This window comes from Dryas octopetala, chromosome 3, assembly GCF_963921425.1.
Source record: "Dryas octopetala chromosome 3, drDryOcto1.1, whole genome shotgun sequence".
NCBI lineage: Eukaryota > Viridiplantae > Streptophyta > Magnoliopsida > Rosales > Rosaceae > Dryas > Dryas octopetala.
Window position 1 is genome coordinate 15,191,708 of NC_141368.1, and position 61,429 is coordinate 15,253,136.

Consider the following 61,429-nt stretch of genomic DNA (forward strand, 5'->3'; position numbering starts at 1 on the left):
TAATGAAGTATGGTTTGTAGGACCCACTTTATATTATAATTTGATGATCATCTTTACAAAAATTTTGAAAAATCATAAATTGTTTAACCATTTGATTAAATGATACTCATTTCAAGTGTTTACTAAAATCACTATGTTCGTCTATATATTCGATTACAATTAGATGACTTAATAATTTCCATTTTGTCTAATTTTTTGTATGATTGATTCCATTTTGCCTTAATTAAATGAAGAAATACTATTTAGTTCGATGGATCAATTTGATGAGGCAACTACCGATGCTCTTTCTAAAGAAGATGATGGATGTATATGGATGCACGAAGAAAATGAAGATGAAACCATGTTGTAAAAATTTCTTATCGTAAACGATGAGAAAGATTGAAAACATATCATTTATCAAATTAGTTTGAAGCCGAAGTTGCAGATTTGCAGAAATGGAGAGAAAAACTTGATGTTGAATTTGCAGATTTGCAGATACTTGATTTCAAAGTCTTAGTTGCAGATGATCAAATGAGATAAACAAGACGATGTACAAAACTGTTGTTCTTTACCTAATACTATCTTCGATAATATTTTAATTAATTCGTATTAATTATCTTAAACTATGGAGATAATATTAGCTAATATTAAAAAAAAATATCAAAGACAATTTATGTATTGGAGAGAGAGAGAGAGAGAGAGAGAGAGAGAGAGAGAGAGAGAGAGAGAAGAGAAGGGGTCCGAGGTTGGGGAGAGAGGGGGGCTGGGCTTATGGTTTTCTTGTTTTTCAATTTTTTTAAAAAAATTTTTAGGTTTATGTGGTTAGATTACACACGTTTTGAATTTTTTATTATTTTTATTTGGTAATTATAGCTCTAAATGAGTATGAATCATAGGATATTGTAAAGACACGTGACACACTATAATTAAAAAGTTAACAAAGTTAAGAAATTAAAGTGCTTAGGTGAGGATATATATATATATCCAAATCCCGGCCTCCATCATTGTCTATTATTTTCAAATCTACCTCTGCAAATATATTTATGGGACGTGGATCCTTTGCTACTATTTTGAGTGCTAGGATCTGCATGAATTTTAATAAAAGCTAGGTTGCCACCTCATTATAACCAAGGAATAAAATTTCGAGTTTCGAGAAAATTTCGATAAAAATTTTAATGGAAATTTAGAAGATTTTAAATTTCGACAAAAATTAGACGGAAATTACTATCAAAATACGGAAATTTTGAATGAAACTTTATCATATGCTTATTTAACATATTATCTAATAAATTGATAAAAAAATATTGAAGAAACCAAATTATATAGTAGGTTTCATATGATATAAGATGAATATAATGCACGCTGGAGACAAATACTGTTAAATAAAATTAGTATAATGAATAAATGAAATTAGTATATTATTTATACAATATAATTTATACACTAAACCCTATATATTTTATAATCTATATTCTATATTGTTTAGGATATGGTATATGATATTAGGGTTTAGGTATTTTAAATTATTTTTTATATAGAAATATATTAGAATTTACTAGTTTAGAGTTTAAAAACAATTAAACGAAACTCCAAAACGGTCAAACGAAACCCCAAACCATTTTTTTTCTTTACAATTGCCCAAAGACCCCAAACCCCAATAAACCCTAAACCTTTTAATTTTTTTCCTTCCTTTTTTTTTTTCTTCTTCTTCTTTTTCTTTTCTTTCCTTTCTTTTCCCCCGAGTCTCCACCATTTTTTCTTCTTCTTCATCCTCTCTCTTTCTCTCTGCATCTCCAATCCATCACCAACCCACCCTCACCCTCCTCTCTTTCTCCTTCATCTCCCCCTACCGTCGCCCCCTTGTCGCCCCCCTGTCGTCACCCCCATGTTGCGCCCATGCCAGCCTCTTTCTCCCCCCTACCACCCCCTCTTTCTCCCTCGATCTCCCCCCTGCCGCCCCTCCTCTTTCTCCTAAAACCATCTCTTTCTCCCTCGATCTCCCCTTGCCGTCCCCTGCCACCGCCCCTTTTTTTCCCCCAAAACCATCTTTTTCTCCCAACACTCAGCCTTCTCTCCAAAAACCCAGCCTCCTCCCCAAAAACACAGCCTTCCAAAACCCAAAACCAGATCTCACCGTCGAAAATTTCACTGAAATTTCAATAATTTGAACGAAATTATCCCGAAAATTTAACAAATATGGGTTTCGATTTCGACACCCCAAAAAATCGAAATTTAACACCTTGATTATAATACAATACACAATGGTTAAAGAATTAACAAACCACTTATACTACTCAAAAGAAGGGAAAAAAAAAAGTTTTGACTAAGGATCGAAGACCCATTTCTGATTCTAAAATTTGGAAAACTAACTCATTTAGCTTTTATTAAAAACTTGTAATTTTTTTCTAAATTTTTTAAAATTTTGACTCTCGAGTAGTACTCAAGCTTCCTTCGATAAGTGTTCAAACCTTCCCGAATACTGCTCGAATCCTATTAAGCACTTCTAAACTCTATCACTACAGTCAAATTTCTAAAAATTTTATAAAAGGTAATATTCTTTAACTGAATTAAATTTAAATTTAAGTTAGTTTTTCAAATTTCTTTTATGAGTTGGGAACTCTAACCATCTGCAAGACTGCAACTACTTTCACCAACATCAGCAAGCTGCAACATCGCAACATCTCAAGCTGCCAAATTTCAAGCAACTTGAAATCCATTTCACTCAATAATTTCACAGACATAACTAATTGGCTCACATGCTGGGAAAGATTTCACATATTCAAAGCTTCCAAAACACCAAGCTTTCACGCCCAATTTCACAAACCCCTCCCAGAAATATAAAGTTATAAACCCATAAATCAAAATTCCACTCACAAAAACAAATTCCAAACTATCATCTAAAAATAATGCTCCTTCAACGCGTCACTAACAAAAAAGCTCAAACCCAATCTAGTAATGAGAAAAATGATGGTTTCTTTGTTGTTCAGAGTGGGAGAAGAAGAAAAGCAAGTGGATTTGGTCAAGCCGTGAGACTGGAAATAAAATTGGGTCTTTTCATTTAGAAATACAATGGGTTTTTTTTTATCTGGAAATAGATCGAATGGGCTCTTTTAAGGAGAAAATAAAAGAGGGTTTTTGAGTTTCCAAATTTGGGGAAGAAGAAGAAGAAGAAGAAGGGAGCAACTATTTTAGCTTCGAGAAATTTGGAAAATTAATTTATTTTGATTGTCACTAAAGACTTTTAATTTTTTTAAATTAGAAATTTGATCATCGAGTAGTACTCGAACTCTCATTGAGAATGCTCAAACCCTCCTCGAGCACTACTCAAAAGCAGATTTCAAAAAAATAAAAAAGAGGTTAAAAATCTTTTTTTTTTTAATTATTCTTTTTATTTTAAGCTTTTTAATAGTTCTGAAGATGTGTCAATTCAAATCTTTAACCTTTGGATTGAATTATAATGAGGTGGTTGAAATTCATGTTAACCTTTGGATTGATGTGCCTAATCTTTAACATTTGGATTGAAACCTTTGCCTTGTACCGAAAGTCAAGCAGATGTTATAAACCTCATATTACAAAAAGGGAGATATTTCTACTACCCAAAGTTTCATTATTTCAAGCATATATCAATGTCATAGTCGGAGAAAATAAAACATAAATTCTGAAAACAAATTGAAAGTGAGCCGATAAGAATCTTGATGACAATCAAGTGAGGAAAAATTATAAGGTATAACCGATATACAGTTATTTGATATAATTAATTTAATGTGTAAAAGTATTATTGAACGGTAAATTTATATTTGTAGGATATAGTATTAATTAATAACATTCATACATATTATAACACATAGATTAGTTATATCACGTGGCAGTATATCAATTATATAGAATAATTTCTCCCAAGTGAGTTAGTAGGAAACTGATCTTATTAGTTTTGATTTATTTTTCTTTATTTTCTGCCAATATTTGCTTGAAATTGATATTGATTTTTGTTACTTCTTAGTTTTATTTTGTGGTTTGCTTTTTTTAGTCAGTTTACAAATGTAGATGGGAAAGGGAATGTCACAAAAATGGTTGAGATTTTTTTTGGGTAAACTAGTGGGCTTACACAGCCCAAAGACAAACAAAAATTACACCAAATGGATAACGCAAAACTCCCCCTGCTCCAATAAGCCCGGCAGAGAGAGAGAGTACGATAGCATGGAAGTTAACTTTTAATAACGATATTAAAGAAAATTGAATAAAAGTAATTCAGAGTTATTTTAACAAATGAATTGATAAAAGAAGTTTTAAGTAATTAAAAACAGAAAATGAGCGCAACATTTACATTTTAAAACCCTAAATTTTAAAAAATATCTTTAAAATCGTACACTTGTTATCATATAAGTAAATTGATAATACCATATCATCATATCACACGGTTTTATAATCACATATAATAATTTTTCATTAATAAATATGTCAATGGATTAATAACCTATGTCACCCATTATGAACTTGTTATAATTTTAAGTATTAGAAGCACCCAACTCATTTCTAAAAATGTAAATTAATTACTTTTGGGTGTGGAACGCCACTCTAAACCTAAAAGTTTAAGCATAAAACCCAAGTAATTAATGAACGGATGTTGATTGATTGGCATATGAAAAATACAGAATTTTAACATACATGTCCGATCCATCGGTGAGGAAGCTGTTTTTTTTTTTATTGCGCAATGTAGTGGTAAATTTGAAAGTACCAAATGTATTGATAGTCTGCCAACTGCCCAGGACAGTACATATATGAATGAAACCAAGTTTGATACATGAGTTCACATGCAGAGGTTAAATATTGTTAGAAGATCCAAGGATAAACCCACAGAAAGGCTTTACCAAAACCTGACTTCCCCAGACCGCAGTGCCACTTCATGGTCATCAAGTATTCATTCATTACCCCATTTATAGCTTTCTATTTTTATCTTATATTTCTAAACATTTTGAACTGGGACCCACATCAACAAAATTCCTCCATTATGTCTCTCAGGGAAAATTTTGTGTAAATTCTTTTAATATTATAAAACGGTATAATTAATTCACTCAAATTACAAATTATAACACGTATATAATTTAAAAAATATTTTATTAAAATTTAAGATTTTATATATTAATTAATATACACGATATAATTTTTTTACATTACCGCTTAGTGTTACTGTCACATCAAAACAAAAAAAGAATTCAATTTACTACAAATCGTCAGACATTATCTGACCACACACCCTATCAACCGTATAGCACCAGTACACTTCATCAAGTACCCAAAATAAATGTAAAAAAAATATATATATATATATATATATAGCTGTAGAAATTAAATTAAAAAGAGGAGTAGTTGCCCTAGAATTTATATCACAGTGCCCCTATACAAATTTTGGCACCTTCACACTTGACTGAGAGCATTTAACAATCTACACCCACCACCTACCAAATTGTATAGGAAGGAGCCTTTATTGATCCTCACCTGCAATTTCAAGCTTTTCCCATTTTATACCCTCTCTCTTCCTTACACATCTCTTCATCCCCAACCTCCTTTCCTTTGCATCTCCTCATCAATGGCTTCTTCTTCTCCTCTGTCCTCCTTTTTTTCCTCTTCTTCTTCTCTTTCTGATCCTCACCTCTTTTTCACTCTTCTGGCCTTTTTCATTTCCGGCCTCATTTTCCTGCTGAACCAGAAATCCAAGTCCAAACACCTCAACCTCCCTCCGGGCCCACCCGGATGGCCCGTCGTCGGCAACCTCTTCCAGGTCGCCCGTTCCGGCAAACCCTTCTTCGAATACGTCGATGAGCTCCGCCTCAAGTACGGCCCCATTTTCACTCTCAAGATGGGCACCCGAACCATGATCATCCTCAGCGACGCCAAGCTCGTCCACGAGGCATTGATCGAAAAGGGCGCGATTTTCGCAACCCGACCTAGAGAAAACCCGACCCGAACCATCTTCAGCTGCGACAAGTTCACTGTCAACGCCTCCGTTTACGGCCCGGTGTGGCGGTCCCTGAGGCGCAACATGGTGCAGAACATGTTGAGCTCCACCCGGCTGAAAGAGTTCCGAAGCGTTCGAGAAAATGCCATGGACAAAATGATTGAAAGGATCAAGGCGGAGGCCAAGGCCAACGACGGCGTCGTTTCGGTCTTGAAAAACGCGCGTTTCGCGGTGTTTTGCATTCTTCTGGCCATGTGTTTCGGGATCGAGATGGAGGAAGAGACGGTGGAGAAGATGGACGAAATACTCAAAGCTGTGCTCATCGTGTTGGACCCGAGAATCGACGATTATCTCCCGATTCTCAGCCCCTTTTTCTCCAAACAAAGGAAGAGAGCTTTGGAGGTCAGGAAGGAGCAGGTCGATTACATAGTCCCCTTCATCGAACGACGTCGTCGGGCGCTTGACAACCCTGGCTCCGACCTCAAAGCCACGTCGTTTTCGTACCTCGACACGCTGTTCGATCTCAAAATAGAGGGGCGGAAATCCTCTCCTTCGCACTCTGAGCTCGTCACGCTCTGCTCAGAGTTTCTCAACGGTGGGACCGACACGACTGCGACAGCTGTGGAGTGGGGAATCGCCCAGCTCATTGCCAACCCGGAGGTGCAAGAGAATCTCTACAGAGAAGTTAAAGCGACGGTCGGTGACAGAAAAGTGGACGAAAAGGACGTCGAGAAAATGCCCTACTTGCAGGCAGTGGTGAAAGAGCTGCTCCGAAAACACCCTCCCACTTACTTTTCCTTGACCCATGCAGTGGTGGAGCCCACCACATTGGGCGGGTACGACGTACCCGTCGACGCCAACGTGGAGTTATTCTTGCCGGGGATTTCAGAGGATCCGAAACTCTGGTCTAACCCCGGCAAGTTTGACCCCGACCGATTCATGACCGGTCGGGAGGACGCGGACATAACCGGGGTGACCGGGGTGAAGATGATGCCGTTCGGGGTCGGGAGACGGATATGCCCCGGGTTGGCCATGGCCACGGTGCATGTGCATTTGATGATTGCAAGACTGGTGCAGGAGTTTGAGTGGAGCGCGTACCCGGCGGGTGCGAAGTTGGATTTTGCTGGTAAATTGGAGTTCACTGTGGTCATGAAGAACACTCTTAGAGCTATGATCAAGCCCAGGGTTTAATTAAGTAATTAAGTCACAGTGAAATCTTAATTAATTTTGATATATACCCATATTGTTTTCGAATTTTTTTTTTCTTTTCTCTGTTTTAATTTGTATTATGAATGTGGATCGATCACTTTTTTTTTTTTTTCTTTTATGGCTTTGGTATTCTTTGTATTAGTGGTATTTGATGGAAGTATTGTTTTACTGGAATGAAAAGGGGTAGAACTAGATTCAAATATGGTAAATGGGTTTTGGCATTCTTTCTACTGCTGCTATTTCATGGTGTCTAATAATGAAAAGAGTGCTGTACGTAGATTTAGGTAAAAAAAGAGTTGTATTTGGAACGCATTAAATTCTAGTTCATCAAAGTGACATCCATGTTTAGTAAGAAACAGGTACAGTTTAGATTAAAATCTTGCTGTAAGCCTGTCAGCACCAAAGAAAGAAAAAAAAGTATTTAGATGCATAACATTAGGTATTTAATACGAGACACGTATATGGTTCAAATGATAAAACTTTAGAGGGTATAATTAAGGTAACATTTTGTCATGTTCTGTGCTAAATTTTTAATCTTGACCACATATTTCAACTAAAATCCCAACAAATCAATACTCTAGATTGATAATTGATGTGACATTTTGGCAAGAAACCATTTTCCTATATAAGGAACTCCAAGTTTCATATGAATTAGCACATCATTTTACTGCAGATAAACTCTATGTCTAAACAGAGGATCCAACCTAGTCGTTTTTTTGGCCAAAAAAACATTGTCGTTTTGAGTAGTCACTTAAAAAAACAAAATAAAACACATTCCATCAAACCTCACTTACCTGACACAGTTTTCCATGATTTTCAAATTTCTAGTAATGTAAATTTTGATAATGTGCCATATATGGCCAGCTACCACGTACTTTAATTTTCCAAGAAATAATTATTGTGTTTCGGACCTTTCGGTTCTATGAAATTCACTGCTAGCTGTTGACTCCCATGTGAACCTCTTGAATGTTGTTGAGACCGCATTGTCACTTCTGAACAGAGGAGGAGCCAGGGTGGGGTCAATGGTGACATGTGACCCCAATAAGGGCATACAAATGAAAAACAAGAGGGTCCATAAAAAAAGCCGTTATTATTGATTTTTTTTTATTTAGAAAGAAAAATTAGTCAAATTTGAGACATCTTTTAACATTGAAAAAAAAAAGTATCACTAAAACATTAAATAGTTGGTTTTTTTTTTTTTTTTTTTTGCCATTAACTAGTTGGTCAATATATAGCCATTATTAACTTGATAAAAATTTATAAACTTGATTGAAAAAGAAATTGGAGCATTCAATCTAAACTATTTGATAATACATAGAGAAATTCAAGACTTTATAAATTGTAAAAAAAAAAAAAAAAAGCCTTTATTTCTCCAATATGTGCTGTGGTGATCTTCCTCACAACATATTTAACAAAATTCTTTTCAATCTTTATCAATGAATAAGAAAAAATTCTTACATACAGTAGTATATTATTTTTCTATTATAAAATTAGTATTATAATTGATTTTATTCTCACAAAACTGATCACATGATTGACATTAGTTGAATGTAAGAAGACTGATTATATTGTGGATATCACATATAGTACTATAAATCTATATATTTATCTAGATCTAATAATTCAAAACCTATAAGAATGGCAAAAGTGAACCCAGCAATTCTAAGGGTATATTTTTTTGGTGACTAAGAGAGTTCACCAGAAGGAATTTTTTCACCAATATTAATTAGTGGCCTGAGGACCACACCATCTCATATGTCTGCATGTATGAGCATCATGGTCTGCATTTATAAGCCGACTAATTTAGTTGGCAACTGATGTGATTATATTGCACCTTGGAAAAGCTGCCATTTCATTGTCAAGTCATTTCGAGCCTTATGTTTCGCTTTGCACCACCCACATCGTCATCCATTGCTGACAGAGCTTGGCCTGCGCACTCACCTGCTTGTGATTCTGAAACACACTTCACTACTATGTAAGTACTAAGTAGTAAGTACACACTTTAATCCCTGTGTAAGAGTGATATTACTATAAAATAAAAAATTTCTTAGTCTCACACTTTGACTTACAATATGAGAGTCACATAGTGACTTACTTTATATAATCTCAAGACACATTTTCTAGTCACTTCAGTCATCAGAGTATCTCTAAGTTGGACTCTCACTAACTGTCAACTCACAGAATATAACTGGGTCAAGAAATTTTAATTTTCTAAAAATTTAATAGTTTCTAAAATATAATACCAGAGTTATGAAATTTATTCCTCAAATAATCTGTTAATACAATGTGTTAGTATTTACTATATAGTAAGAAATAAATTAGCTTTAATTACAAAAAATGAAATTGTTCAAGTTAAAAAAAAAAAAAAAAAACACTCTCACATTATTAATAAACAAAAAGTTGGCGAATAAATTTGATAACTGTAAATACTCTTTCAATATCACTTTGTATTTGCATATATCTGTATACATAATAGTAATGGAAAGCCCTACCAGAATAACAATTAGGTATAATTGCTTAATTATTTTTAAGGCAAACAGTACTCTTGTGTGTGAGAGTATACAAATAACATCTACAAAGTTGGCGTATTTATTAGGTTTTGCATATTATGATTTATGGCATTCAACCAACATTGGAGACTGAGAACGGCTAGATGCTCTTCAAGTCATGAATTTTGTGTCCACGTTATTCAGTGTCATACATGCAATGCACGGACATCTACACCACGAGATAACTCTCTGACCATGGCTTTTGCCAACTACCAACGAACTCTCACACAATTGCATTGGGATAAGCAAGTCAACTCAAAAATTATCTGCTTATGAATGCTATGAACCTGTAATTATAGAATATTGTGTAAAAAATGGTAACGTGATATGTTTTGACCTTTTTCTCTTTTTATTGAGAGTACATGGGGGAGAGTCAATACAACTTTTATAGAGTCAATTCAACTTTTATAGTGACTGTGAAAAACAAGTGGTAAACGAAAATAATTAACATTGAATCAATAAAAGAGAGATTCAACAATTAAAAAAAAATACAGATAATAATTATAAAGTCTACTTTATTCAAATGATAAAAATTAAGGTCCATTTAATTAGTTTTAAATCTTTTTTTTAAAATAAGTTTTTTTTTCTCTCATCTTGTGCCGATCTCTCGGTCTTTTTTTTTTTTTTTTTCACCATATCCTATCGTCAGAGTTTTGAAGGAGACCGGTGACCTTCGATCTGGAAGTGCTAGGCGATTATTACTGTTGATAGTAACTATTACTGTTGGACAATGACAATTATTTACTACTGTTCACATTAAGATGTTTTATTTCAAAACTTGAATTTTTTGTGTTTTGTGTTGATTTTATGCTTTTTTTTTACATGTTTATATATGAAAAAGGCAGAAAATTTATACAAGTTGCATTGTTTTGGATGTTGTTGCACAGTGAGAATTGTCATTGTCCCACAGTGGCAATTCTTCTGACGTGAGAAAAAAAACTGTGCGCGCTGGACTCCGTACCCAGTGCATTTTCCACGTGATTTCATTAAAGTGGACTGCATTAAGACTTGATTTTTTATAATGGGCCTTAAAAAAAAGTCTATTTTCTATAATGGGATTTAAAAAAAATAACCCAAAAAAATATCGATCCCTTAGGATTCTTATTTTCTTCAAACAGAACAAATATAGATAAAAACAGGCCGATTTCCTAAATATCTTTAATAAATTTGCTAGTTTATATATAGTGTTAGTTAATTTCTTGAAAGTTTAAACTTTATAAATTTAGTAGTTGTCTAATATGGTATAAGAATTTTACTACAAGAGGTTATGGGTCCACTTATTATTTTCCTCAAACCTCTACCCCTACTCTTTTCCACTTATTATCTCTCAAGGGTGTGATATATATTAGGATTATTTAATTAGATGAAAGGCCCTTACAATTTATATCATATAAGACTTAACCCGTTGACTAAGATTAATAGATTTGCTACCCATCTTTAACTTGCACATAGGATGTGTTTATACCATATGTTGTTAAAAATCTACAATATTTGCTACTCTCACAAAACATTTAATACCCAGCAACATTCAATTAAAATTCCTATTTTAAAGCATATTATTTAAATCATTATTTTTTTGTCAAATATTTAAATCATCATTATTGTGCATCTAAAATTATAATTTATTGTCAAATTAATGTAGGTAAATTTTGTATAAGCATTTAAGCATTCCAAATATATAAAAAAAAAAAATGAACGGTTCATATTATACAAGTTATGATGACTTAATAAAAAACATGTTCAAAAACAATTACAATAACCATCAATAACCAACATATATACAAGGAGAGTAAATGTTTTCTCTTAATAAAAAAGTCAACTTTGTGTTTAATGTCACTTAAGAAGGTTTAAGGGCATTTTGGGCATCTCAAAATCTTTAGGGCTTACTCATCATCCCTAAAATGGAAATTAACTTAATTGATATCCAGTCAAAGGGGGTTAATATTTGAAAAAATTTGAATGGAAGAAATATGAATTTGAAGGGAATCTTTATAATTATATATATATTATTGGTTTATTTCCTAAAACCTTAAAAACGAGTCTAATTTTGTAGTTTAATAATTGTTCGAAACTACTTGAAAACAGTAAATAAACAAGACATTAAAATGCAATTAATGGAGTTAAAGAGGATGTGTTGAATGGACAAAGGGGAGCTAGAATTCTCAGCACAATAATTTGTCTACGGTCATATTAGCTGCGTGCTTCATAATTGCTGTGTTAAAAAAAAAAAAAAAAAGTTAAAGAGGTTCATATTGTTGGATAAATTAAAGAGTTAATTACATTTACACCCCTGAGGTTTATTGTCTTTTCACATACACCCCATGAGGTTTCAATAATTACACATACATCCCCTGAGGTTTCAAAACTGTTACATATAACCCCTATAGTGAGCAAAAAATGATGAAAAATTATACAAAAAGACATGTTAAGAAGTTAAATGGCTTAATAAGATTACTCAAGGTGTAAAATCCAACCTCAATACAAATATATTTTTTTTGTTTATTTATTTTTTTCTCTTGTAGGGAGTTATATGCAATAGTTTTGAAACCTCAAAAAGTGTATGTGTAATTTTTTAAACCCTAAAGGGTGTATATAAAAAGACGATAAACCTCAGGGGGTGTAAGTGTAATTAACTCTAAATTAAAACCACATTAGAAAAATCACATGATAATCAAAAATATATAATTGGGTGATCCACTACTAACAGTACCTAGATGAATACTTTGGAGTTACTCTCACCCTGTATTAGACTTAAGTGGTTAAATTGAAAATAGAATCAGCACTGAATCAGATTTAGTAGTGCGCCTATGCTAGTCCATTCAAAGATCATATTGAAACTTAAAAAACCGACATAATTGAAAAAAACTCAAAACTATAAGAACCAAAATGAAAATTTTCCCAATTTTTAAACCCTCAATTGTCAAATTTCTAGCACCTGCTTGAGTTTTCTGGCATCCTTGTTTCTGGTGACACCCATGTGCATACATATGAGATATAAATGAACTGCAACCCCCAGCAAGTTTTATCAAACTAGTTTACAACTGATCTAAAAAAAACTACCCAAAAGACCAGCTACCCTAAAATGAAAAAAAAAAAAAAAAAAGGAACAGAGAAGAAAAAAAATCACTTTTGCAATATATACAGCAAGCAAGCACAAGAGCCAACAACCAACTTGTCCAACTCCCTAAATGACAGTTGACAGTTCCAAAGGTATGTACTTCCAAACTATTTGGACATACCCATCCTCAATCCTTCTGAACCAGTCGTCTTCGCAAGTGCAGCTCAAATTCCGAGAAACAATTGTATTTAGGGGTTTGATGGGCTTTCTACATGCTTGTTTGCCAAGTCCTTAGGAATCTGATGGGTCTCAGTTAGGGGGGAGGCATTTCCCCTGGCATCTGCTCCATCACCCTCAGATGATAAACGGTCCTCTTGAATGGGGTCCATGCCATGGTTGCCATGGGTTCTTGATCCATGATTATTCAAGAGATAGCGATAAGAATGGGTGTCAAAGGACTCTGCACCAAAATGAGATCGAATAGCTGAACTGAACAAGGGTTGCATACGACGTTTTCTCTCAGGAAACTCACGCAGCGATACTCTACAAACAGGACATGTGGAATGCTGCTGAAGCCATATGTCTATACAGGTCACATGGAAGGAGTGCCCACAAGAGGGGAGGATCCGCAATACATCATCACTGTGGTATTCCGCGAGGCAAACAGTGCATCTGCCACATAACAAATCACAATTTCATTAGCAGGAAGTACCAAGGGTTGAGAGAAATATGATCAACCACGTTAATGGAAATTGAAAGCATTAAAGCATTCTAGGCAGAAGTGACACAGAATTCTAGGCTGAAGTCATCAAAGCATTAACTCTGATTGTTATTTCTGTAGAGGGAAAGAACTGCTGAAGGTTTACTGTCTTTTCTTCATTTCAAAGCAACTCAAAGTGCAAACATGGCCTCATAAAGACAGAAGACAGAAGGCTTGATTCAGTTAAAAGAAATAATGCTTACAGATCACAAGAAAATTGAAATGAAACCATTAAGGAACCAAAAACTGCAAAACATTGCTGGATACAAACTGCAAAACATTGCTGGATACAAATATGCACCCTACCCAACAGTATATAAAATAAAAGAAAACAGGGAGAATGCAAACATGCCAAGATTCAGATACTGAGCCGAACTGAAAGCACTATTTTTTTGTCGGTTCACACTCTCAGGCATGAGCAAGGATTTCCCTAGTTTACTAAAAAAATTTCTAACAGAACACCACAGCATAATCCTGACAGGTGTTTAAACCACAGCCATAATAGAAAACAAGAAAATGCCAAATTTATATAATGTTTTCCTCAGTTTAAACCTTTCACAAGGAAATTAAGTAGGGGTGTGTATGGTTCGAAAAACCGAACCACAAAGGCATAACCGTAACCAAACCAAGATTTTCGAAATGGCCAATTTGAGAACCAAGCCTAGCCCAAGCCGACTGGTTTGGTTAACCGAGAATATCGGTTCGGTTGGTTCGGTTATCCGAAAACCGGATAACAACTGGTATACCCTAAACCCTATATCCTATACCCTAAACCCCATATCCTATACATTATACCATATACCTTATCTCATATACTCATATAGCCTATACTAGTATACTCTATACCAATTACCTATACTATTATACTCTATACTCTATACCATAAACCATATACCTTTAACTATAATTGTTTTAGTATATATACCCTAGTAGTATAATATATACAAACTATAAATTATAGACTAATCCTATAAAGTATAAACTATACTATAAACACAAACAAACATATATAAACATATACTATAAACATATAACCTATAATAAACATATACAAACATATATAAACTATAATAGAGAATTTTGTTTACTCTATAATAGGTATTAAAACCACAAGTATAAACTATATAAAGTTATAAACTATATAGTAGTATAAAATATATACTAAATAAACTGTAAAGTATATAAACTATAAATTATAAACTATAATAGGGAATTGGGTTTACTCTATAGTAGGTATTAAAATCATATATAAACCAATTAATATATAAAAATGAATATATATTATAAGTGGTGGTTCGGTTTGGTTAAAACCAAAAATTTCAATATTGAAAACCAAAACCGAACCGCTCATCACCGATTTGTTTTGGTTTGTTATCCGAAAACAAAAAAAAACAACCAAAAAAACCAGACCAAATCAATCCGGTTGGTTTGGTTCGGTTTGAAACTTGGTTTTTCGGTATTTTTGCACACCCCTAAAATTAGGGATTGCATCACAAGGAAATACAGCACTATTTAATAAATTATATAAAAAAATAAAATTTCATTTCAGTAACCACGGAGGTATATAGTAACAGTTCTTATTGCACCGGAAGACAAGAATAAGTATAATGGTGCATAATTTCTTAAAATACTTACTGAAACACTGTATAACAAGTCACTGTCTTTCCAAAACATAATAAAAAGATCTATGATTACACCTTGAATATGACCCAGGATAGATCAAAGGCTAGACAAGATTGTAGTAGGCATGTAATAGAACCTCATCTGAAAAGGCATAGTCTATGCTTCATTCTTATATATATGCACTCCCATTTTTCGATGACATACTATAGCATCTTTAACACATAGTCTAGGCTTCATTCTCATATAAACAACTTTAACACATCTTTATTAAGGGAAAATTTTCTGTTTTTGAATGAGAATTAAGGGAAAAATTACTCGTCACAGAAATAGCATCTTTAACACTTAATAAACCCACTTATAACTTCCACAGTCTAGATCAAATCTGAAATTCTCCATGAGAAAAAGAGGGTATAAAGCATCAATGGTTAGGCTAAAGTAGAGTAGTTGGAAAATGAATTAATATCATCACTCAGCTTGAATGCTATTTTTCATGTACAGATACTTCTCTACAGTAACTCTAACCTTTGATTTAGAACTAGCAATCCAGATCCAGAAAAGGGGCAAAAGATCAATGACCGGAAAACATGAAGGGCCAACTTCCATCAGCTTAGTAATGAAAAAATCACATTACCCTTTAAACAATATCATTTCACTTGTATCTTGTACACAACCTTCACCAGTCCATCCATCAACATAAAAACTAAATAATGAAATAATCTACATGGACAAAGCTTGGTGATGGGCAATTTCTATCAGCCCATCTGCACCAAAAGGTTGGAGAACAAAGGATAGAAGCATTGCTACATATTTCAATAATCAGCTATAAGGCTATGAGAAGAAAAGATTAAAAGGCATATTAATAGCTTGATTTATGTTGAAAAATCTATTAAATGACTTGATTCAGATTTCGAAGATGAGATTAATGAGTTAATTCAGGTTTCCAACAGAACACCATCCACCATCCCATTCTAAATATTGCTCACTGTGTGGCAAGATGTTAGAAGTTTCAAATTCTTCTATATTGGTTGAACCAAACTAAATTAGGGGAATAAGGAAGTTTATGGAAGATTAATATCCCTATTTTGTAACTGAACAACAAGAAAAGATCCCAATGTAGGGTGTGCTTCCCAAAAACACATTTTCAACATTAAGGCAGACTTTTGGTGATGCCTCAAATGGAAAGAAGAGACTACTATTGTAAAGTAAATCAAAGAAATATATACTAGGAAAGTGCCTGACATTTGGAAATTCCAAAGGCCAAAAGTTACACAAGCTGCAGTTGGTAGGTTTTTCACCATCTCCTAATGATAAAAGTTAGAATTAATGTTCTGGTGGAAAAATCCCTGTTAGTAAATGATATCATCTTGCATTCAAAAAATTTGTGAACAAATAACAAGTATAGAAGAAATTCATGTCCATCAATAGCAGTGAAACACAAACGGCCTAAAACAGTCCCAACAAAATTTTACTGCTAAAGACAATATGTAGACCTCAAATAACACATATACAATACTTTAATATTCCAACTATCACTACCAAGTGTTCCACTGCTTGATTAACAGCTCTATAAGCAGACAAAGAAGGGTGTGCTTCCCAAAAAAAATTATCATCTTTAAGGCATACTTTCGGTGATGCCTCAAAAGCAAGAAGAGACTAAGAAAAGAAATATATTATGCAAAGTGTCTGGCATTTGCAACTTTCAAAGGCCAAAAGTTACACAAGCTATTGGTAGGTTTTTCAGTATCTCCTAATGAGAAAAATAAGAATTAAATAAGAGACTAGTATTATAAAGTAAATAAAATAAGTAAATATTATGCAAAGTGCCTGTCATTTGCAACTTTCAAAGGCCAAAAGTTACACAGGCTGGAGTTAGTGGGTTTTTCTCTTTCTCCTAATGAGAAAAGTTAGAATTAATGCTCTGGTTAACGGAACAGACAAATCCCTGTAAATAAATAATATCATCTTGCATTCAAGAATTTTCTGAACAATAACAAGTATAAACGAAATTCATGCCCATCAATAACAGTGAAACGCAAACAGCCTAAAACAGTCTCCATAAAATTTACTGCTAAAGTTTCAAGGTATAGCTAGCAAAGACAATATCTAGGCCTCCAAACAACACATTTTCAACCCCTTAATCTTCCAACTATCGCTACCTGGTGTTCCAATGCTTGATTAACAGCTCTATAAGCAGACAAAGAAGGGTGTGCTTCGCAACAAAAAAAGAAATTATCCTCATTAGGGCGAACTTTCGGTGATGCCTCAAATGGCAAGAAGAGACAAGCATTGTAAAGTAAATAAAAGAAATAAATATTATGCAAAGTGCATGGCATTTGCAATTTTGAAAGGCCAAGAGTTACACAAGTTGGAGTTGGTAGGCTTTGCAGTATCTCCAATATTTTAAAATTTATACGACAAATATTGTTGAGAATCTGAATCAAATTAAGTATATAGTACTTCACTCCACATTCTCACTATTCCTATCATCTAATCCAAAAATTATGAAACTAATAATACACTACGAGAGTGTATTATCCCCATACTTGAAATAAAGGTAAATCAAGCCTGTTACTGGCTGTTGTTGAAAACAAGGCAAATTCATCATATACCTTGCAATCATTTGCATATTACAATCATTTCAAATGAAAAAAACTGAAAACAGCCAGTACAGTGAGGAATAGAACAGTAAAGAAATAACATACTGAGCATCTTCTACAGCTGAAAAAAATGCATCACTGTACTTCTTTGTCTGAAAGTTGGCTACTAGTACAGGTTCAAGGCCGTGCAACCCCCGTTCCAGCTGTACCAGGAATTAAGTCAAAACCATTTAAATTCACGGTCAACCATAAGTATTCCAAAATTCTGATTAAAAAGCCAAAAAAGAAAAATATAAGTATTCCAAAAAATATATGTGTCATGCTATAAAAAGAAACAGAAGTGACAAATGTATATTACATATAGATTCCTCAATATTACAAAATATAACAAATCTGTTCCAAGTTTTTATGTGGATTCGCCAGAAGTAGTAAATAGATATACAAAGACCATTGACCAAAAAAAAAAAGATATACAAACACCAAAAAATCAAAAAGTGTAAAAATGTATGAGCTAGATTTAGCAGAACCTTGATTAATGTACAAAATGATAATATAAAATAAGCTAATTAAACAAAAAATAATTTAAAAATAAAAAATTTATTGAAAGAGTAAGATCTAAGTGACAGTGAAACCAGTAACAGTCACACCAAGCAAATTTCCAATTCTAATGGTACATGGAAAATACCCAGATGCTAATGTATCTTAATGAAGAGAAATACAAGGCAATTAGTGAATGAAAGCTCCATGATTGAAATTAAAGCAAAGAAATGAAAAGGAAGAAGCATACAATACTGAGATTGGATCTGGAAGCTATGGGGAAGGAGCGCCTTGAAACGTTGAGGTGAATCCGAGCACAGACAAGCCTGGTGCACACGAAGACGATGAACATGGTGCTCACCGCGAACCCAATCACAGTCATCACCAGGTTTATCCCTGTCGACATCATACTCTATTTTGGGTATTTTCCCACTATACCCACAATTCAGAATCAACCCAAAAGTACAAAATTGCAAAATAAAAATCAAGACCCCTCACTCAGTCTCTCTCATATTTGACTATGCTAATGGGTTTTGTACTGCTGGTAGTGCTAGTGCTAGTAGTAGTAGTAGTAGTGCTGGTGTTTCTGGGTTTGACCCAATTGTCATGGAGAGGTCAGAGGCTTATGGTTATTGAGCTTAGTTGGTTGTATTCAGGAAGATTTGGTTTCTATTTGTGAGTGTGTCTGAGAGAGTGTGAGTGAAGAGAGGGGTGAGGAGGGGACTGTCTTATTGTTGAAGGGAAGAAGAGGGAGAGAGCAGAGAAGAAGGAAGCCATGGAGGGATTGAGCAGAGCCAGGGACTGAGGAAGTCCATGTAACTAGAAACAATCAAACAGAGTTAGAGAGAGACAGAGAGAGATTAGTGGGAATTGCTCAGATCCAAATCAAATCCGGGTTTTGGAAGATGGGTTAAGCTTGGAGACTCACTTTAGTGACTAGTGAGTAATGACTAATGACTACACAAATGGAATCTAATTTTCCCCTTTTCTTTAATCAATTCATTTTTAATTATTTTAAGCTTTATTTTGTCTTATTTAATTTTTTTTAGGAGAAATATGAAAATTTGATTGAGGCGTATTCAATTTGAATTTTTATACAGTTAAGAGGTTATAAGACAATCATTTTCAATACAACTCATAACTTCATAAGTTAAGAAGCACTTTTCTCTAACAAGAAAAATAAGTTATGTATACTCATAAATCATATAACGAGCTAGGGAATTAGCAAACATATTACACACTCTTGGGCAAAAAACGTTACCCAAAAGATTGACTAAACTAAGCAACCGACGAATGTCCTCAATAAGAACCTCCTCAGCTGCTAAGCAAATACTATCTCTATTAATGAGATTAACCGCATGTAAAGAGCCATTAATTTAAAATTATTTGGTAATAATAATATTCACTGTAATTTTTAAAGCCAGTAATTCATAGTAGCTAACTACTTTAGGGTTCTCTAATTATTCAAATCATTTTTAATAATTTAAGATTTAGCTCTTAACTTTTAGGTTTTTACTCAATAGTCAATACTTAAGAGTTAAATCGTAAATCACAAGTTCCAAAATAAAGAGAGAGAGAGAGAGAGTGCCGGCAAAGGAGTGGGTGTTCGGAGTTCTTTTTTTAATTAAATGACAAAAATGAAAAATTTAAAGAGAGAATTTTATTGGGGGAAGAAAAGCAAATGGAACTACATTCAGAAGCTGCCAAACAGTTTTCTGTTCTATATTCAAGTAATGAGAACATAAAACAGTATAAGTTTACAAAACAACTTATAAAATTAACAAATGATAGTTTATGAAGAATATAATCTGCTGTCAATTTTCTACTCAAATCTGTAAACTATTAAAAACAATGGTTGAAAATGATTGTTATCTTTTCCACTATTTAAAAACTCATACAAACAAAACCTTAATTTCTTTCTCAAACATCACTTTCCTGCTCCTCAGCCTCTCAACCAAACAAAACCAAGTATGTGTTGTTCTCCACCTAGTTGCCAGGAACCAACTAACTACTGAGAATATAATTTATAGTTTTTTTCACACTGGTTTTTCGCGTTTTAGACGCCAAGTGGTCAAGTGGAGACATTAAACAAAATAACTTTACGTAATTGCAATATTGTTATTTTCTTTTATCACAATTAACAATTAACAATCACTTATCATAATCACAATCAATTACTTGCCTAGCTAGTTCTTCTTTTTTACTTTATTGGTCCGATATACTTGCTACTTAAATTTTTTTATTTTTTATTATCCATTTAATTCGCCCAACTTTTATTATATTGTTAGATGTACCAATTGTGTTTTTTAACTTTTAAAATTACCAACTCATGTGGCATATATACAAACAAATACAATTGTCACAATTTGCCACTATATATTGGTCTAGTAGTATTTTTGTTTTGGTTAAAAAATATCTGAAGTTCGAATCTTCTTCTCCTATCTACACTCAATTAAAATTTAATGTAAAAACTAAACGTATCTTATAGTCCTTTTGTACATACCTATGGAAAAACCCAGTCTATTCATACTTTAACCTCTACATGATGTCTACATCCTAGAAGTCAAGATACCCTTCCTCTTCAGCTCTTCTAGAGATAATGGCATAATGCTAATGATTATAAGATAGCTCATGCTATTCTCTAGATCTAAGATAGGGCCATCACCGAAGCACGAGTCGTCACCCCTTTGCCAAGTGTCATAAGAATCCCACTCACACACCTAAATAAGATTAAGACAAGTATTGAAATACCAAAAACGAAAAAGAGACGGTGTGAAACCTACGCTAGCTAAGTCTCAAACTCTCAACTATATTCGAGAAATTTATAATTTTATCTATATAAGTATTTGATTTTCGTACTACAATAAGATTTTATTTTTGTTAGACCCTTAGTCCTTAGTCCTTCGTCTTTATATATTTATGAAATTCAGCCTCTTTGAAATATTTTATTAAACATTTTATTTCTATCTTTAAAAAAAAAAAGACATTAAAAAAAAAAAAAAAGAGTTGTTGGGACATTTTAATAAGTGGAGAAAGTTGTGAGTATGAGCTGCGTACACATTGGCTCCTTACTGCATCCGCCTTGGGTGCATGATGGTTGCAATTGACTCTTCACAAAGTAGCCAAAAATCGTACCATAATGACGAGACAAGCTAAATAGTCGTCAACTTATAAAACCATAGCTAAATTTACTGAGTTTAGATGTGAATAAATTAAAGGGCAATGCTAGAGTATCTTAATGACATAAAATTTAAAATCAATTAAAATATCTGATTTAATTAAATACATGTTATAATTTATTTGCTACATTATTATTGGCAAAGACCATTTTAACCTTTTTATATAATTTCTAGGATTAAATGCAAAAATGGTCCATGAACTTTACAGTAAATTTTAATTTGGTCCATTAATTATAAAAAGTGTCAATTTGATTCACAAACTTTTCAAATTGTACCAAAGCAGTACAAACGTTAACTTTCAGTGGCACAACAAGTGACCTCATTTTCAGGGGCATTTCAATCCGTTCATCATATTTTCATGTGACCAATTCCGTCAATTTTCGAATGGAAGTTAACGTTTGTACTTCTTTGGTACAATTTGGAAAATTCGTGGACCAAATTGACACTTTCTATAGTTAGTGGACCAAATTGAGAATCAATGTAAAGTTCGTGGACAATTTTTGTATTTAACCCTAATTTCTATAACATTTAAAGTATGAAACAAATAAAATCAATTAAAGAAACCCAGTTCTATCAAAAAAAATTTTATCCTAAACCTCCTACAACCTAAACAAAAAAAGGTATGTTGACTTTAGGTACCAAATTTCAAGAGTTTTTTAGTTTATATACCAAAATTTAATAGCATTTTATATTAGGTACTAGTTGAAAAGTCAAACATAATAATATAGTAAAAAGTACTATAATTCACAAATATTACATCACATGTCACTACAATAAAAAATATGGTCAATTACAAATAAATTAATAAAAAAATATTAGGTATGTGTTTGACTGTTATGTAGCAAAACGGTTTAGGGTTGAGCTCTTGGGTTTTGGGCAGACCCTAAGCCATAAGCTCTGGAACCCTAATTCTAAACCATAAACCTCATTTATATACTATGCATCTCATTTTTATACCCTAGATCACATTTTTATACCCTAAACTAAATTAAAGGCAACGTTGTAATTTTATGCTCACAAGTACGTACACTTAGACTACATTAGCCAACTTCCAAGAGAATATAAAAGTCTCGAGGGCAAAAATGTTAAATGGAAAGACCTAAAACAAATGGGCCAACATGTTTGTAACATAATCTAAAAAACTACATTTAAATTTGATAATCCAATTGAAATATTATATAGTGTTCATGCTATTCTAAAAAAGTATTAAGATTTGATATTTAATCCTAATTTTCTAAACAAAAAATACATAGAAAAAGAAAAAATAAATAAATACACCATAACTTTCCAGTTTCTCCTTTACATCCACCATGTTTTCACTACCCGATCCCACCATTGCCATTCTTCCCCTTCATCCCACCAGTTTCTCCACTCCCCCCCCCCCGCCCCCCGCCCCCCAACCAAAAAAATATCCTCCTCCTCTTGTGACGTTGTGATCTTGCCAAATATCAAGAGGAAAGATCCACCATCACCATCCTAGCTTTCCCCTTATCCCCTTCTTCTTGGACTATAGGTGGGTTTAAGATTAAAATATAAACAAAAAAGACTTGTGATGAAAAATGATATAACAAAATAAAAAACATAAAGGAATTGAAAGATGAATCATAAGAACATGATCTGAAGTGGTGAGAAGAAGAAATTGAAAGAGAAATTAATGGGTAAGATGAATTAGGGTAATTGAATTTGGAAAGAGTAATGTCGTAATTACTACAAGTGATGTGGCAACTATGTGACAAATAATTAATGATGCGTATGAAGTAGATTTGCCGCATCAAATTAGGGCATATCTTGTGCCCTTTTGTGGCACACAATCTTTTCCTAAATTATAAGTTGTCTACAAAAGTTGGATTCAAAGCTTTGAGACTTTCTTTACGGAACAAAAAATTTGAGATTTCTTTTGTTGTGTTTTTTACTACTAAATACCTCACATTTGGACAAAGTTATACACTGAGAAATGCTAGCTACATTTCTTAATCTACCTTGTTCTTCGACCTTTTCTCTTAATATTTTTATAACTGTTATCAAATAAAAAGACGATTTTATTTGATATTTTATTTGATATAACTGAGAAATGCTAGCTACATTTCTTAATCTACCTTGTTCTTCGACCTTTTCTCTTAATATTTTATATAACTGTTATCAAATAAAAAGACGATTTTATTAACAAATAGACTCACCGTCTACTAATGATTCCAAATTTATATTTCAAGTTTGGATCTCAAATGATTTTTCAGTGTTTTACTTGTTTTAAATAAATGAGTCTAGAGTGGTTGACTCTACTATGGATCTATAAGTAAAGAAATTTAGGTATCCATTTCAAAACTAATTGGCAATAAGAAGAGTAAACCAAGATCCTTATAAACTACTATGCAAGTTAAAAGGTCATGATTCATGAACCAAGATAATGTGCATTATTTCTTGTTGGGCAAGATGAACCCAAGACCTACCCCTACGCCAACCCTATCTGGTCTATTCTTTAACTAATTCTCTTTCCTCTCAAGTGTTAAAGTGAATGCTCTGTTTTGTTATTATGTTTTTTTTTTTTTACTTACTATAACTATTTTGGTCTTTTGACAGAATAGTGGGTAGATGATAAAGCCGCATGGATGGCTTAGATTAAATATAATTGTAGTTGACTGAGGTTGATGTCTTAAGCAATACAACATATATATCAAATATCAGAACTGTACTTATAGTATCTGAAAGCCCCAAATATCTCTCTCTCGTTCTTATCTTGTTTTTCTCTCTTCTCTTTCTTCTGCGTATCAGAGTTTGCTGCTGTGAGATTGTTTTTGATTGTAGGAGGCTTAATCAAAGCCAACATCTGGTATCAAAGCCAACATTTGGTATCAGAATGGATATAAAATTTATTTTGATGACAACCTCTGCAAGATCTATGATAGAGGAGATTCAAATGAACTTGTTACAAAAGTTGTAATGAGGAAAAATAGAAGCTTTCCTCTCACTTTCAAGTATTCAAAAAATGCAGCCTTGAAGATGGATGTAATTGGCGACTCATGGCTTTGGCATAGAAGATTTGGTCACCTGAATTTTCAAAGTCTTAGAATTCTCCAACAAAACAACAGAGTTCATGGGCTGCCATCTATAGAAGAGGTGAAAGAAGTACGTGAAGGTTGTGCTCTTTGCAAGCATCACCAAGATTCATTTCCAAAAGGAAAAGCTTGGAGAGCTAAAGCACCTTTGGAGCAAGTTCACACTGATGTTTGTGGTCCAATGAAGAATCCAACACAAGCTGGTAACAGGTACTTCATCACTTTCATAGAATGACTTTTCTAGGTAAAGAGGAAGAAAATGAAGAAGACATTGAAGAAGACATACTACAAGGAAGTCCACATAATTTAACTCCAATTGGGTGTCCACAATCATCATCATCATCAGGATCTTCATCTCCTAGTTCAACTCCAGTAAGAGTGAGAAGTCTCAATGATGTTTATGCTAGTTGCAACTTTTGTGTAGCTGAACCTAGAATTTCGAAGCAGCAATCAAAGAAGAAGCTTGGAAAAGGGCTATGGAAGATGAAATTATAGTGATTGAGAAGAATAAGACTTGGAAACTGGTAGAAAAACCTGAAGATAAAGATGTAATTGGAGTTAAGTGGATTTGCAAAATAAAGCTCAACCTTGATGGTTTCATTCAAAGGAACAAAGAAAGGCTAGTAGCAAAGGGGTACAGTCAGCAACCTGGAATGGATTCAATGAAACATATGCACCAGTGTCTCGGCTCGATACAATTAGAGCCTTGATCTCTCTAGCAGCTCAAAAAAGTTGGTCCTTGTACCAACTAGATGTGAAGTCAGCCTTCTTAAATGGGGTCTTGAAAGAAGAAGTCTATGTTGATCAACCTCAAGGCTTTGTTGTGAAAGGTGAAGAAATGAAGGTGTATAAATTGAAGAAAGCCTTATATGGCTTAAAGCAAGCACCACGGGCTTGGTATGGAGAGATTGATGCTTACTTCATCAAAAAGGGGTTTCAAAGAAGCAAAAATGAGCCAGCCTTGTATATAAAAATTCGAGGTTTCACTTTATGTAGATGACCTTGTGTTTACTGGTAGCAATGTGAATTTAATATGGAATTCAAAAAGGAAATGATGGACAAGTATGAAATGAGTGATCTGGGTTTGTTGCATTATTTCTTGGGAATTGGAATTTGTCAAGATGCTGATGACATCTTCATTTCTCAAAAGAAATATGCAAAGACTCTTCTTGAAATATTCAAGATGAGTGACTGTAAACCAGTAACCTTACCTTTGATAGATAGAAAAACTTTAAAAGGAAGATGGAAGCAAAGAGGTGAATGCATCTTTATATAGAAGAAGCTTAGTTGGAAGCTAACTATGCTTGACAGCTACTAGGCCAGATATTATGTACGCTACAAGTTTATTATCAAGATTCATGCATAGGCCAAGCCACATTCACTATGGTACTGCTAAAAGATTGCTTAGATATATCCAAGGTACACTTTGACTTTGGAATCATGTATGTGAAGAACATTGAACCAAAACTCATTGGCTCAATGCATTCTGGTAATGCATTCTCTCTTGGCTCGAGTGTTATTTCATGGGCATCCAAGAACCAAAAATTAGTGGCTCAATCCACTGCTAAAGCAGAATATGTATCTGCAACTTCTCATGCAATTTGGCTCAGAAGAATCTTGGAAGACTTCGGTGAAAAGCAAACAAAAGCGACTCCTATTTTGTGTGACAACAAATCAGCAATAGCAATGATAAAGAATCTTGTCTTTCACAGCCGTTCGAAGCATATAGCTCTCAAACATCATTTCATCACGGATGCTGTGGATGAGAATGAGATTCAACTCATGTACTGCAGGACAGAAGATCAAGCTGCTGACATTTTCACAAAGGCTTTACGAAGAGACAAATTTGTGTATCTCAGAAACTTACTGGGAGTTCAACAACAAGGCATTAAGGGGGAGTGTTAAAGTGAATGCCCTGTTTTGTTATTCTGTTTTTTATTTTATTTTTTTACTTACTGTAACTATTTTGGTCTTTTGACAGTATAGTGGGTAGAGGATAAAGCCACATGGATAGCTTAGATTAAATCTAATTGTAGTTGACTTAGGCTGATGTCTTAAGCAATACAACATATATATCAAATATCAGAATTGTACTTACATTATCTGAAAGCCCCAAATATCTCTCTCTAGTTCTTATTTTGTTTTTCTCTCTTCTCTTTCTTCTGCAGATCAGAGTTTGCTGCTGTGAGATTGTTTTTGATTGCAGGAGGCTTAATGAAAGCTAACACAAAGTTCAATTGGATTGTTATTTAATTTTTTTTTGACAATGATAATCACTAATCAGTCATTTGATAGATAAATAATAATATTGCAAATTGTGATTGATTATATGCTAGCATTTCATTCTCTTGAATGCGTCTTGGTGATCGAATAGATGCACCTTTCCAAACATTAGAATTATATTGTGAACTAACTTCAAATAAATGAATTAGAGGCAATTTTTTTTTCCGTATTAGATGGGCCTTTCTGAAATATCAGGTTATACTCTGCTGTTTTGTGATTTCTGACTGAGAAGGAATTGACCAACTTAGCGAACCTGAAGGTTCAAACTATAATTATGCATTTCATCAGCTGTTAATGCAGGAATCGACATGGTATATTGAACTCCAAGTTTATAAGCCTAAACTATTTGTTGATGTCCTTCATTTTTACTTCTTCATTTGTCTAATTGAGATGGTATGCAGGTCATGGTGCCTTTTGGATTTGAGCAATTCATTGAGGATTTAGTGTGTCTGGTGGAATCTGGGGCGATACCAGCTTCCAGGATAGATGATGCTGTTGAAAGAATACTGAGAGTGAAGTTTGTTCCTGGTCTTTTTGAACATTTTTTCACTGATAGATCCTTGCAGGAAAGAGTTGGTTGCAAGGTAATTTGCAGAGGTCACCATGTGTTGTATTCGCCTCATTCGAAAACACATGCTTATGTTTGTTATTATTAGAAAGTTTCCAATTGAGCATTTATTGTGTTCTTAGAATATTACTCACATTTTGAGGCACAGTGACCATCTAATGCTTTGGATTTATCAACCCTTACAGAAAACCAGTTCTGATCAATTTAGTACTTGAACAGTTTTTACTTCAATGTGTTGTGCAGCTGCACAGAGATCTTGCACAAGAAGCACTTCACAGTTCCTTGGTTCTGTTTAAGAATGGAAAGGACCCGATGAAACTTTTTCTACCATTAGACAGAAAAGCTAAAAGAATACCTGTTGCTGGAACACATGCTGATGATCTTGGAAATCAGTGTGGAGGGTGGACAGCTACTAGGCATGGAAAGAGTGGCAGGATAACAATTGGTATGGTATTAAGTTGCTATTTGCCTGAGATTTTAATAATTAAAAGGCTAATTGTTGATCAATGTGACAATATATGTGTTAATAAGACTAGGATTTTAACTCTCATACATCATGCTTTTTAGTAAGTTTCCTGTTTCAAGTTTTGAACCAGAATCTGAGAAGTGTTTGAAAGCTATTATAACAAGAGGTCTTGATTGCACAGGTGCACTTTACTAATTAGATCATTTACATATTTAGGCACAACCATCTTGGAAGCTATTAAGAAGGCAGTTGGAGACGATTGATACAGATATAATTTATGAGCTATATCCTTCAACAGACACCTTAGCCCATCAAGATATCTCTTTTGCAGTTGTAGCTGTTGGTGAAGCTCCATACGCAGAAGGCATGGGCGAAAATTCGGAGCTCGTGATCCCCTTCAATGGAACTGATGTCATAAAGTCAGTTGCTGACAGAATCCCCCCACATTGGTGATTCTGATCTCTGGAAGACCCTACTTTTAGAGCCATGGCTCTTGGAAAAGATAGGCAGATCGTGATGCTGCTTGGTTCCCCTGGTAGTGAAGGAGAGGGAATTGCAGATGCTATCTTTGGAGATTATGACTTAGACGGCCAACTACCAGTGACATGGTTTAAAAGGGTTTAACAGCTGCCTATGCATGCTGGAGGCAACTCACATGACCCTTTATATCCTCTTGGCTTTGAGTTGATATGTAGTAAGGAAAAATCTTTACTCTAAAAAGATTTGATGACTACAGCTCTCCTCAAGTCTGACTTTCTTGGACCTGTTTAAGCAGAACAGCTGCTCATAGGGGGATTGAATATATGAATTCATTCTATTCTTGTCAAATGTCTCCGTACTTCATTGAATATATGAATTCACTCTATTCTTGTTCTTATTCCACCACATTATCATGTTCACTAGCTCACTGTTATAGTTGTCAGCAGTGCGTGGACCTGCATCTGTTTTATCTTACGATGAATTCTGAATTCATGAATATAGATATCAATCTGGCCATGTATATGATTAGCTGTGTATATGGGGAATGCTTTCTGACAATGGATATAATCGCATCAATGCACAATGGTAACTTGCTAGTCGGTCTCATGTGAATAAAGAAATGGCAGGACAAGAATTGCAATGTCATGTTGCAACTAAAGCCCCAGATCCAAACTGATATTATTGACAATTAATGGTATGTCTTATATCTGTTATACTGTTTTCTACTTTTCTCTTTTCCATGGATTACTTGACTGGCATTTATTTTACCTGTTTCTCTATTCCTTTTACTTGAATGGGTATGAAATCTTTCAGCTGTGATTGCATTAACTGATGGTATTAAGTTATCATGCATGAGCTTTCTCATTCTTTTCTGTGATACGCACATAAGCCCCCACATGAAGATTGTGATATCAAGTATGAAGAAGTTATCATCAACCATTTGGAAAATATCACTTGGCTTCAAAATGAAGCCCATATTTGAGAATGTTAGCGATCATGTCACTTCAAAGCTTGAAGGGATGCTCGTGTAAATTTCAAAAGTTTAGGGTATAAAGTGAAAACAGACTAAACCCCAGAGGGTGTGTGCTATCTTTTCATTTTAAGGCTATCTGTGAAGCCTATATCGCCAGTATTTTGCATGTCTACCAATGTGTTGCATTATTTATTGAATGGTACACACAGAACTCTTTAATGAACAAATCTTAATTACAATAAATATTGGAAACCAATGGTCGCTGATTAATCTATACCCATAAAAGACCAAATTAACTTCCATACACTTTGGTTCTAAAGAAGAGATTGCCCACTATCCAAATCAAAGTTATTGTAATGTAACAAATCCTGTACAAAAAAAAAAGAGCATCCAAATCCTTCCCAATGACTCCAAAAGAAAAAACTCTCTCCTCTCCTCAACCTCTCCATGGGGGAGGGGCGGCCCTTCTGTTCTCACAGACTGCTCCTCCCTTTGCCCCTCTCTCCTTTGTTTTTCTTTTTCTTTTTTTGTGTTTTTATTTTTGTCCTTTAGGATACTCTCATCCCAATAAGTGAGAGCATTTTCATCTCTCCTTGTGAGAGTTTCTCCTCCTCTATTTGTGAGAGATTTTCAGATTTTGTTTGTTTTGTATTTTGATGCTTTCAGGTTTTCTCTGGCGCTCATCACAAGGTGTTAGGAAGTCACTATTTTCGCCGGTACCGGTCATATTTCCACCGGTTACTATTGCCACATCCATCACTTTGCGCTATTGTCAGCCTCGACTTAGAGATGTTGGTAGGATCGTGAACCCAAACGCGACTAGTTCGCTAATTCCTACGGTGCCTCTTTGGCTCCGTTTGATGGCTATAGTATCTACTCGATGCCGATGTTATGAGATCTTCAAATTTCTGTGGGCTTTTTTGCTCCACTTTTGTGGGTTTTTGTTTTCTTGTATGCTTTTGGGCTCATATTTTGTATTATCTCTGTCTTTTTGGCTGTTTTAATACAATAATATGCTTTATTCAAAAAAAAAAAAAATTCTTCCCAATGTAATTGGGCCAATATATGTTGAAATGAGCCAAACCAACGGTAATATACTAAATATTATGTTCAGAGTAACAAAACATGCCAAATATTTGTGAAAAAAGAATATTAGCTTATATATGTATTGTATTTGCAACCAAATAATGAGAATGTTGTCTCTTTACACTGTGAACTTCGATGCAATTGTGCAAAGCCAGTCAACAGATTATTCATGCACACAGAACTGGGCTTTGGCCCATTGTATATATCTCCTAACAAAGAATCAAAGAATATCCAATAAAAAGTCAAAATATTCTCCAAGACCACTATTTTCCTTGGAACCACTAACCATTTGGATGCCATCCTCGCTGTGTTTTCCCAATACTTTATTTGGAACCACTGGACTTGGTTTTATCACCACCCTGGCCACCATCATCCACATTAATAGTTGTTACCTTAAACCGCTCGAGCCTGAGCTCTGATTCGCCGCCTTTCAGTTCACGCGGCGAACCAATGCTCAGACTCCTCTGCATAGTCCTCATCTTGGTCTGATCCGAGTTCACTTGCGATAAAACCTCACCCAATTTCCTTACCATATCAAGAAAGAACTTATCGTGACGCCCCGGAAAGGTTTTCTTGAACAGTTCATGTCTCCGAAAATAGAGCTCCCTGAAGAATTCTAGCAACGCTAGCAACCTTGGATCGACTGACTTACCAGCTTTTGATTCGAATCTGTAGTAATCGTCACCCACGCCACTCCAACTTCTTCGTAGTAGACCACTTTCTAGTAGTGACATATCGTTCTTCGTGCCCAAAAATGATGTTCTGGTGTTTGGGAGCTCGGTTTCTGGAGCATCTACTTCTGGATATCCTTCTGGCTTTTCCATGGATATGATATATATAGAGATAAGGATGATGAGATTGATCTGGCTGTACAAGGATTGGCTAAACTTCTTTCTTAACCGGTAGGGCTGCAGGTTCGATCCGGCGGAAGTGCTTGAACCTTGAAAATAACAAATTGTTTAATGTGTTTGAAGCGTTCGTGTTTGGTTTTGGAGGGCATTCAGGCGCATATATATAGGAGTTGGGAATTTGGGGAACCTGTAACTTGGAATACAAGAAATTTGTAAGCCATGACTTTGTCATGCCAATTAGATTACGCGTAGCTAATTCACTTAAAGATATATGATAATATTGGATATAGAGAAAGACGCACACACAAACACAATTGATCATGACCATCCAATTCGATCTACTGTTTGGGTTCGATGGCAAAAGTCAAATCATGGCCACAAATTCTGGGTTTGACGAATACGAAGAAGTGGTCAACTGTTGATCATTGGGCCATTATAGGGCTGTGTTATGAGTCAATTTGCTGAGCTGTCATAGAGGGATATCGATATTTTCATGTTTCTTGAAAATGTGGGTCACTTGTAGATTGGAACTTATCTTAGAAGAGCCATCCTCATCAGATTGGTCATTGGCGTGGATGCTTGTTTGGTCCCACGTTTTGGTGTGTTCTTCATGCAACTTCGAAGAACCTTGTTGGGTTTTGGACTCGATCAGCTTGCTCTTTGAGCGAATAGTCAAGGAATTTCGTTTTGCCAGTTGTTAAATACTTAAATCATACATTAACAAATAAATAAGGTTTAATTATACCAATTGTTCCTATCTTATATTATGGTTCGCATTTATATTAACAGTTGGATGAATCAAAATGTTATGTTTTGTTAAATTCAATGGTTAGATAAAATCCAACCTTAGCAATCTATACACGCATATATTCGACGCTCATATATTTGAAATGAATTAATGAATAGTAACTTGATGTCATGATACATTTGGGAATTGAATATCGATGGATCTATTATATTCCTATACATCTGTGTATTTTTTATTATTTTTTTGAATTGGTCAGAACATCTGTGTATTTCTAATGTAGATAAAGAAGAGGAGGACGCTGATACTGCAGCCACAATTGAACTTGTTGGTGCGCCTTTGGGAGGTGTTGATAAAGAAAAAAAAAAAACAACTACGTAGTCATGAAGTCATGATCAAGAAAATTGCACTGTCCTGTATGGCCCTGACGACAATATTGATATGATGATGATAATCAAAAAATTAATCCGAAAATAAAAATATCTTAAATTCTCATCGACATCAAAAAACTGATCAAGAAGAGAGTGATCAATGTGAGTTCAACAATAACTTTAAGAGAAATTAAAAATTTTGTACCCTACTATGGCACAAGATTTATGTGGCCTAACACGATGTGGCAAAATTATTATATATACAACGTTACTTATTTGCCACATCATATTATTTATTTAATATATCAATTAATCACAAGACTACTTTGCCCAAATAATCTCCAATTAAACCCTTTTAGTAAGTGTTTCTGATCCCTCTCTTTTTTTGGTCGAACAGTGTTTCTCCCACTTAGTTTATCTCACAAATCTGCTAATGCAAAGATTGAAAAGAATTGGCCGGGTTTGATCTTGAAGAGGAAACAGATTGAAGAAAACGTATTTCCAACTCTCAAGAATTAATGCTTGTATTGCAATCCAGAATCTTGTGTTTATCTCAACATTAGCAGTACGTGTACTGCTCTATTTCTCTAATACTGTGATAAAAAAACTTTCATTTACTTCATTTCTTCTCTTTCTCTTGCAATTTTTTTTTTATTTGGTTGAGTCTCTTTCAATTTAAATTCCACTATTTAATAAACCCAAAAGAGAAATAAAATCAGTTTTCCCCAAAAATCAAAGCCTTTCAGTTCTCAAGGTAAGGGGATAAAATTCTAGTATTTGCAAACTGCAATTTACAAATTTATTCTTCACTTGGCTTTCTTAACAAACTGTACGTCAATAGTAAAATATGAATAAGTTAGAACATAACTCTTCCATATACTAGATTAGAATGTTGGATAAGAGATGATGTGATGGTATTTAGGGTTAAATGGTTGGGAGTTGGAATTTTTTTTTAAGTCAATTTTTGTTAAACTTCCAATAAAGGTTACAGTGGTCATTAAAAACAATATGACGTGGCAAGTGATTTATGAGGTGGCTTCAATATTATTAATAGTTTAATTGACATGAAATTTCATGTCATTAGGGCACAAAATTAGGACACCCTAGCATTAATGCCGTAACTTTAATTATAAGTTCTTATGCCTTTGCCTATATATCTGTTAACTAAAATTAATTAAGGGTCGCGCGTATAAGTAAGCTAATCTATATATATACACAATATTTAAGTAATATTATTTCAGAATTAAATGTTAACCTTTTTTATTGGATGTTAATATCACATGAGCTTATACATATATAAAAATCAAATTAATCAACAATTATATATATATATAATTAATATTGTTGAAAAAGGAATATATTAATCTCAAGAAATGTATAGGTGGTGGAGACATCCATATAGCAGAGATCAAAGAGAAGCCTTTCAACTTTTGAAGGGGTAAGGCCGGTTATGAACCCTTGAGGGCAAAAAATTGAGCATGCCACTATTTAAGTGCAAGAAATGTTCAGATCGATATCTAGAATAAATCAGGTAATTTTATTAAGATCGTGAGCCAAGATGCAAGTACAATTTTATTATGTTATATATGATACTGAAAATTAATTTCCACATGGTCCCTCAAGGTTCACAGGAAGAGTTTGTCTTTGCTCAATTGAAACACCATCAAAACAAATCTCAAGATGAGGCAGTGTATGAGATGAAGACGCACCAACTGTGAATGTAAGAACATTTTATGATATGGAGAAACTGAAGCATAGCAGAATGTTTAGATCTATTGACGACACCAACGCACATGCAGATGCTCTAGACTAAAAAGATTCATATCTTTTTTTTTTTTCATTTTTATTAGACAAAAATGTAATTTGGACAAGTTTCAACATGCATCTTCAATGATTCCAAGCAGATCAAGCTAGCTTGCACTTCAGAATAAGAATAGTGGCTTCCATATGAAGGAAACCAATTATCAATAGAAGAAGAGGTCCAAACATGTAGCGTCACTTAAGCTAAATACGTGGACAATTTATATTGGATGATGTAGAGCACGTGCTGTTGACTTTAGTAAATTGTATAAATAAAATACATACCTGAGTTTACCACAACACCATAGCTGCGTCCATCGTTGATGATTGAGAGTCAAGAATCTTCCTTGCACTTACAGACCTTTAACACAAACTACTAGATGGTCAGGGAGTAAACTAAATTGTGATTATCTTTGTGCAAGGGGATCTCAATTTTATATAGAGTGGCAGCCTATGAGATTACTGAACTCATAGGATAACCATATTAGCCTAGGACACTAATTTATTGCCCTTTAAGTAATAGGAATCCCTTTAGCTTTAGTAAACCAAAACACATAAATCCATATAGGCTTCATGGTATAAGCCTAATTGAAGTACTCCTGATCTTTACTTAGGCCACAAACCCTTAGGCAACTATGAGACCACAACAGGTTGTGTCGAAATACAACTCCAACATTCTCCCACTTGGTCGAATAGGTACCAATGTAGCTTCAGTAGTGATCCTTTAATGCACACAAAATTCAACTAAATCAAATTCCTAGCATGCCTCTCGTCAAATATGACCTCTTACATAGAGCTTCAAAAACTTTTGGACTAATACATTATCCTGAACTTTAGAAACTACATATGCAAGAGCTCATATCCACATGAGACGCCAACAAGACAATGGGAATAAAATGATTAATATATCTTCCTGATGTGTTACTTGAATGCATATGGAAATTCTTAAGTTACTATCATTCCACAAGATCCTCCTTTATCATATTTCAATAAATCTGCCTTTATATATCTAATAAACAGTACATGCATTAAACTTTAATGAATTTTATTCAGCAAAAACAAGTATAATTAAATAAACCATAGCTTGCTTTCTTTAGCTGAACATCAACTTGTATTCATAAGTATCTCCTTAACTTTAAAACATATCCATGAATCACCAACTTAAAACAAATAACTTAATCAAAAATTAGCAAATTAAAAGCTAAATAGCTCCCACTAAATTAGGGCATCTTTAAATTAAACTAGATAGTACCCCCATGTTGGTGACATCCTTCTGGAAAACTGAATTAGGGACAACTATATTCAATGGGTCGGCTATCATGTCTAGGGACCCTTTCACAAATAATAAAATTCACTTCATGCATCACTTTAAGAACTCTTGAAGAATGGTGTTTTGATGATTAAACAAGCAATATGCAACATGCAACATGCAACATGCAATAACATAAGCCTTAACGTATTTTTCCTAACAAAAATACCTCTATAATTACACCAATGCATCTAAGAAATCTCTTTAATGGATACTGTATTCCAAAATTTCTTATAGGTACAAGAAAAACAAAGTACCAAACAACCAAATAAGAACCTTAACTCAATGAAAACATAATTATTTATAGCAGAAGAGTTCATGATTAAATATGAATATAAGCACACCAAAACAATATGCGAGAATAACTTCAATTATCCTTAGTAGTCCCATAAATTCCTTTTGACCGGGTGATGATTCAAAGAATATCATACATATTTCTTGAGTGATGATTCCTTATTTCCTTTATTATTCTAGATGTTGCAAATGGTTATTCTATAATTAATATAATGTATGACCAAATAACAGGAATAAAATTAATTAGTGGCTCACAATAATTATTGACTATGGATGAATAATATATCATAAATCTGCAACACATATGTAATTGAATGCTATAAACATTAATGAGCAATAAAAGGTCTTTTGTGCCGTAAGTAATTCCAAGCAATACCCATGTCAGTAAATGAGAGAACCAAACACCCATCACAGTAGCGTACATGAAAAACAACCAATAAGGCAAAATAGCTCATGTATGAATTTCCTTCTCAATCTTTGGATAATATACTATGAATGAAATTCAAACGATACATATAATTGAATGTATGGGCACCAATCAGATAATAAATATAGATAAACTTGAATATATAGATCTATTCTATTTTGAATGAAACTGTAATCATTATATATATATGTGTGTGTGTGTGTGTGTGTGTGTGTGCGCGTGCGGTGCAGACTAAATTAAACAATCGATTTGCTATATGTGTTAAAAGAGAAATATATATCTTAAATCTGTAATGCATATTCGCTCGGACAATTGGATGTAAACTTAATTAAGAGAATACCTTTAAAACATCATTTAAACTTTAAGCCATGATATACAGATCAGGAACTTCAAAAGCGAATAATATAATTAAACAATCTTCTATCCAAGTAATTCACGTACATAAGCCAAAGCAAGAATCACACAACTCATGTATATAATCACACGTCAATTATAAGCCATTTAATGCTAGTGCTTCTTCTAGAACAATGTTTCGTCCAACGAAATTAATCATCCATAATAATATTTAATAGAATGCAAATTGATATATCATAGATTAGTATATACTTAGATACCCAAGTCTCTTTCGGGTGATAATCTATTTTCCTTATTGGTACGTAGTTGTATAGTCCTCGCCATAAGGGTTTTGTTAACTTTGGATATTCAAAACCAATCTACATAAGACACATACAAGTTACCCCTTATATTCATAATCATATATAAGTGAGCATTAACCCTTAAGTTTACAAAACTTTTAGCTCTCACGCACTGATCAAATTAAGGTCTCACAAAGTCACGTTATAAAGTAGAAATTTAATGAACGTATCTTTCCCCAATTTCTACTATAAGAGCAAAAGCAAAAACAAACAGTTCATATATATATGATAATCACATAAATGATTGGAGAGCCTTCATCACGTTGCAATATGATTGTTAATGTGCTAACACTGAACAAATTACCAAATTATATCAATTTCACATAAACGTTTGCTATTCCTTGAGGCAAAAGTAATTAGTACAAAAACAATTATTGTGGTTTATAAGGATTGATCAAAACAGCACAACATTAATTCCCCTAAACAAAAAACGTTCAGTATTTAACGATTAATAATATGCTTATAAAAATATAATACATATGGTAGCCATGTACTTAATGTGTACCTATAGTTATAAAAACCAGTAAATTAAGACTTACAATATGTCTCCACAAAATGACTCCATGTTATTCAAACCTTAAAAACTTACAAGGTTTAAGTTTATTTATATGCATCTCTAAAACTTGAGTAATTACTTAATTATCACTTAATTTGATATTCATGAAACCTTCTAGTTTGGGTTGTTTGGTCACTTTGGTGACCAACAAACAATCTTTAATATGAATTCCAAATTAAATGAATAACTGTAACGATCATACAAATTAATTACATCTAAGTCAAAACTGATCACATACATAAGCCATCTAATGAGACTTTTATTTATAGATCAAGATTTCAAGTTAATTAATATATATATGTTTGATGCCTAAGTGTTTTTTTCTTTGTCAATTTCCATACGGAAAAACAGATGCAAAACTCGTTCCACTTCTTAAAATTGCTACAAGTCAGGGGTTAAATGGAATTGATAGCAGAGAAATTCATAACTAAAAATTTAATATAAACATTAAACTTAATTCCCAAGAAAAGCCATATAAACACAATTAACTCACACCTATAGGCTGAGAGTAAATAATGTTGTAGCACTAGATCATAAAACTACACAAACTAGCTTTATAAAGAACCTCCAACATCTATGGACAGAAGGAGACCCTTTAATAGCCTATATAGTTTTACTTTCTATGCCAGCCATAATCATATATACTAACCATGATGAAGTAATAATCATCTATGGACAGAAAATTACTTCACCTATCATGTATTGATAATGCAATTTGATAATTACACCTTTGTTTAGGGTCTTTTTAAACCAAATAAGCCGCGAGAGGCTTGCTTAATTGGTCCAAAGACCCCTAAAACATTGATCACAACCTTCAAATATAATAAAACTTGAGATCAAATATATCTAATACATACAAACATATAGTTGAAAAATAAATTGAGATCAAATATATCTAATACATACAAACATATAGTTGAAAAATAAAGTCAAATAGTTTAATTGATCAAACTTTATAGCCTTTTGGTTTTAGGGTTTGTTACTTGTGACATGAGAAACCGTAGTAGTGTCTAAACCCCTAAACAGCAACAAGAAGTTTTAATTAAATGTTACATGATATAACAAACACTTGAATATAAGAATCATAGAAAACTTGCAGCAGATGAAAACTGTTAGTGCAGGAAACCTTCATACTCACATCAACAATAATCATGGATTACACACGATCAATCAGATTTATAAACAAGTGATCTTATACATGTAATCCTTTATATATTCTCAAGATTAACCCTAATCGTTTAATAGAGTGTGCAAACAATTAGGCAAGACATGTTTCTTTTAGGTTTTAATCATACAAGCCATGCTTTGATACCACATGTTGACTTTAGTAACTTGTATAAATAAAACACATACCTGAGTTTACCACATCACCATAGTTGCGTCCATAGTTGCGTCCATCGTCGATGATTGAGAGTCAAGAATCTTCCTTGCACTTACATACCTTTAGCACAAACTACTAGATGGAGAGTAAACTAAATTGTGATTATTTGTCTGCAAAGGGGATCTCGACTTTATATAGAGTGGCAGCCTATGAGTCTAACCCATTACAGAACTCATAGGATAACAATATTAGCCTAGGACACTAATTATTCATTGTCCTCTAAGTAATAGGAATCCCCTTAACCTTAGTAAAGCAAAACACATAAATCCATATAAGCTTCAAGGTATAATCCTAGTTGAACTTCTTATGTTTACTTAGGCCACAAACCCTTAGGCAACTATGAGACCACAACAGGTTGTGTCAAAGTACAACTCCAACATGTGTAGCCACTCGTCCTACCACACATTTTCCAAGTTAAAACAGTTGCCACATGGCAGCAAAACTCAACAAATGGGTTACTCAGTTGGTCCAAAATGCTCAGGAATACACAGTATGAGCTTTAATACCATGTTACAGCCCCACGGGTCTAACTCTCCCTTAAAACCGGCTTGTAAGGAGATGATTTTTTAAGGCTTATATACTGTACAACTCAATTGAATCCTAACGATGTGAGATATTTAACAATAAATTCTATAATATTTCGGATATGGATAGGCATACACCAAGGATAAAGCCAACTTGAGTTTGTGTGGGATTTGGTCGGTAAATGGTTCAGTCTGTACTATTTCAGTTATGTGTAAATTTTCTGTGATAGAGTACTCCATTTTGATATATACTTAAATGTGTGCATGCCTATAAGTATAGGCCTTTGCAAAATGTTAAAGCAGAGTAATAATATATCAATTCCAAAATATGTTATGGTATAAGAGCCTCCCCAATCCCCATCTCCACGCCTAACTCTTTCACCCTCTTATTTTTCTTTTCTCATGTTTTTGCTCTTCACCGTCTTCGTCTTTTATCACCGGCCAGTTCTCTTCCCATTGGTCTCCATCAAGCTCGACAGAAATAACTATATGTTTTTTTGGAAAGCTCAGCTACCCTTATAAATGTCATGAAAATCAAATTAAATATAATTTGTTATTATATTATAAATTGCTCCTGCTTGTGCAATCTTCCATATACAAACAAATTTTTAAGGATGAGTAATTAGGTTCATGCATGCGCAAAAGCGGAACCAGGAATTTCAGGAACGGGTGGCCGGCGCTAGCAATAATATTATCATAATTAAGTTAATTTAATGACTATTCTGTTTTTCCTCTAGGTACATATATACTATAATCTTCTTAGAAGTAAGATCTAAATAAAATTTTATAAATCAAACTCCATTTTATAAAACATACAATAATAACAAAAAAAATTTGGGTGAGTTATATGTAAATTTTTGGGCTAACTTTTGAGTTAAGATGAAAAAATTAAGCTAAAACTCAATAGATTTGACTAAATAACTCTTAATTGTGTGAACTATATATAAATTTTTGAGCTAAAACATACATAATGTTAATATTTTTACACAAGAGCTACCTGGGCTACAGCCCATGTAGTCTGAATGTAGTTGCGCCCCGGCCAGTTCATGCGGTTTTAACGTACAGTAGCTAACTTCGAAGATAATAACATGTAAGTTTAATATTGAAAAGATCAGCATATCTTATTGGCATATCTTTTTCCTTATACTCTAAACACGTAGGATTGGACAATTTTAGATAAAATCTAAGAAAATAATGAAACCATCTGCATGTAGGGTTTCCGAAAAACAGTAGCATACAGACCTAGCTCATTAAATTAATAAGGTTGATGCACCTACTTAATTTGCTTGTCGTTAGGCTCTTTGTGGCAGAGTTCAAGATTATGGGAATTAAGGTGCATGCATGCGTGGTACATAATTAATACATTCCTCTAAAAATGTTATATATTGTCCTTAATTAATTAGTTGTCTAGATAGCAATGAAGTGCATAATTAATACATAAATTTCTGCTTAATCTCGTTAATTGGCAATGAATCGCAAATAATTAAAATCTAGAATAATCCAGAAGCCGGCAGCATGGCAAGGATCATGCACACACTTGAGACCCAAATGCAGTCTTATGATTCATGCATATATATATATATATATATATATACAATTCAATTTTGGAATAGGGTCTTTTAGATATAACACCATTTTGAATATCCAATTTTAGAGTAGGCCTAGTAAGTAAATAAATGTGTGTGAGAGTTTTTTTTCCACGTCAGATTAGGGCTGCCAATCAGTCTGTTCGGTATTGGGGCTTACCAAAACAAAAAATTTCGATATTTTTCGGTTCGGTAATTTTTTGTAAACTTTAGTTTTCAGTTCGATTTCGGTAATTTTGGTATCGAATACTTTTGGTTTTCTTCGGTTCATTTTCGATTTAGTTATAATAATACTAATTATTATATACGAATATAAATTGAAATTTAATTAATATGATGCATAACATATAATGTTTAATGAATATATATTTGCACGAGTAGTATCGGTAGTTTAGTATAGTACTAATATTAATTGCAATAATATTAATATTAGTAATATATACTAGTATAAGTAGTTTAATAATATATATTAGTATATATCCTATTAATTTAGTATGTATATATACCGATAAATTTGAGTATATATATATATATAAGTTAATTACTTACCTAAAGATAAAGTTCTTTTTTTCCTAAAATTAATAAAATTTACTTTATTAGAGAATGACTATATATCTTAATTCATACTTTTGATAATATTAATATGACAACATTATACAATTATATTTTCTTATAGTTATTTATAATATTAGTAGTTTAATATTTATTATACCACTAACATAAGCCACCAACTATAGGGGGTATTTCAAATTAGTCCATGAACAAAAAATTATTTCAAATTAGTACACTAGCTAACTAGTAAAAATTTACAAAATAGCACATTCGTTACAAATTTCGTTAATAAGGACGTTAAATGTCAGTGTAGACAGTGCTGACGTGGATTTTTGAATGATGTGAATACCAAATTTAAATCACATGAATTAATGATGTCATATTTAATTTTATTTTTAGAGGGTTTAAAAGTTTTGTTAATTTTTATTTTTATTTTTTTAATCAATATGACATTATTAATCCATGTGAAGCAAATTTGGTATCCACATCATTCAAAAAATCCACGTCATCGTTATCCAAAGTGGCATTTAACTATCTTTTTTGACGGAATTCATAATGGATATGTTATTTTGTAACTTTCTATTAATTAGTGAACTAATTTGAAACATTTTTTTGTTCATGGACCAATCTGAAATACCACTTATAGTTGGTAGGTGCATTTTGTAATTGTACCACTAACATAAATTATATTTAATAGTAGATATAACTAATAGTAGTTACATAATAGTATTATATAAGCATATATAATTAAATTTTAGTAATTGTTTCAATTTTTTGGTATATATTTTGATTTTTTCGGTAATAATCGATTCGGTTTATTTCAGTAATAATTTTCGGTAATCGGTCGATTTACCAGTTTTTTTTTTTTTTTTTTGGTTTTGGATTTTGGATTTTGGATTTTCGAATTGTGAAAATCGGTTTACCAAACTGAAAAAATTTCAGTCTGTAGTCGGTTGGTTCGGTAAAAACCAAACCAAAGTGCAACCCTACGTCAGATAATGTCTTAGACATGAATTTGTGGATATTTACAAAACATGATATTGCTCCAATTTGACCAATATTTAAAGATCCATGATTTGAGGTATTTATTACTCCTAATTTTGAATGTTTTTATTGATGAAATTTCATGATTCATGCATCCAATTTTTTTTTTTTTAAAAAAATTGTTACTAATTATGAACATCAACATATAAACACTCAAATACAAAAAATTAAACACCCAATATACATATAATATAGATAAAAAATGAACATAGTAAGCCTCCACTTTGGGTAAAAAAAGAGAAAAATATCTAATAAAAATATATATAACAAATCTAGCACAATACAAACATAGCACTAAGATATACAAATACAAATACCTTGGACTTAGGTATATAAAACAAAAGAAGATAAAGAAAAAGATACCTATCTCTCAGGTCAAGAAAAATATATAATTACCAACCTCATTTTGAGGTATATATAATTACCAACCTCCTTTTGAGGTATATATACCAATGGTTGATACCTATCTCTCAAGTCAAGAAAAATAAATAATTACTAACCTCATTTTGAGGTATATATAATTACCAACCTCATTTTGAGGTATATATAATTACCAACCTCCTTTTGAGATATATATACCAATGGTTTCATCACCTATTACTCAGGTAAAAAAATGTGGAAGAAAAACAAGAACCACAATCATGGAGGGCTTGGTGTTAAAAAAAACAAAAAAAGAGATCGAAGAAAAAGATGGGAGGAAGAAGAAGAAGAATAGAAGATGAAAAAAAAATCAAAGAAAAAGAAGATCAAAGAAGAAGAAAAAGAAGATCGAAGAAACCATAAACACAACCAAAGAAAAATAACACGTTACTTACCTGTAAGTGAGGATGAAAGGAAACTTAAAAAATACTGCAAAAAACACTATGCATGTTGAAATTTTAAAATTATTAACCTAAAGAACAAGTGAGGATGTAAGCTTAAGGATCTTTGGAAAACGTAAATGACGTTTCTTCTTAATCGATCTTTAAACATTGGTCGTAATACATAATTTGGACAAAAAAACACATATTTTGAAATTTGAAAACAAAATAAAAAAAAGAAGTACTTAATTTTCAAAGTCAAACATAAATGACAATTGATTACTAAAAAAAAAAAGGATAAAACCTTGAAATAAGGCATTAGTACACACTAATTTGGAAAACGCAGAAAACTTTGAAATTTGAAAACGAAAATTAGAAATGAAAAATCTTAATATTCAACTTCATAAATTAATAGCAAATAATTAAAAAAAAATTTTATGATAATACCTTGAAATAAGGCATTAATTGACAAATTTAAAATTACATTTTTTCAACTCAAAGGGTAAAATTTACTAAGGCTCTGCCCAAAACCCGAGACCTAAACCCTAAGCCATCACTACAAGAAAATATGGAATAGGCAACGAAACAATAGGCAAGGAATAGTTGCACATGGCAACGAATCTGAAATTGGTATTGAAAAACTCCTCAGCAATGAATCATTTGGAATAGGCAACGCTTATTTCGTTGCCAAATAGAGTAATTGGCAAGGAAAGTACCAACTCGTAGCCTATTTTTACGCAGGTTGAAGCGCCAACCATTGAAACCATGATTTCCTTGCCTAATGTTTTTTCATTCGTTGCCCATTACTGTTATAGGCAAGGAAAAAAGAATTTGTTGCCTATTTACAAGAAAACTTGGAATGGCAACGAAACAATAGGCAACAACAGAAAAGTCCTTGCCTATTCGGTTGGCCATGGACAACGATTGAACATTAGATATTGAACAATACATAGGCAACAACTGTAGAATAATAGGCAACGTATCGTTCGTTGCCCATTAATGTTATCGACAAGGAAAAAACAGAATTTGTTGCCGATTTACAAGAATATAGGCTAAGAAAAAAGAATTGTATTTATATGTAGAAGCTCACATTTCGATCGTGTTTCCAACGATCTGAACCGTTCATTTTTTAGTTCCTCACTCAAAGATTATCCCTACAAAAAATAAGCCCGTTCATTTTTTAAATTACATTTGTGTTTGTATAAATATAATTTTTATAGTCTGTATGTGCTAATTATAATGAATTATAACATTTGAAAACATTATCATAGTGATTGACCCTTACAGTTACTATTGCAGATTCCAAATGTTGAGAGAGCTCATTCCCGATAGTGATCAAAAGAGACATAAAGCGTCATTTTTATTAGAGGTACATTCCAAATTGTTGACTAACTGGAGTTTCATTCTTATTATTTTTTTGGTTCCCAGGTTATTGAATACATTCAGTTTTTGGTATGAGGGTCCACACCAAGGATGGAACCATGATTACACATTTTAATTGTGCTCTTTTTTATCCCTTTTCATACGGTTTCATTTGTATATGTTTTTTACAATATTGTGTAGGGAAATATTAGAACTTACTTGAAAATGGTTGTTCCTGACCCCTCCAACTAAGAGCTGGGTTTTTAAAATATAAACCTTTCCTTTATTTTGTTTATGTAGTTCTTAAATAGTTCTGGCTGAAGATGTCTTCACCAGCCGGCTGAAGTGAATGTGCTTGCTTGTTGATTTATGCAATTGAGTGTGGTTGTTGGTTTATGTAGTTTTGTACATCTTTTTGCCTTCCAGCAAGTAACTTGTTTGATATATTTCTCTTCTTATATACTCATTTTTTTTTTCTTCCAGATTGATCTATTATAAAATTAAGTATATTATGATTAAGTGAATTCAATGTTTCCATCCATGTTTGTTTTGGTCGAAATTGCAGGATGTGTTCAATCTACTTCCAAATCTCAATGTGGCTGAGTTAATCTTGGCGTTTGCAGGTATACAAGCGAAGTTTGAGTTATATGCATGTTGAGTGGTGTAAATGAATTCTCTGTGCAGTATTGATAGTAATTTTCTTGAATGTTTTCAGTGGAGTAATGCAAAGAACAAATGAAGCGGTTACACTGAAGCACAGATTGATGAGGTGCAGGTTGAATAGGGAGAGTTTGTGACCTTGACTTATCTGTAGCCCTGTTGGGAGGTATTAGATATTTAGGGTTTGCCATTTTGTTGATATTTAGATCAAGTTATGCTGCCATGCCATATTTTTGGTAAAGAAGGCAAGTGTTAGTACACGTGGTTCTGATTTTTGTACATGTGTACAAGTGTTAGTACACATGCTGCCATGCCATATTGAACAAGGGTGTAGATGTTCAGATTGTAGGTAAATTGCTGCCATGACAATAATTTGTAAGTCTAGGCAGCTAGGTTTTGGTACACATGCAATTGATTGTTATCTTGAACAAATATTGATTGCTTTAATGAATAGATTTTGAATGAATGGATTTATAGTTAAATGGACTTATATGGTTGAATGGATTTATGGTTGAAAATATCAAAAAAAAAAAAAAGGTATATGGTATTTTAATTGCAAAATACCAAAAAAAAAAAAAATGCAGGCTATATTTTTAATTGCAAAATATCATAAAAGCAACGCCCTTTTCCTTGCGTATTGTAAGAAGAGGCAAGGAAATGGTTGTTGTTTATGCAAAGGCAACAAGTATTTCCTTGCCTATTGTGAGAATAGGCAAGGAAATGGTTGTTGCCTATGAAAAGACAATGAGGATTTCCTTACCCAAATTTCTTGTAGTGATATTAGGCAACAATAGCATCGTTGTCTATAAATAGAATAGGCAACGAGGCCATCGTTGCTCAATCCTTCGAAAAATTATATTTTCGAGTCACAATAGGCAACGATAAAGCCGTTGCCAATTTCGCAACAACCGCCGAAATCGTTGCCTATAATTATAGGCAAGGGTCCTAGGGCAACAACCCTGGCAACAGTAAAAAATTGTTGCCTATTTGTTTAGGCAAGGAATTTTTAGCTTTAGACAGCGACTTTCAGGCTTAGTTTGGGATTGCTGTGAGAAAAAACGGTTGTGAAGTAAAGCAGCTGTGAAGTAAAGTCAGCTATTAAGTAAAGCAGTTGAGTGTTTGGTAAATTATATTTTCAAAAGTGTTGTGAGTACAAAAAGCAGTATGAAGGTGTTTGGTAAATTGTAATGTAAAACTGCTGTGGCTATTTATAATTACTAAATTGAGGATATTATGGGTAAAATAAAATTTTCATTGTTGCTGTGATTCACTGCAGCTTTCAAAAGCACCTACAAACTTGCTTTCTATTTTTGTTGTGGGGAGTTGAGAATTGTGGGACAAAGCACTTTTTCATTTTTTTACCAAACACCAAAACTGCTGTGGGTGATTGAGAATTGTCATCCACAGCAGCTTTTGGGTCCTACACAACAATCCCAAACGGGGCCTCAATTATTGTCAAATCCCTATTTTCTTGTAGTGCATAAGCTCCGGACCCCTAATTCTAAACGATAAACCTCATTTGTATATCCTGCACCCTATTTCTATACCATGCATCACATTTCTATATCCTAAACTAAATTAAGGGCAACATTGTAATTTTATGCTTACAAGTACAATTAGACTACATTAGCCAACTTCCAAGACAATATAAAAGCCTCAAAGACAAAAATGTCAAATGGAAAGGCACAAAACAAAGGGGCCAAAATGTTTGTGACCTAATTTAAAAAAATATATTTAAATTTGGTAGTCCAATTGAAATATTATATGGTTTTCATATTATTCTAAAAAATTATTAAGATTTGGTCTTTAATCCTAATTTTTTAATTTAAAAATGAGTGTATATCTAATTTTCCTAAAAAAATGGGGTAATATCAAATTGATGGATGTATGTCTAATTAAACCTTTGGAATATTATTATTACTATTGAATATAGTTTTCCATATTATTGAATAATTTGTTGCCACATATATCTTGCCGCCTAGACACTCCATGACGGCAGACAATGGCAATAATCATGCACCTATTATTGGCTGATCTCTAAATTGAGTGCCAGTTCATGCGCATGCAGTTCAGTTGGTATAAGTAATTACTTGTTTAATTAATATTTATTCAATTTTGTATACCATGCCCAAACGACAAATGACACCAAGTCACCAACATCATTGTGGTACAAAACCACCACGTGGCCCCATGCCAATTATGTATTATATAAGCTTCCCCTCCCCATATGTCCAATCCAATTAAGCTAGACTTGTACTGATAAGAGCTAGAGATCGAAAGAGATGGCAACTTTGTCAATGGGGTTACAACAAGGGGAGGTGGTTGATTCTTCATCATCATTATCATCAACCAATGGGTGTTCATGGAACAGCTCTGAGCCAAAGTCATCATCACCAATTTTAATAATCTTGGTCTTTAACAAAGCCATGTGTAATGAGCTTGATGTGCTTCACCAATTGGCAATGGGGGATGCTGTGGGACAACATGCAGACATTGGGGCTTTTTTGGAGCGGTTCCAGTTTCTCAGATCGGTTTATGAGAAGTACTTAAATGCCAAAGATGAGGTACATTTTCAATAATTTTTATATATATATATGTACGTTTGTATGTATATTTCAAAAGTTAAAATATCTAATTTAAAATTAATTGGCAATTTATGAATAGGCTCAGGACCTTAGTTAATTTAATCCAAAATTTAGAATTTTCAGCGTGAAATTCTATATTTTCAACATGCTCCTTTATGTGTGTCAAGACTTAAACTAAACACGTGACTTATATTGAGTGATGTGAAGTATGTGTGGCCCAACACTAGACTCAATATCTAAAATTATCTACTTTGATACCATATACAAGGTCAAAGCCATGCATGTCAACCAAATTCAGGTTTATAGTTATTGATCAAGGCATTCATCTTGTTTTTAATTTCTTAAAGCTCTTATGGAACGAGGTATATACCTACATTTTTAATTGAATTTCCGCATTAAGCTATTGTGAAAATCATGAGGTTCAAGATCTTGGGTTATTGAATTGAGTGTAATAGTTTTTCTTTAGGGAAAATTTTAGCAAAATAATTATAACTATACCCCTATTTTCAGTTGAGGATCTCGTTTTCACTTTGTTTTAATAAAGGACTATTATTTTTTAAGTGTTTTAATCAAGGATTTTCGTAAATTCTATTACAAATTTTGTTAAAAATTGGTCACGTGCAAAGCATGTGACCAATTTTTAGGGCTAAAATCGTCATTTCAGCTAAAAAATAATTATAAAAAATAAAACTAAAATAATTAAAAAAAACAAAAATAATTATTAAAAAATAAAAATAAAATAATTATTAAAAAACAAAACTAAAAAAATTATGAAAAAAAAATAAATGATAAAAAAAAAAAAGTGGCTGGATTTAAACCCAGCCACCACCGACCGTCACCCCCCAACCACCACCAATCGTCACCCCCCCAGCCACCACCGGCGACTCCCCCCTCTACTGCTGGCTGATGAATGCCCCCTCTCTCTCTCTCTATCTATCTCTCTCTTTCTCTTTCTTCTCTTTTTATCTTTCTCTCTCTCTCATAATTCTCTATCTCTATATTGGACGCAAACACCGCTGGACCCAAGGGGTGCTGGCGGCTTCGCCAACCCTCAGATCAGAGGTCGGCTAAGCCGCCGGCACCCCTTGGGTCTGGTGGCGTTCGTGCCTAGTATAGAGAGAGAGAGAGAGAGAGAGAGATGGACAGTCGCCGGCAGTGGATGGGGGAGTCGCCGGTGGTGGCTGCGGGGTGACGGTCGGTGGTGGTTGTGGGGTGAGGATCTGTGGTGGCTGAAGGGTGAGAATCGATGGTGGTTGGGTTTAGATCCAGCCACTTTTTTTGTTTTTTTATCATTTATTTATTTATTTATTATAATTTTTTTTTAATTCCCTGCTTTTTTCATATTTTATAATTATTTTAGTTTTATTTTTTATAATTATTTTAGTTTAGTTTTTTATAATTATTTTTTAGAGGAAATTACAGATTTAGTCCATTTATTTTATATCCAGTTCAATTTTGGTCCACAATTTTTTTTAAGTTCTGTTTTAGTCCACTAATTGTTCCACTTGGTCAATAAAGATCCATATTTGTTTTCTCAAATTTGGCTTGTCTTTGACCCTATCAAATCTCACTCAAATTCAGTAAACATATACGTGTTTTAAAGCTATGAATTTCTTCTTTACAACCATATAAAGATCATTCAAATTGGAATTCTAAAACTCAAGATAATTGACTCCAAAGTAGGGTCTCCGAAACTGCCAATTTTTTAAACTTCACCCAATCTCAATTCTCTTAAATTATAATACTCAAAATTTGTTTTTATGATTAAGAAATGATGAAATATAACTTATACTTCAATTATAATTGAAGAAAACACAACCCAAATGATTTAAAGTTACAAATCTGGACCTTTATTGAACAAATGAAACAATTAGTGGACCAAAACAGAACTTAAAAAAGATCGTGGACCAAAATTGAACTAGGTATAAAATAAGTGGACCAAATCTGTAATTTCCTCTATTTTTTAAATGCACAAAAAAGACATAAATGCCCCTACAAACTGGTCATGTGCGAATCATGTGACCAGTTTTAACGAAAAATTTAACGGAGTTATTGGAATATCCTTGATTAAAACACTTGAAAAATAATAGTCTTTGATTGAAGTAAAGTGAAAACGAGATCTTCAACTAAAAATAGGGGTATAGTTATAGTCCTTTTGCTAAAATTTTTCCTTTTCTTTATATACTTTAATTTGCATGTATATATAAAAGGAAATGGCAAAAGAATCACTAGTGACCACAATAGCTGCTGACCATATAATGTGGCAGTTGATAAGTACAATCACTCAAGAAATTATGTACATTTGGTTTCTCTAGTATTATTTTGGTGCAAATGCATGTCAACATGTGCGCATGCACTCTGAGTTGTAATTAAATTTTGGAATTGCAGGTAATATTTGCAGCTGTTGATGCACGAGTGAAGAATGTAGCACCAACGTACGTCCTTCAACACAACTTCGAGAGGACTCTTTTTGATAATCTGGTAAAGCTGCTGTTAATTTCTGGCCTACAGAATAAGGAAAGTTTTCAAAGAGAGTTGGCGTCCTTTACAGGAGCCCTACAAACAGTGGTTAGCCAGTGCATGGCCAAGGAAGAGGAGCAGGTATTACTTTCTTTTTCTTTATTTTTTTTTTAATTTTATTCTATAATCATATCAATTAGATGATAATTGCTGAGAGAAATATTTCACATTGAAAATGTGAGGCTTTGCATAGTGACTTATAAAGGTTTGAGTTATTTCTTTTATTGTCAATTGATTCTGAAAAATGATTAAATTCTTTCAATAATTAATACACTAAAATGATTCGCATATAACAACAAATGCATTCGAAAAGGCATATACATCATTGACTTTCAATTAAAGATGGCATGTCAAATGACACGTGCTTGGTGAGAAAATACTAATAATGTCTGGATGATGAGGATACACGCATGCATGCATGCATGCATTATATTATATATTATACCATTTTATTGAATTCAACGATAACAAAGGTAAATATGGCTGAAAGAAAAACGATAACAAAGGTATTACTATAATTTAATATAAAAAAAAAGGTATTCCTATAATAAAAAAAAAAAGAAAAAAAAAATCAGAAAGCTCGGTGTTGGTGTTTTTCACCATTATGATGATGCGTGTCTTGTATTAAATTATTCCATAAATGATTGATAAAGATATATATATATATATACAGGTTCCTTCTATTGAGGTATACTTAAAACAAGTATATATATGAGATCGAGCTGGATATATCCCTGCATCTATGTATGGGCATGGAGAGTGATAAAGAGAAAATGTGTATACTGTATAGTACAGGGAAATTAATTTCCTATTACTAGCTAGCTAAAGAATTTAATATATTATGTTACCATATTATGAATTTGAAGTATTTATTAAGTAGATTCTTAATTAAACGGTCTGATCTAAATTGAAAGTTTGGCAAGATAAACACCATCATGTCACAAACTCACAGTGATATGATAGTTATTTATAATCTGACAAAATAATACTGGAGGCTGACATTTGGAGAAAAAATCATGTGCTCTCTTAATTCCCAAATTTGGATCCAAACTTTCGGACACAAATTTGGGATCTTAGCAGTAATCTTGGTGTTTTATGGAAGTATTAATAATTTCTTCAATAGGATTTTTTTTTTTGGTCAATCTTCAATAATTTATATTGTCATATATCTTTAATTAAGATATAATTTTCATTAATGGCAACCTAACCACCCCCTTGGTTCTATCCAAATGGAATTTTCCATTTTCTATTAATTCCATTGTATTTCGCCGATTTATTAATCTATATATCTAGAAGAGTTCGTTAGATATGCAATGCTAAAAGGTTAGGAGCACTATCAGACATCATGTATTTCCTCTATACATATAATAATCAGAATCGTTCCTTAGACATGTCAAAAGGGAAACACATACAAACACATTTGTGCACATATGCATGCACCCTTCTGATTGAATTTGTGAAGAAGTAGTTCTTTACAGGATAAGTTCCTGTCCCAGATAAACTTTGCTATTGAATTAATTATTTCCTGTGGAGTCCATGGTTTAACCATTTCCAAAATATTTGTATGTAATTCTTGGATAATACTTTCATGGATTAAAATTGATGTTCCACAACAATGTGAGAAGTTAGCACTCATCTATATATTATGAAACATATCACTGTGTACCTTTCCCTGTAATGGTTTCTTTGTGCATAATTTTTGAAACCTTCTTTTTACACTAATGAATATTTTTAACTCTTGAATGTGTATACTATGTGTTTGTATATATATGTGCCTGCATCAATGTATGTATATGTCGGTGATGTTTTCTTTATTATCCTGGATTGAATGGCAAAGTTGTAACTTTTTTTTGCTTTCTTATTTCATACATCAGGTCTTCACCTTGCTTACTCAGAAGTTCTCACTTGAAGAGCAGGCATCTTTGGTCTGGAAGCTTTTGTGCAGCATCCCCACGAACATAGTCGCTAAGTTTCTTCCGTGGTTGTCATCCTCAATTTCACCTGATGAATATCAGGACCTGTGCAAGTGCTTGAGGAAGATAGTACCTGAGGAGAAGCTTCTCCAACAGGTTATCGACCTTTCAAATGTTATTCAGAGCCTGCTAGCTTTGAATCCTTTGAATTCTTTCTTTTTTTTTTCTTTTTTTTTTTTGCTGAGTACGTACAGCTGAATATTACACCTCTTGTTTATTGAAGGTAATTTTCACCTGGATGGAGGAGAAAGATTCTTGTGCTACCATGAAAGCTCATCATCAAACAGGTGAAACAAGTTCTGCATCTGGGTTCATTGGGGCACATCCAATAGATGATGTATTGCTTTGGCACAATGCTATTAAAAGAGAGTTGAATGAGGTACTTGAGGAGGCCAAGAAGATACATATTTCTGGAGCTGTTAGTTATGATCTATCGGCTTTCTATGACAAGCTGCAATTTATTGCTGAAATTTGCATCTTTCACAGGTTCTCTTAAACATTAAATCTTTTTATGTTATTTAATTAAATCAAATTTTTTCTTAATGGTGTTTCCCAATTGCTTCAATTTGCTGCAATGTATTTTTTTTATCCACTTCTTTTATTTGAAGTATTGCCTTTTCTGTTGGAACTTGGAAGTGTTGCTGAGGAGAAGATCATATATCCTGCAGTATATGGAGAAATTTCATTTTTCCAGGAGCACTCCAAAGAAAAAAGTCTATTCAATGAGTTCAGGGGTTTGATTGAAAGTATACAAAAGCCAGGAACAATCTCTTCTTCATCTGCGGAATTTCATGTAAAGATATGCTTACATGCTAATCAAATAATGGAAACTATAACGCGGCACTTCTACGCTGAGGAAACTCAGGTGAGCTCTCTTATTTGTAGGACCAAACAACCCCTTTTGATTCCTTAAAGCATCAGCTAAGCTCCCTCTTTGTAGGTCCTTCCATTTGTTCGAAAGCACTTTAGCATCAAAAGACAACAGGAACTTCTGCATCAAAGCTTGTGTGTGATGCCCTTGAAATTAATTGAGTGTGCCTTGCCATGGCTAGTAAACTCATTGACTGCAAATGAAGCCAAGAATTTTGTCAAAAACATGCAGTTGGCAGGTTTTATATCTGTCCCTTTTATGGCTAGTTGTTGACAGACATACTATTCTACTAATTTATTGCTATATAATTTTTAGTTTCTTACATATTTGATGCAGCTACAGCATCAGATATTGCTCTGGTGCGGCTCTTTTGTGGTTGGGCTAGCAATGCTCGTAGTGAGTTCTTATGCTTACGTGCAATAGGATGTTGTCCTATCAAAATGTTTGCTAATGGTGAAGAAGAATTTGGTCAATCATCGTGTGCTTGTGCTTCTGTACTGCACACTGCAGACATCTATTCCACCCCATGCCAAGAGAGCAGCGCCTCCGACCCTTCAAAGACTGTACATGTCCAGAAAGTATATTGTAGTCATGGGTCATGTAGCTCTTTGCGTTTTAATTCTTATTCAGTCTGTGAAACATATAATAGCTTTTCTGCTACTGGACTTGCAGAACAACCAATTGATGTTGTTTTTAAAGTTCATAAGGTCATACGCCGTGACTTGGAATATCTAGACAATGAATCTGAAAGGCTCATTAACTGTGATGAGATATTTCTTGAGCAGTTCACTGGAAGTTTCAGTTTGTTTTGGGGATTATATAGAGCGCATAGTAATGCTGAGGATTCTATAGTTTATCCAGCATTGGAATCCAGAGACGCACTTCATAATGTGAGTGACTCATACACATTGGATCATAAGCAAGAGGAAAAGGCATTTGAAAATATTTCAGGTGTTCTTTTTGAGCTTTCACAACTTCATGGAAGCCTGCAGAGAGTCAAGATGTCAGAGAAACTAACTGGAAGTACCATTAGATTCTCTGGTGCCGATGGTAATGACTGCGTTGGGAAGTACTATGAGCTAGCTACCAAACTTCAAGTAATGTTCAAGTCACTAAGAATGATGGTGGACCAGCACATGTCCAGGGAAGAGCTTGAGCTGTGGCCACTATTTGGAATGCACTTCTCTGTCGAGGAGCAAAACAAAATGGTTGGTTTCATACTGGGGACTACAAGTGCTGAAGTGCTTCGATCTATGTTACCATGGGTAACTTCTGCACTTTCAGAGGAAGAACGGACTAAAATGATGGATACCTTCAAGCAGGTTACCAAAAATACAATGTTTAATGAATGGCTCAGTGAATGCTGGAAAGGAACTTCACTCTCTACCTCAACTTTGACTCGAAAAATGGAAACTAGAATTTCTCCGAAAGGTTTGTGCAAGAAAGCCCGCATACATACAAATATCCTATATTGATCTTGTTCTCTTTTGCATGATTCTATATTTTCTTCAATTCAAGGTGCTCAATTTCAAGGAAGCCTGCACCGAATTGATCATATGTTGAACTCCCGTCGGAAGAATAAATTGAAGAAAGTAATGACTAGGTTAGTCTGATGGTAACTATCTGGCTTTAAGCATTCTTAAATTGATTTATCCTATACAAAATCTAATGATTTAATAACTACACAAAAACTTTAGTTATAAAGTCCTCATGTCCTATTTTAGTTACTGGATGGCTGCTCAGCAAAGATCACCTCAAGCAATAAGAGTGGATATTTCTGATGGTGAAAATTTTGTGGGACGGTCACCAACATTTCGAGATCCTGAGAAAAAAGTGTATGGATGCAAGCACTACAAAAGAAACTGCAAAATCCTTGCTGCTTGCTGCGGCAAGCTGTTTACATGCAGATTTTGCCATGACGGTATGAGCGACCACCCAATGGATAGGTAATTTTCTGATAATGTAGCTTCGTGTCAAGTTGATCAATTCTGTAGCTGATGTTCTATTCTCGATCTTATTTCAGGAAATCAACATCAGAAATGATGTGCATGCGCTGTCTTAATATTCAGCCAGTCGGGCAAATTTGCTCGACACCTTCTTGCAATGGATTTCCAATGGCAAAGTATTATTGTAATCCATGCAATATTTTTGATGATGAAAGGTACATAAGTTCCTATTAGAAAATCTTGTACTTGTAACTTATCAATTATTGGAGCCAATAAATTTGATGGTGGCAAAGAACATTTGAAATCCTCTTATACTTTTATCATCAGCAAACTTTACTCTTTAGATGATACAAGTTGACACTAGCTAGCTCTTTCTTTGTATCGGTATTTGCACTCTAATAAATCACAATTGGAAATGCATCAAGTTAAACTTATGAATTCCTTTATTGTGTGGCTGTATGTCTAAAACCGTTAATTATTTTTCTCTTACTTTTAACTTTTCTATATTGATTTCTATCTTGTCAGAAACTCTGTAGTTATTACAAGTGGCTACAGTTCCAGTCAATGATACTTGCCTTGTGTGTTGCACTACTTTCCAGATTCATATTTATATACTGCTCATTGTTCAGTTAAAGAAAAATAGTTGTGCCCCTACTTGCTTCATGAAATTGTTTTGCTGGCCTAAGACTATACAGAACAACAAAAAAGTAATGGAAACATTTTTTTTACATCCTTCTGAAAATTCCAGACTAAACATTTGTTGGTCCATAAACATCAACAAGTTGCTGATTTAACATCACTGTTATTTTTCCCTTACTCAGGCATGTCTATCATTGTCCATTTTGCAATTTATGCCGTCTTGGGAAGGGCCTTGGCATTGATTATTTTCACTGCATGTCCTGCAATTGTTGCTTGTCGATGTCTTCCATGAAGCATAAGTGCCAGGAGAAATGTCTAGAAACCAACTGCCCCATCTGCAATGAGTTCTTATTCACATCAAGTTCAACAATTAGAGCTTTATCCTGTGGCCATTATATGCATACAGCTTGCCTTGAGGTCTCCATTTCATTCACATAAACTTCATACATTTTTTACTTTCCTTTCTCCCTACTCCATTAAATCTCACACTTTATTATGTCTGTCTAGGCATGCAATCCGACTCAGAGTCACTTTATTTGTCCAGTCTGCAGCAAATCTTCAGGGGATATGACAGTAAGAGAACTTATATGCTTATGTTCAATGCATGCACGATCCTTTTCCCATATGATTCTTATGTTTATACGTCTTCAAGGTGTCGCGTAAGCATGTGAACAAAGATCTATTCTTCTTCTTGCATACTTAGCTAACAAGATAATGATTTGGCACTTCAGTTTTCATGGTTCGCCAAAAATTGATAAGCCGGCCTCTTCTAATTTGAAAAACTATTGACTCTGCAAAATTGAGCAGTAGGACAAATGGAATGGACATGACTTCATGAATGCTTTATGCTTTCTCTATTGTTTTCTATTTTAAGCATTGATTGTAATTTAGATGGCATCAAATCAATCCCCGCTTCTGGTACGCGGTGATGAGACCATGGAATTTTACAATTGTGATCAAGGAACTCAAATGAAGACTTCATGGACTGATGCCAGTCCTGAAGGAAGATTTTTTGGCCGTGCAAGGTCTTGGGTACGTAAGACTAAACTTGCTTAGGAGATTTATGGTTCTTCTCTTTCATTGTAGAAAAAAAAAAAATTTCTTTCTTATGGTTGCAGGTAACTATGTTGGATCATTTTGTGTCATGGTTTGAACCCAATATTGGTGATGAGCATCAAAGTGTAGTTGTACCACGATCTCTGCAAAGACTAAAAAAGAGGTTGGAGAATGGAGTTGCAGGACAAAAGGCCAAGGACAGGGGCATGCTGTGTGGTCTTGTGTTGTGCATTCTGGTGCTGTTTTGTGTCTTGAGCACTGTTGTAATCTTAGTTTGGTTCAAGGCATTGGGGATAAACAAGTACCTCTACGGGCTCTACCTATGGTAGATTATGCCTTCTTTTATCCAAAGAAGAATAAAAAAATGGGGATTCAAATTGTTTGTCCAATAAAGTCCCCTAGAGCTAGTTGAAGAATAATGGATTTCAACGTACATTCTGAATTTGGTTTGGGAATTATTTCCTGTCTTATATTGTTTGGCTCAAAATTTGCAAGGCACGTGTCGAGCATGCCGGGAATAAGGAAATGAATGTCCTTCTTGTATGTGTTGAGCGTGCCACAAGGTCCAAATTTTCCTTATCTCTTAGACTAATACCTTAATGTTTTTTAATTTTTGACTAAGGTACAAAAATATTGTCCAAATGTTTTTAATTTTAAAAATGTCTAATATTAGCCTAAAGTTTATAATATTTAAATCTTAATATTATTCTAGAATTATCATAATATTATCCTAGTTTTATATTATCTTAATATTATAATATTAGCATATTATCTATTATCCTAAAATTAATTGTGGGATTTAAATTATATTAATCTAATAAAAATGCATCATAAAAATAGAAAATAATCAAATAAGAAAAAAAATTCTTTATGGGTACATTTCAATCGTACCAATCAATCAATGGTTTGTCAGTTTTTATGTTATGGATTAACTCCGGATTTTGGTCGGATCACCAAGCTCATTCTATACCTTGGAGGGAATAAGGTGAAAAAATGAGGATTCACCCTTAAAACTTGGGGAATGAAGCAACATGGCCGAGCGATTGACGGCTGAAACCGAGCATTCGAATCAGGTGCACACCTAATCGAATATATATACCAACCCAAGTATTGGTACAATTGAAATATACCTATATATATATAAACCTAAATATTCGTGCAATTGAAATGTACCTATAAATATATATATTTTTACTTGTTTGATTTTTTTGATATTAATTTGTATAATTTAAACAGATATTATCTTTTATTATTTTAAAATATAATGATTTTAACACCCAGATTTGGGCTTGTGCTTCTTTTGCAGTCCTAGTGGTTTTGTTGATTTCTAATTTGCCCTAGTTTCCAGTTTCCTCTTTGCCGGCCCACTCATATTCCTACCGGTCCACAATCTAATTTTCTTACTCCCTTTTGGCCCTTCCTGTAGTTAGCTTCTTATTCAGCAACTCAAAGAGCTTCATCAACCTCCAAACCAAAACCTCAAAGCTCCAAAGCCTCACAGCAATGTCCACCACCAAAGCGCGTACAAAGGAGAAGCGCGGGAATGAGCCCGATCTCGCCAAATTGGACAACCTCGATCTCGGCGTCAACCTTTCCAAGTTCTTTTTTCTATAATATCTTCCTTCTTAATATGGTGGAATTTGACAGTGATATCAAAGGCCTTATGTCGGCGCTGCAGTAGATCAGAGAAAAGGCTCACAAGGACGGCCTGAAGAAGAACGAAGAGACAATTTCCAGGTAATTTCAATTGTTTTTGCTCTGATCCGACTCAATTAACACTGAAATTCGAAATTTAAAGCTCCTTCAATGATTGTTTTACAAAATTTTCTATTTATTTTTCATTGTTATTGTTATTAGAATTGTTACTGTCTGAATTGTTATTGTTATTGTTAATGAGATTTGGTTTTTTTTGCTTGTTTCTCATATTTTTCTTTGGTATTTGGTTTCGAAGAAAAGTGTGCTAAATGTGAAGATGGAAGTATGAGATTTGACATTTTGTTTGTTCTTCCAACTTTTGATTAGCTTTGATTTTTCTAATTTTGTTTTTCAGAATGTTCATTTCTTCTCTAGTATTATTACGAGGGATGGGATTCAATGAGATTGCAATTTCTAAGACTTTGGGTTCTTCAATTTTGTTTTCCAGTTTCCATAGTTCAACATTACTTCTTCCTCCATCAAAGAATCCCACGGGCATTAGAGCATCGAAAAAGATCTTTGTTCTCTTCATGCCTTAGTGCACATAAACTAGGCTTTATGCCTATGCCTGCAATTTATCTTTGCATTGTCTTTTCCACCTGTTTTTTTTTTATTATAGCCACTGTCAGTCTTTTTTCTTCTTATTTCAACTCTTTAATTGCTATCATAAATGTTACTGTGATTTTTAGGATTTAAAATTTGGTTTATTGTGATTTTTTCATATTGAATGGTTGAATGTACTTGGCTTTTTGCCCATTTTTTACATAGATTTGAATTGTAAATAACAAGTAACAAAATGTTATATATTGTTACTATTTAGCAGTAAAAACTTGGTATATATCGTTACTGTTTGGCAGTAACAACATGTTATATATTACTACTGCTTAGCAGTAACAACATGTTATTGTTACTACGTTATATACTGTTATTGTTTGGCAGTAACAACATATTATATATTGTTACTATTTGGCAGTAACAACATATTATATATTGTTACTATTTGGCAGTAACAACTTGTTATATATCGTTACTGTTCGGCAGTAACAACATGTTATATATTGCTACTGCTTGGCAATAACAACATGTTATTGTTATTGCGTTATATATTGTTACTGTTAGGTAGTAACAACTTGTTATATGTTGTTACTGTTAGACAGTAACAACTTGTTATATATTGTTACTGTTTGGCAGTAACAACTTGTTATATATTGTTACTGTTTGGCAGTAACCACATATTATTGTTATTGCTTGTCAATAACAACATGTTATTGTTACTGTTTGTCAATAACAACATGTTATTGTTATTGCTTAATAATAGTAAGATGTTACTATGATTTTTTTTTTTTTTTTTTTATGGCTTAAAATTTGATTGTCTATTATTGCCACGGTTAGACAATGACAATTCTCTAATGGATAATGGCAATCCTCTAACAAGGAGAGAGACCAAGGGGTGGGTTGGGTGGGGATGACTAATGGTTTTATGTTATTGTTGCTGTCTAACAGTGACATTTCTTTAATGGACAGTTGCAATTTTTTAATATGGTTCGGAATGCGGTTGTTACTGTTTGTCAGTGACAACCTTATTGTTATTGTTAAACAATAACAATCTATTACCGCCCATTTTATGTTTTAACAATGATAATATACCTTTGTATCATTTTGTAAAAAAAAAAAAAATAAATAAACATGTATAAATTTAGTTCGCCTAAAAGCAATGATGTCAAAACAATCAGCATACGGTTCCATTTTTACTTCTATCAATGGAAGCCATGCAGCTGCAATATGGTTTTTTGGTCGAATCAGCCATGTATTAAATAAGCCCAATAGGCAAACAAAGTACAAAGCCAACAGCCCAGAGGCCCAAAACAATACAAACTAAAACTGAAAAGCCCAAAATAAAATAAACACATCTAAACAAAAGACCAAATCCAAGGCACAAGGGGTGATACGGGAGGACCACGCCGCCACCATAGATCGGAGGAGGATAGGCACCGTTAGGTGGAAGGGAGCAGTATCCACAAAAGCTCAAGTCTATCATCACATCAGCATCCAGCAGACACCACCGCCACCAAAAGAGCCAGAGAGACACCGAAAGAGGAGAAGATGGAGGTGCGAACACCCGAGCCGAAGCGCACATCTTCCAAAGGTGTAGCGACCACCCGTGCCAAAGGGCACAGGATCGCACATCTTCCAATATGGTTGTACATGCAGCAGTAAAATTCCTTTCATGTAATGACTTTTCTTCTTGGATTGAGGATGCACCTAGTTGGCTGCAACTTTTTCTATTGTCTGATGTATCCAAGGTGTTAAATTTTGAAATTTTCGGTGAAATTTCGCCGAAAATTTTGATTTTTAAGGGTATGAAAATTTTAACACTATATTAAACAAATTTCGAAAAATTTCGCTGAAATTTCGGCGAAATTTCGAAATCTTTTGAAATTCTTGAAATTTCGCCGAAATTTTCGGCTTGAGCAGAGAGGCAGCGACCAGAGGAAGAGATGGGAGGAAAAGGAGAGCCGGCCTCGTCGCCTGTCGTCGCCGGGGAGAAAGAAGAGAGGAGGAAGAGATCGGTGCGGGGAGAGGAGATCAGCACGGAGAGAAGAGAGGGAGATCGGGGAGGGAGATGGAGGAGAGATAAGAGATAAGAGAGGGAAGGAGATATATGTCCAGGGCGTGACTGACTGAGGGACAGAGAGATAAGGTGGCTAATGAAGTAATGAGAGGTTGAGAGGGAAGATGACTGGAGATGTTGAGAGTTACGGGAAAAGGAAGGTAACAGGAAAAACAAGGAAAAAAATAAGAAAGAAAAGAAAGGAAGTTACGGGGCAAAG

At 33.7% G+C, this 61,429-nt stretch overlaps 4 protein-coding genes and 1 pseudogene across 5 annotated transcripts; 3 read left to right on the forward strand and 2 right to left on the reverse strand.

Moving 5' to 3' along the window:
* Positions 1–5,442: 5,442 nt before the first annotated feature.
* Positions 5,443–7,251, forward strand: LOC147291278 (cytochrome P450 77A3-like). Its single transcript, XM_086236218.1, has one exon. It carries the CDS (start codon positions 5,567–5,569, stop codon positions 7,124–7,126), a length of 1,560 nt encoding a protein of 519 aa, XP_086092344.1. The 5' UTR covers positions 5,443–5,566; the 3' UTR covers positions 7,127–7,251.
* A 5,317-nt stretch (positions 7,252–12,568) lies between these two features.
* On the reverse strand, positions 12,569–19,195 carry LOC147291279 (RING-H2 finger protein ATL38-like). The gene is made up of 3 exons (XM_086237140.1): positions 18,519–19,195; positions 17,837–17,934; positions 12,569–13,423 (listed from the first exon to the last, which is right to left on the reverse strand). The coding sequence occupies exons 1-3, from the start codon at positions 18,675–18,677 to the stop codon at positions 13,000–13,002; spliced, it is 681 nt and encodes a 226-aa protein (XP_086093266.1). The 5' UTR covers positions 18,678–19,195; the 3' UTR covers positions 12,569–12,999.
* Positions 19,196–27,386: 8,191 nt separating this feature from the next.
* LOC147291280 (uncharacterized) lies at positions 27,387–28,805 on the forward strand (annotated as a pseudogene). The gene is made up of 3 exons (XR_015121098.1): positions 27,387–27,424; positions 27,537–27,796; positions 28,034–28,805. The product of XR_015121098.1 is annotated as an uncharacterized LOC147291280 (transcript).
* A 1,600-nt stretch (positions 28,806–30,405) lies between these two features.
* LOC147291281 (uncharacterized) lies at positions 30,406–31,859 on the reverse strand. Its single transcript, XM_086238014.1, has one exon. It carries the CDS (start codon positions 31,178–31,180, stop codon positions 30,680–30,682), a length of 501 nt encoding a protein of 166 aa, XP_086094140.1. The 5' UTR covers positions 31,181–31,859; the 3' UTR covers positions 30,406–30,679.
* Positions 31,860–47,595: 15,736 nt separating this feature from the next.
* On the forward strand, positions 47,596–57,232 carry LOC147291282 (zinc finger protein BRUTUS-like). The gene is made up of 15 exons (XM_086235908.1): positions 47,596–47,877; positions 50,287–50,499; positions 52,293–52,487; positions 52,615–52,877; positions 53,028–53,256; positions 53,332–53,500; positions 53,599–53,818; positions 53,936–54,693; positions 54,796–54,865; positions 54,987–55,208; positions 55,286–55,423; positions 56,030–56,264; positions 56,355–56,420; positions 56,739–56,879; positions 56,966–57,232. The coding sequence occupies exons 1-15, from the start codon at positions 47,596–47,598 to the stop codon at positions 57,230–57,232; spliced, it is 3,468 nt and encodes a 1,155-aa protein (XP_086092034.1).
* The last annotated feature ends 4,197 nt before the right edge of the window (positions 57,233–61,429 follow it).

Excerpts from the sequence above, each read along its gene's own strand:
- LOC147291278 (XM_086236218.1), top strand. The coding sequence starts at position 5,567 with ATGGCTTCTTCTTCTCCTCTGTCCTCCTTTTTTTCCTCTTCTTCTTCT.
- LOC147291279 (XM_086237140.1), bottom strand. The coding sequence starts at position 18,677 with ATGATGTCGACAGGGATAAACCTGGTGATGACTGTGATTGGGTTCGCG. Across the intron at positions 17,935-18,518 it reads CCAGATCCAATCTCAGTATT|CTGGAACGGGGGTTGCACGG; the intron begins GTATGCTTCTTC and ends TTCCTGGTACAG. Across the intron at positions 13,424-17,836 it reads TCAGCTGTAGAAGATGCTCA|ATGCACTGTTTGCCTCGCGG; the intron begins GTATGTTATTTC and ends GTTATGTGGCAG.
- LOC147291281 (XM_086238014.1), bottom strand. The coding sequence starts at position 31,180 with ATGGAAAAGCCAGAAGGATATCCAGAAGTAGATGCTCCAGAAACCGAG.
- LOC147291282 (XM_086235908.1), top strand. The coding sequence starts at position 47,596 with ATGGCAACTTTGTCAATGGGGTTACAACAAGGGGAGGTGGTTGATTCT. Across the intron at positions 53,257-53,331 it reads TCTACGCTGAGGAAACTCAG|GTCCTTCCATTTGTTCGAAA; the intron begins GTGAGCTCTCTT and ends CCCTCTTTGTAG. Across the intron at positions 56,880-56,965 it reads TTGGCCGTGCAAGGTCTTGG|GTAACTATGTTGGATCATTT; the intron begins GTACGTAAGACT and ends TTATGGTTGCAG.